Below are 72,089 nucleotides of genomic sequence, written 5' to 3' on the forward strand. Positions count from 1 at the left end.
TTGGAGGTACGGTGTAGAATTAGGCTTGAATTAGCGAAGTTAGTATTTTGGCAAATTCCAGTTGATAGGTGAGATTTTGATCCAAGGGTCGGAATGGAATTCCGAGAGTTTCTGTAGTTTCGTTATGACATTTTGGACTTGTCTGCGAAATTTGAGGTCATTCGGATGTGGTTTGGTTGGGTTTTTGATCAAAAATAGAATTTGGAAGTTCTTGAGATTCATAGGCTTGAATTCGATGTGATTTGATGATTTTTGGTGTTAGTCGAGGTGTTTTGATGATTGGAACGAGATTGAATAATGTTTAGGGTGCGTTAGTACTTTTGGTTGAGGTCCCGGGGACCTCTGGTATGTTTCGGGTGAGTTTTGAGCGAGTACGGACACCCCGGAACTTAGAAAAATGGAGGGAGCAGCAGTTGTGGCGCGGACCGCGCTCCTTTTCGCGCTGGGCGCGCTGACCAGCGTTGACCGCGTCAAAATGGCCGCGCCCGCGGTCACTGAAGACTGTAGGTTGCTGGTTCTACTTCAGAAGCTCATATCTTTTAATCCACAAGGAATTTTGAGGTAATTCAAAAACGAAAGTTGTATCCCTTCATGTCTAGTTTCCAGAAAGGTGAAGATATCGCAATTTGGATACATGTAGCAAAAGTTATGGCCAACATACTGAAGCCTGTCACTGCAATCAAAAAACTGCGCGGACCCCGCTGATTTTCTGCGGACCGCGGTCATTTGTATGCGGTCAGCGGTGTCGGAATCCGAAGGGTACTATATAAATACGAGGTTTTGAGTTTTATTTAATGTTTTGACCTAGAGAGCTCGGATTTTGGTGATTTTTCGAAGGTTTTTCAAGGAACTCATCGGGGTAAGTGATTTTAACTCAGATTTGGCTAGAATACATGAATCTATCACTGAATTCATCATTTAATTCGTGATTTGAGATGGAATTTGGGAAGAAAATTGTGAAACCTTTCAAAAATGTAAAATGATGATTTGAACGACCTAATGGTATCGGAATTGAATAATTTTGGTATGGTTAGACTCGTGAGGGCATGAGGATTCTAAAAATGTAAATTTTACCCGATTCCAAGACGTGGGCCCGGGGCTCGGGTTTTGCTAATTTCGAGATTCTTGATATTTTCAATTGTTTTCGATTGGGTATTGTCCCCTTAGCATATTGTGATGTATTCGCTCTGATTTTGGTTAGATTCGACACGCGTGGAGGCCGATTGGAGGGGCAAAGGCGTCGCGAGCTAGAGATTTCACCGGTTCGAGGTGAGTAATGATTGTAAATGATGTCCTGAGGGTTTGAAACCCCGGATTGCACATCGTAGTGCTATATTGAGGCAAGATACGCGCTGGATGATGAGCGTGGTGTCTTTTACTACTGGGGTTGTGACTTGGTCCATCCCGATTGATGATTTTACCGAATATTTGACTGAAATTTATTTATTATCATCATGATTTGGGCTGATTGCCATATTTGGGCTTCGTGCCAGCTAATTGAACCCTTCGGGGATTTTTTTTATCATTGTTTCCTCACTGTTTGACTTATTACTTGAACTCAGTCCTGTTTATATCTACCGTTTTACAAACTCGGCCACTTTTACTCAGACTTGAAACTTAAATGATATTTCTAAATGATGTTTTGGCTGAGAACTACTGTTTTACTAATGCCCGAGGGGCTTGTGATGAGTTTCGGACTGAGTGAGGCCGAAGGCCATATGTGAGGATATATTGAGAGACATGAGGCCGAGGGCCTGAGATACTTTATATGCTGATGTGAGGATATGCTGAGTGATGATGCCACGAGGTGGCTTGATATAGCGCTTGGGCCGTAAGGGGCCCCTCCGGAGTCTGCACACCCACAGTGAGCGCGGGTACCCATGTGATGTGAAACAGTGGTAACAATGACACTGTATGATGCAATTGGGTCAGGTAACAATGGCTGACCATTATGCTGAGTGATTGTGAGGTAGTCTGATGGGGCTGATATTGTACTGAGAGTGAGCCCGAGGGGCTGATACTATGTCGAGCGATTGATACTGTGCCCGAGGGGCGGATTTTTTTTTTACTTGTTATTTACCTGTTAAATCACCTGTTTTACTTGTTTTCAAAAGGAATACCATTTGATTTCTTCACTGACTTGCTGCTTTAAGTGATTTTTACTACTCGATATGGAATTGCTTTGTGCCTTTTTGTGTTTTCATACTTTCAGCCATTATTTGTAATTATTACTCACTGAGTCGGAGTACTCACATTACTCCCTGCACCATGTGTGCAGATTCAGGCATCGCAAAGTCCATTCCTGAGCGCTGATTCCTTCCAAGCTAGGCAGTGATTTGGAGTTACGAGGTAGCTGTTGACGTCCGCAGGCCCTTGTCTCTCTTATCCTCTATCATTTATGTTTCCTTCAGACTGTTGTATCGGATTTCGTACTTTGTAGACCTATAGCAGATTCTGTAGTAGCTCATGACTTGTGACACCCCGGTTTGGGCTGTGTCGGGATGGTTTCTACCGCTATTTTCATTAAATTCCGCAATTTATGAAGATTATAATATATGTTATTACTGTTTATGAAACTTAACTGTTTACAAAGGTGTTTTGTTTGGTCTGGCTGGCCTTGTCTTCGCGAGAGGCGCCATCACGACCGGGTTTGGAAATTGGGTCGTGACAAATGCTTAATGACATATTTTCTATGTTCAATGACATATTCCATGACATATTTTCTTCACTTTTCATGCCTATATAAAGGCTTTGTAATAGATAGGAAAATACACACAATTGAAGAAGAAAATCTCTTCCTTCTCTCTATCTCTATTTCTTGTTCATGTTTTACTAAATTGCTTTTATTTCTTGTTCATGTTTTACTAAATTGCTTTTATTTCATAACACGTTATCAGCACGAGTCTCTAACCAATTGTATATATATCTACAAAAAATTTCCTACATCCGAAAAAATTACAATTAAAAGCTATACATATCATCACATGGTTAAATGTAAAGAGAAACTACATATGGTAAGTAATGAAATGTAAGAAGGTATGATTATCTTATACTTGTCATTCCTTTAAAATCTCATATGCACACAACTTCGTACTACACTTGTATTGCATAAGCACATATTAATATTACATCTTTTATATCACATGAATGGAATAAAATTTTCGAAGTTCTATATGTGAAAATCATAGTAGCAGTTAATTGTTGATATGATGCATGTCATGGTAACCAAGGATATTTTATATAAATTGTCTTATGCATATTTGTGCGTTAACTATCTTCAATCTGTCCTGCCGCTTTTAATATTTTCTTTTACTTGGATGAATATTTTTTTTCCTTTTGGATTTTTACACTTGCATATAGTACCAAAAAAAAGGAATAAAAAATAATAATAAAATTGGTCACACTGATTAAAAGCATAAATCATCTTGAAGAAAACAAAAAATACTTCACATCTTTATCTAGGTTGATTAATTACTTCTTTGAAATTTGGAAAACAAACCAGCTATTGAGAAAGTATACTTCATAATTTATGGTCGTATCATTTGAAAGCAAACAATGATTAGTATGACTACTAGAAGAGGTATTTTTGAGTATCCATGACCTACTTGATGCTTGCTACTGACGTACCATTTTAAGTATTTTATATGAATGATGCACAAGCTACAACTGGAAAGTTGTGACTTATAATGTCACTTTTCAGGTAATATAAATGCTGAATTTATGTATTAGTACTATATATATGTGTTGTTACCTATATGGTGTACTTTTGATAAATTTATTCATTAATTGTTTGGTTAAATTGAGTGAAGGAAAGTCATGGCGTTTAATCAAATCCAATAGGTAGGGTATACCCCGAAAACAATAATATTTTTAAGAGAGACTCAATAAATATTATGACAATGATTTTATGATCCTTTTAAACTCTAATAGAATTTAGAAGAAATATTCTGACTACAAACGGTTGTATTTCATATAGATGCTACAAATGATTAATAAAGTTTTACGCTGATTTGAGATTTGTACACTTATTTAAGAAAGCAAATTTGATTTGCTAAGATGCAAATTAGTTGTGTATAACTTTCTTGGCATGTGATTGAAATTAAGGCTTGAGAATGAATCTCAATATTGTTTAGCCTATTATGCCATTGATTGAGGGTAAGACATTGAGATCAAGTCCTGATGCTCCAAATGATAGGAGTTGGGTTTGAGTCCCAATTTATTATGGACTAACATGCCTTTATATTGGTAAGATATTGGGTTTGAGTCCCAATGTACCATATTTATGATATAATGATGACTAAAGAAAAATAATATATTTTTCATGAAAAGGCATGAAAATTGTCCTACTTGATTTGCTCCATTCTTGAAGTAAATGTGCTAGCAGTGCATAATAAGTCTAAATGAAGACAAGTGGTTGAACAATGAACGTGAGCATTCCAAATAATAATAATCATCACAATGATTATAAAAGGAGAACAACAAGGGTTCTCAAAATAGTCCTTCAAACTGTGAAGGCAATGTTTACCATCAAATTGGTATGTAGCACATCGCTGATTATGATCCATTCCTTGAAGAAAATATGACTTGTGATAAGCATTGAGAATGCAGACCCATTCCTAAAAGTGAATGTGGTAATATTTGATAAAAGTAATGAATAAAGACATGCAAGGCATGATTGGATGAGTACCACACAACTCACCTTTGAGGGAGGTTTGAGTGAAATAAAGAGAACAAATATTATTGTGTGGTTACATGAATATGTCATTGGTCTCGTACATGTGATACGCCAAAATATTTTGGCATACCTTATAAAAATTATTAAAGGCAAAACTTAAGCAAGAAATAATTTTACTTATGATAATTTTGACCATGACAATTTATTATGATATAAGTTTCTCCGTGAATGAGACATTTACCATATAAATAATATGATAAAAGATCTTGTAGTACAAAAGTTGTTAAGAGCTCCGGAAAAACTAATTTGTTACTACCCAGATGAATAAAATTATTCATGACATTGATATTGTAAAGTCTCAAAAGAAACTTTTTGAGTTTCAAATGTATAAGTCAAAGTGGTTGTCAAATTGAGACTATAAATGAAAGGAAGATTGAATATCTTCATATTTCTATAATCATACCGGGTAAATATAAAAGGTTACCCGATTTTCTTCCTATTTGTACTACACAAATATAAGCATGATAATGAAATCATATGCCACAAGTAAACCAGAGGTTTACTAAAACAAATATTAGTTGGCATAACTGGTTGACCATCCTGGTTCAATTATGATGCGAAAAATTAATTAAGAATTATATTGACATATATTGAAGAATAGAAGATTCTTCAAGAATTCTCTTGTACTGCTTATTCTCATGATATACCAGTTAAGGTTGGGATTGAATCCCTTAATTTCTGGAACGAATAAAAGATGATAAATATATGGGCCTAGTCACCTGCCATGTGGACCGTTTACTAATATATGATTTTTAATAGATGCATCTATTCTATGGTCACATGTGCATTTGTTATTAACTTGCAGTTTGGCTTTTGCAAGATTGCTTGCTCAAATTATTAGAGCACAGTTCCAGAATATAAATTATGATGATTTATCTTGATAATACTGGTTTAAATCTAAGTTGGTTTAGCAGAAATTGTATGCCTCCAATTATAGCTACATCATTGGTTATGAGAACAAAACTCCAAAAAAAACGAATTTTGGTATGAGATGTATTATTTAATATACAACAACACTTGTACTCATCTAGCCAAGTTATGAAAATTTCTCCCTATCACAATCGGTTCAGGGTCAGGAACCAAATAATTTCTATATAGAAATATGGATGTGTTATATGATTTAATTATGCTACCATAATGCAAAGAGATATGTTCCCAAAGAAGGTTGGGAAATGTGTTGGTGATCCCAACATTAGGGGGAGAAAATGGACAGCTGAGAAAGTGATACGTGAAATGAATTATTATAAATACATATAAATCCTCGTACAAGAAAATATGAACTTGAAGTTCAAGTGATAATTCATTTACAAATTATTGCCAGACGCATTTGCTGACCCAAAGCTAAATGTCATATTTCAACTGCTAATGCTCCAAATAGAATAAAGTTCATGAAGGACAGAGTCTATGGCACGCATGAAGCATAACAAACCAATCGGTTCCAAAGATAAAACTCTTTGAAGAAGGAGAGGGGCAAATGTTCAAGATGGTCATAATAAGGAGGCAAGTGCTCTAGAAGAGCACCACGACATAACACTTCGTAAGACCTCATGTGAGAGGCTCAGGTACCTGAAAATAATGAGATAAAGAGATCTCACTAAGTTATGTCTTTATTAGGTAATAATGGAACCAGAGTAGAGTGATCATCGATGATATTGTTAACATAATGTAGCACTCAATATTATTAATATTGACGAGGATATTAAGCTCAAATCTGCCATGAAATTTGGACCGATAAATGATTGGCCAAATGAAAAATACGCAATGAAAATTGACTTCACTTGAAAATATGTGAAGTTGGGCGGATAGTCCCAACACCTGAAAGTATAAAGCCAATAGAGGTATAAATGTGTTCTTGTGCAAAAAGTTCAAAGTCGATAGACATAAAGACGACTTGTGATACAAGAAAATTAGTAAATATCCTCACATTGATTATATGGAGACATGTGTCTCTTATGGTGGATATAATCATTTCAGGTTTTAATCTGGCAATACATGAAAACTTATGCATATAATGGAAATCATTGAAGGATTAAAATTGTTCTGAAGTATATTAATGTTTCCAAGAAATTTATTAAATAAAGCTTCAAAAATCCTTATACGGATTGAAACAATCAGGGCGCATGTGGTATAAATGCCTGTGTGAGTACCTATTGAAAGAAGGGTACAAAGATGATTCAATTTGTCCTTGTATCTTTATAAAAAGATCTGGATTTGAATTTATTATAATCTCTGTGTATGTTGATGATTCAAATATCATTACAACTCCCAGACAGCTTCCTAAAGCAGTAAACTGTTTAAAGAAAGAATTTGAAATAAAAGATCTTGGAAAGACTTTTTGTCTTGATCTACAAATTGAGTATATGAAAGATAAAATTTTTATTAATCAATCAACATACACTAAAAAGATTTTAAAGAGCTTCTATATGGATAAAGCACATCCATTAAGTACCTCGATGGTTGTAAGATTACTCGATATAAATAAAGATCCACTCCGACCTCATAAAAATAATGAAGAGCTTCTTGGTCCTAAAGTATCATATCTTAATGCAATTGGTGCGCTAATATATCTTGCTAACACTACAAGGTCTGACATAACTTTTTCAGTTAATGTCTTAGCAAGATATAGCTCCGCTCAAGGAAACATTGGAATAAAATCAAGCACATATTGCGTTATCTAAGGGGGATTACCGATGTGGGTTTATTTTATGGCAATGATTGCAATACCGATCTTGTTGGTTATGCCGATGTAGAGTATTTATCTGACACACACAAGGCTTGATCTCAAACATGCTATGTGTTTACATGTGGAGGCACTATCATATCTTGGCGATCGACTAAGCAATCAATCATGGCTACTTCTTCTAATCATGCTGAGATAATTTCTATTGATGAAGCAAGTCGAGAATATATTTGGTTGAGGTCTATAATATATCTTATTCGAGACAAATGTGGTTTGAAGTGTGACAAACTACCCATAATTTTGTATGAAGACAATGCAGCATGCATAACCCTATTGAAGGGATGATTCATAAAAGGAGATAAGACAAAGCACATTTTACTAAAATTATTTTTCACACATGATCTTCAAAAGAATGGTGATATCAATGTGCAACAGATTCGTTCAAGTGATAATATGGTTGATTTGTTCACCAAATCTCTACTGACGTCAACCTTCAAGAAACTGGTGTACAAGATTGGGATGCGAAGGCTAAAGGATGTGAACTAATGCTCTCATCAGGAGGAGTTAATACGCGGTGTACTCTTTTTCCCTTACAAGGTTTTGTCCCACCGGATTTTCCTTGCAAGGTTTTTAACGAGGCAACCAAAAGGCGTATATGTGTACTCTTTTTCCTTCATTATGATTTTTTTTCCCATAGGGTTTTTTCCTAATAAGGTTTTAACAAGGCACATATTTATGGACATCCAAGGGGGAGTGTTATGATAAATATCATATTATGGTGGATGTCTACTCTTCCTCCATGATCTTCATGTCAAATGCTTAATGACATATTCAATGACATATTTTCTATGTTCAATGACATATTCCATGATATATTTTCTTCACTTTTCATGCCTATATAAAGGCTTTGTAATAGATAGGAAAATACACACAATTAAAAAAGAAAATCTCTTCCTTCTCTCTATCTCTATTTCTTGTTCATGTTTTACTAAATTGCTTTTATTTCTTGTTCATGTTTTACTAAATTGCTTTTATTTCATAACAATAAACAACTTAAAAAAAGGGGGCTATTTGAGAAAATCATCTAAACTTTAAAACATTCAAAAATACGGTCTTACAAAGTAGGAGGGCCTAATTTTCATAAAAGAAAAATAAATAACGGTTTTTGTAATTTTGAGAACCCAAAGATTACATTAGAGAAATTTAGAAATAGGTCAAGAAATTTAGAAACTGTACATCAAGAATTTGCCTCATTCACTGGTAACAAAAATAGCAGAAACTTTATTTTTCCAAATATGAGTTTTATTAAATCTAACAATAATAAAAATTAAATATTTTTTCAAAATAAAAAATACTCACTTTTGACAAATTTAAAATATCAAAATTATTATAAAACAATAAAAGAAGAAGAAGAGTATTGCAAAGAAATTAGAGAGAGAGGATTCTTATTAATTTTGGATGAATTATAATGGAATAGGATCTCTCTATTCATGGGAAAAGAGTGACTTAGCCACCAAGTAAAATCCCTAAAATCTCTCTAAAATATAGACATTCGCCATAAATAAAATTCTATTTATAACACTCCCCCTTATATGTCTATTCAACAGATAATGTACCTCGTTAAAACATTAACTAAAATAAAATCCAGTGGTAAAAAAATTCTAGAGAAGGAAAAAGAGTACACATATTTAGAAATACGTCTTTTGGTTGCCTCATTAAAAACCTTGCAAGGAAAACCAGTGGGACAAAACCTAGTAAAGGAAAAAGAGTACAACACGTATTAACTCCCTCTGATGAGAGCATCAATTCACATCTTTGAGCCTTCACATCCCAATTTTGTGCACTAGCTTCTTGATGGTTGACCTCGGCAAAGATATGGTGAATAAATCACCCATATTAACTCCAATGAATATGTTGCACAGTTAAAATTCTCGCTATCACATTATCATGCTTATAAATATTATAAGATACAAATGTGCACAAATTGTAATTAGGATGTAGTACTTTATGACCAAGAATTTTATATGCTTTAAGGAATTTAAATTCTTCATGGATTGTTATATAAGTTAAATTATTGTCACGACACCAAAATCGACTGGGTCGTGATGGCGCCTATCATGAAACTAGGTCAGCCAACTGGTTTCCAAAATAATCCATATTTCATTTAAAACTTAAGTAAAACCATTTTTCAACTGAAATCCGATAAAATATATAAAGTCAAAATCAAAACAAAGCGGAAAATACAAGCCTGGCCTCGGGTGTCACTAAGTCATGAAACGCTACAATAGTTCCGAAACAAGACAAGACCAAAATAGTCTGGAAATAACAACAATGTACTAATAGGAAGATAGAGAAGGAGAAAAGCGGAACTGGGAATCGCCAAGCAGCTACCTCGTTATCTCCTTGAAGTCCGCGACCGAAATAGTCAACAGTCGCTACCGTGCCCTGAGATACCTAGATCTGCACACAAGGTGTAGGGGTAATTTGAGTACACCAACTCGGTAAGTAACAAGTCCAAACTATGGACTGACAGGTAGTGACGAACCAAACCTCAACAGGTAATACAATTAATCTGTACAGAAAAGTAGGCATGCTTGCAGTTCAAGTATAAAACTCAACAGTTAATAAAGACAATCTGAATAGTACGGAATATAAAGCTCAGCAAATCTCTATGTACCAATGCACATAAAGCATGGAAAATGTACTGTGAACCTCCACTCACAAGTGCTCAACCACTCGGTATTGTATATGGCCATCCAGCCTAGGGAAGATCCATCCCGGAATATATACACATCACTGACCGCAGTCATCCAGTACCGAGGAAGGCCATTCCAGCCCTATGGAGAAGATCCATCTCCAGGTATAAATACTTCGGACAAGATCCATGTCTAGGGAAGATCTATCCCTCAATAACATCAACTGCGCTCACTGGGGGTGTAAAGATTGCGGAGGGGCTCCTTTCAGCCCAAGCGCTATAACAAGCCAATGAAGGCATAATCAATATCCCGCTGCGGCGTGCAACCCGATCCCATAGTGTCCCTCAATATCAAGCTCTCGGCCTCACTCAGTCATCACTCTCCAGTCTCACACATACGGGCTCAAAATGCCATGATACTAGCCCGAACAATGATATGATATGCCAAATAACAATAATCGAGACTGAGACATGATATAATATGCATGAACAGGACTAAGTACATAATATCAATGAAGTTAATGATATGATAGCAAGAAACGACCTCTTGGGTCTATACAGTATCAATGTGAAGCCTTAACATGATAATTAGCATGATTTATAGCTCATTAACTTAATCACATAATCACAACATAGATATCAGCAAGAAAGAGTTGCTAAGCGATGCCATGGAATGATCCAGGCCGCAATTCTCACGGTGCACGCCCAGACGCCCATCACTTGGCATTTGCGTCACCTCAATATTAATCATAGGACACATAGTTCAGGGTTTCGAACCCTCAGATCCAAGTTTGGAAGCGTTACTTACCTCAAACCAAGCCAAGACTTTAGCCCGCGATGCCTTTGCCTCTCGATTTGGCCTCCAAATGCTTCTAATCTAACCAAAATCAATATATTATCATCAATATACGCTAAAGGAATGAAAGTCATACGAAAATTATCAAATTAACTCAAACATCCCGAAATTGGCCAAACCCGACCCCTGGGCCCGTGTCTCGGAATCCAGAAAAGTCGCTAAACTAGAACCTCTTCTCACTTCCGAGTCCATACATACCAAATTCATCAAAATCGGACCCCAAATAGTCCCTCAAATTCCCAATTTAAACTCTCCAATTTCAAGCCCTGATCTCCCAACTTTCTTCCCTAATTTCCACTAATATTATGATTAAGCAATGGAAAAATGGTCATAAACACAAGTAATAAAGCTTAAGTAGCTTACCCAACTGATAACCCTTGATCCCTCTTGAGAAATCACTCCCCAAGCTCAACTCCCGTCTTAAAAAATGGAGAAACTTAGCAAAATTCACGAAAAAGACCTTTTTATACCTACTACCCAGTGTTTTCCGCATCTGCGATCTCAGAGTCACTTCTGCGACGCCGCACCTGCGACACCACACCTGCGGAAAAACCAACGCAGGTGCGATTTTCACTTAACCCTAGAATTCCCGATTCTGCGGTCAGCTTCCCGCTCTTGCGGTCTCGCAGGTGCGGTCCTTGTGCGCACCTACAGTTTTCTTCAGCTCCTCAATTCTCCGCATATGCGGTCCAATCTCTCTTCTGCGAGGCTCGCACCTGCGGTCCCCAATTCGCATGTGCGGAAATGGTAGAAGCAGCAAAGTTCAGCTGCTCAAACCAAATTCCAAATCCTTCCGTTAGCCATCCGAATTCATCCCGAGGCCCTCGGGGCCTCTACTAAAATACCAAAAAGTCATATAACACTATACAAACTTATCCCAACCTTCAAAACAACATCAAAACACCAAATCGACCTCGGATTCAAATCTAAGAACTTAGAAACTTCCAAATTCTGCATACGATGCAAAAACCTATCAAACCTCATCCGAATGACATGAAATTTTGCACACACGTCACAAATGACACAACAGACCTACTTCAATTTTTGGAATTCCATTCCGACCCCGATATCAAAATCTCCGCTGCTGACCGGAAAATGCCAAATTTCTAATTTCGCCAATTCAAGCCTAAATCTACCAGGGGCCTCCAAAATACATTTCGATCACGCTCCTAAGTCTCAAATCCTCTAACAAAGCTATCCGAACCATCAGAATTTACATCCGAGACCTTCTACACATAAGTCAACATCTGGTTGACTTTCTCAACTTAAGCTTACTCAAAAGAGACTAAGTATCTCATTCCTCTCCAAAACCACTCTGAACCCCAACATACCAACATGATACGATGAAATGCGGCTGAACAATACATAAAGAAATAGAAATGGGGGAAACAAGGCTGAAATTCATAAAACGTCCGGTTAGATCGTTACAATCATATAAGCCATATGATGGACTTTAGATGCATATCAAGTTTTTATGTCATGCTAGACATATAAGATAGATAAAGGTGATTGCACACACTATTAACTTTATACTTTCAAGTGTTTGAACTATATGTCCAAAACTACATGTCTTTCATATGAAACTAATTCTATTCGAATTTTGTCTCTTCCATTTGGCCAATATTTTTGTATCTGTATTTGACAAACTTAAGATCCTCATCTATATTAGTGCTATCATAGATGTCATCGACGAACATTTTATATCGATTCCTATATTTTTTCATAAAGTCATAACATAGAGATCTCTTCCTTCATATTTTCAGGTACCTAAACCTCTCCTGGGATTTTATGAAGTATTCTGTCATGTGATCTTCTTGATCACTTGCCTCCTTTATTATGATCATTTGTTCATCTTCTTTATCAAGAAGTTTATTTGAAACCAATTTATCTATATGCTTTAAGCATACATGACTTTATCCTTCTAGGACTTAATATAAGCATTTGCAATGAGAATATAGTTACTTTCTTTGGGTTAGCAAATGCGTCTAGCATGTTTTGCAATATATTGCAATTGAATTATCCTTTTATGAACTTCAAGTTCATATTATTTTATTCGATGATCTAGATGTACACATGATAATTCATTCCATGTAATATTTTCTCAACTGTTTATCATGTCTCCCCTTCATATTAGAAAAACTAGTTTCCTCAACTTTGAGAACCCATCTTTGTGCGTTATGGTATTAATCAAAATACACCACATATCAATAATAATAAGATGGAATTATTTGGTTTCTGACCCTGAACCACTTGTGAGGGGAGAAAATAATATACTTTCGTATATAACGTATATCAAACTGATATATATATATATATATATAACTTTATTCTCATAAAAAAATAGTTTAGCTATTAAGTGGGGGCACTCAATAAATTATTTTGCTAAATCAACTGTGATATAAACCAACTTATCAAAATTAACTGTCTTGAATAGAAATCTGGAAATTATGCTCTAAATTAAATTATTGAGCAAGTTACCTCGCAAACATCAGGTTGCGGGTTAATAAAAATCGCACATGTAACCATCTCATAAATGCATCTTATGTGGTGTACATGGCAGGTGAATGAGCCCATATTCACTTTTGATATTTCCAGCATTCATGGGATTCAATCCCAATTTTAATTGGTCTATTATTAATAAGAACAAGCAATGTAAGAGAATTCATAAAGAACATTTAGCCATGTGAATTCTCTTTTATTTTTGCATATCATACTTAAATTAACATGGCTAAATCAATTATGCCAATTGGATAAATTATCAATATTGATAAACTTCAGGTTTACACCATGACGTGTGCAATTATCAATAAGCTTCAAGTTTATTATGATATGGGTTTTTATATCAATAAACTTCTACTTTATTGTGGCACTTTTTTTTATGTAGTACAAATTAGAGAATAAAGCGGGTAAATTTTCACATATATATTACCCCGCTACAAGTTGTAATAATAGAAGATATTAAATCTTTCCTTTATTTATAGTCTCAATATAATCAACCGCTTTCGCGTATACTTTGGAAGCTGAATAAGTTTCTTTGAGACTTACTACAACACAATACCTTATTGGTAATCAATTTTGTTTCTCCAAAATAGTATAATTGGCTCTTGCAGAGTTCTCAGTTAATTTTATAGCACCACATATTCATCAATATCCATATGGTGACTATCTCTTTTAAAGAAAAAGTTCTACCATTATGGTTATGGTCAAAATTATATGCAAGAACTGTTTCTTGCATTACTGTTGTCTTTTAATAATCACAATGCCAAAATATTTTGGCGTAAAATATTTACGTGAACAATGACCATTCATGTCATAATAATGATATTATTTTCTTATATCATCTCTAACCTCCTTTTAGAGGTGAGTATGGTATATTCACTATCACTAGCACGTTTTATTCTTCAAGAATGAATATGTATTCAAAAATCACATGTTGTCACATTCACATCATGAATGGACCATAATCATCTATATGTGCTTTACAAAATCTCATGTCAAATCGTTGACAAACATTACTTTCACAGAGTGAAAGATTATTTTGAGAATCCTTATTATTCTCATTACCACAATGATGACGATTATAATTTTGTCTATTGCCACGTCCACATCCATTGATAACTTCACGGTAATAATTTTGTCTTCTTTCAGATTTATTACATATTACTACCACATTCTCTTAAGGGAACGAGAATGAAGCAAATTCAATAGGGCGGGTTTCCACTTCTTGTGCTCACGATCATACATGACTTTGATCATGGCAAGACGTAGAAATTTTACCAATTCGAGTGGTTATAATCAAAATTTATTTTCTTTGCTTGTATTTAAAATCAAATTATAGAATAAAAGAGAAAAATACGGTAAAATACATACCTTAAATCCAGAATTTAATCATGAAGCAAGTTCATGGAACAATTGACAATCATTATGTTCAATCCCAAAGCTTCTACTCAATTGGTTAGAGTCTCATACTGATAACGTGTTATAAAACAATAAAAGAAGAAGAGTATTGCAGAGAAAATTAGAGAGAGAGGATTCTTATTGATATTGGATGAATTATAATGGAATATGATCTCTCTATTTTTAGGGAAAGAGTAACTCAGCCACCAAGTAAAATCCCTAAAATATAGACATTCAACGTAATTAAAATTTTATTTATAACAAAAATTGAATAGTTTAGACCATCTCAAACATAAGACACTGTTTTTGTCATTTTTTTGCTAAAACAAAAGATTAAGCTGGTTTGCCAGCTACCTCGTCTTCCCAGAAAAGAAAAGATATTTACAACCCGTTTAAGTCCCAATATTTAGGAGTTGTTCTTCCTCGCCAACATTCTCTTTTTCCCAAAGTCTCTTCATAGTTCATTCTCTTTTTTCCCCTTAACCAGATACAGTTATTTTTTCCAGATTAGAAACTGAACTTGTGAGTTAAACCTATTAAATCATATGCCTTTATTGTTTCTTATTGAATTTGTTATTTTTAACTGGACCCTTTGCACTTAATTTGAATCTTTCTGGGAAAAATTCTCACGACCCTTAAAATAGTTTGGTGATTTTTTTTTTTAAATATTTTTATCAATATATGAATTTCTGCACATGCCTCTGTTATCAAAGAAAGTCACGAGGGTTTTGTAAAACTATTATTTTGTTAGTTTATTTTTTTTATTTGGAAACTGTGGTACTTTTAATTTCTTAATTGCTTCAGCTTGATGTGTGTGTGTGTGTGGGGGGGGGGGGGGGGTTTCTTGGGGGTGGGGGGTGGGGGGAGGGGGGAGTTTAGGTATTGATTTTGTTTGATGAGGTGGCCAAGAGAGGCTAGAAATATGCAATTTTTCTAAGCTAATGTCTAAGAAATACAATTTGCAGTTTGTTAAATTTATTGCTTCTTGTTTGCAAAGGAATTTCTGTAGCTCAGAAATTCACGTGTTGATCTTTACATTATCATTACTGTAGGGTGAATTTTATCAAAGTTGGACCTGAAAATGGTTTCTGAATTGATAAATGCCAACCCTATTGTGTATGAGAAGAAGGAGCGTCGAGATAGGAGTGCTCCAAGTGTTGAGGATGAATATACAGCTGAACCTATCGACCAGCTAGAGATTTTTGATATCCTTGTGCTAATGATGGCCGAAATCGGATTTTGTTCTTAATTTGTTATGCTAGACTTGAAATTAATCTTTCCAAGTTAAGGGAATTTCGATGAGGCTAAAATTCATCCACTTCAGAATTTATGAGAACCTTTAGAATGGAGCAGTACATGTGATCCATTGGAGCAGTACATGTGATCCATAGCGAACCTGCATGCTGAGTCTCTGAATAGCACTAACATACTATACTGGAAAATACCTAGAGAAATAGCAAACTAGAGTTAATTTTCATTATAGTTGTTTTTGATGTTTGTTGTTGTGCCATGTAGTTTTATAGGAAAGACAAAGTAAAAAAACCTTCAGCACCTTGGCGTACGAGGTATGTATATAAGCTTTCCCTTTTCATTTTAACATCATCCTTTTCTATTTTGGCTAACCCTAGAAGGAATTTGGAGTGAAGTAGGCATATTAAGTATATAGTTACTTTACAAAAAGAGGGGATATGTTGGATGATAGAAGTATGTGTCAGTTACTATGCGCCATTTTCTGTACAAGCATGGCCTTTCTATCTTTAGTTTGAATTTTCAGGAAACCAAAGAAATTGACTTATGTTTTTCTTGTTTTCTTTTCTTGAGCCGAGGGTCTATTGGAAACAGCCTCTCTATCCACAAGGTAGGGGTAAGGTCTGCGTACACACTACCCTCCCCAGACCCCACGGTGTGGGATAATACTGGGTATATTGTTGTTGTTTTTCTTGTCTTCTTTGCTTTTTCTCGGGTTTGTTTTGTCGCTTTTTTTGTGGGCATGCATTATTTGCACCTTCAACGTTGTTTTACATTTTTTGGGATTTCAGTGAAGGCAATACAAAGTTCACATTGTTTTACTTTTCCTAGCAAATGATGGAATATATTAGGATCATGTGTTACGGAAACTTGTAGGATCGTGCTACCTCCGGTTCTGATTTGAGGTACTGTTCTCCCTGTTTGGTCTTCATTGTGTCATTTTGAAGGGAACTAAGCAAGTGTGAAGTTTGATTAGTTGGGGAAACTTCTTAGCTATGAAAAGTCAATTATTCCATAACATTCTTACACCATATTAGAGATATAAAAGATCCAGAGCATCCCTATTCTCTGGAAGAGCTGAAAGTTATAACAGAAGATGCTGTTGAGGTAAATGACGAGCGAAGCTATGTAAGGTGAGATAAATAAATCTGTTTCATATGTTCCTGTTTTGATTCTGTGTGGCATTTTTCATGTTGTCTAAGAAGCGGAAGTTCTTGGATTCAGGGTCAGATTCACGCCTACTGTTGAACATTGCAGCATGGCGACCGTTATTGGATTATGCTTGCGCGTGAAACTTATGCGATGTTTGCCTTCCCGTTATAAGGTGTGCTTCATGGCCCTTCTATTACGATTCAATAGGCTTATGTGTGTTACACATCTTTTCCTGTAAAAAGCATATTACAGTGGATAGAATTTTATGTTATAATTGATGTGCTATTATGATATTATAGAAGTCAACAATTCTCAAAATTACAGCTTACTGGAGATGAGGTCACATGTGGCTGTATGTGTATTTTCTTAGAACTGTTAATGACTTCGACCTGAAAGTAGCTTCCTTGGCACTAGTTGGCGTAAATCTTCAGGCATATATCCTAAAGTCTCGTGGGTTTTTTCGAAAATTTTCAGCCATTTGTAAATATGGTTCCTATTTGTTAAACGTGTTATTACTGGGCGTGGGTAGATTCTGACCAACACGGCAAGTATCGTAATCTGGCCAATTTTAGGCCATAATTTAATTCAACCAAGCCATTACTTCAATTGTGGTATGTTGAGTATTAAATGGCAAGTTTTCCTTTTGTGTCTAAAACGATGCGCAGTAAAGAAAATAAAGTGACAAGAATTAGGAAAAGGAAAAAGGACACGCACACAAAGATACAAAGAGAGAGGGAGAGAGAGAGAATTTATTAGTAGCTCGAGCATAGAGCGTATGCACATATCCATCTGCCTATGGTTCTTGTTACTCTAGCTTGAACATCCCCCAGCTTGCTTCACCGTAGCTGCCTGGTGACCATAGTCAATTTCATTTTCTACAGAAATACTGGATAATACTGGGTATGTTGTTGTTGTTGTACAGAAATAGTTGGGAAGCTTGGAACTCTATTGTGCTTGGTTTTTGAAATTACAGCCGATCTTTGTAATTCTGAATTCTTCTATTCTAGCCCCTTCCAAATTCTAATGAATAACAATGACAACACTACTGGTTTTTCTTCATTGGTGTTATGTCATATATGTTTCCCCTTTAGATGCTATAATGATATTCGATCTAGTCGCTTGTGGCTCTAGCTTTGCTTCATTTGAGAGGGAGGTGGGACGAGTAAAGGCTGTGGGAAAAAATGTTGGAATGGAAGGTTCGAATGTAGAGTCTAATCTGTGGTCTAAATCATGGTTTTGGGTGTAATTTTGTTATATAGAAGTAACTTGGGAAAATGATAATAGTAAAATAAATCAATGAATTTGTATCATGTCAATTTGCTTTATTTTGTATATCATATTTTCCAGGAAGAGTGGTAATAGAGGAAGACTTATTCCTCCGTGTACTGTAGTAATCAAGTAGATCGACATCACTTAAAACTTAGAAGTGTTTATTAAAATGATTCCAATTACGCTTTCTCACCGGAAATGTGGTTTTCAAAGTAGTTTACCATTTTCTGGCCTTGACTAAAGCAGTCCAACTACTTGTAAGAAGTTTTCTCTAATTAGTGTCTCAAAACTTTATTTGCAAGCCGTTAAGTGGTCACAACTTTTTAAGGTAAGTTGATTCAACTTTTTAAGGTTGTTGTGTGGGTTTTTAACTCTTAATATTTTTTTTCTAGTCTTTTTAACTTTCATATACTAAAAAATGCTTTAGCCATTCTAATGGGAATTGTCGGATTTCTCTTTATCTTCTATCAGTAACAAGTTGGGCATGATCAATATATATGCTCCAACTTGAGGGGGAGTGTTGACATACAAGTTGTCTAGCACATGTATACACATGTACTACATCATAGCTAGCACATGTATATGAGTTGTATAGTAGGTGTAATACAAGTTGTGTAGCACATGTATACACATGTACTACATCATAGCTAGCACATGTATATGAGTTGTATAGTAGGTGTAATTAGGTGTATGACAACTAATAGATTAGGTGAATTAGTATTATAAATAGGCCTTGTAATCTTCTCTTCTAGATATGAAATATAGAACTTCTTTGGTTTCTAACATGGTATCAGAGCATTGAAGTTTTTTCATCAGTTTGTTGTTGGGAATTTTTTTTTCCCCGTTCGAATTATTTTTGTTCAGAACAGTTTTTCGCTGCTTTGATTCTATTTCACTATTTCCGGCCATTTTTTCCTGACAACTTTCATTTTCCAAGATCACTGTTCACTGTTCAGATATTACTATTCACTGTTCACTGCACTGTTCTTGACTATTTGATTCTGCTATTATTCGGGTGCAAGATGACTGAAACGAAACCTACCGTTGATGTCATTCCGGTTATGTCCAAAATTACGGAGAATAAGTTCATGGGTTCCAATTACATGGATTGGAGTAAGACGATCCGTCTCTATTTGCGGAGCATCGACAAAGAGAACCACTTGGTTGATGATCCACCCAAGGATGAGACTAAATCAGTCTGGTTAAAGGAGGATGCAAAATTGTTTCTCCAAATCAAGAATTCGATGCACAGTGAGGTAAATGATCTAGTTTCTCATTGTGATTATGTGAAGGATCTAATGGATTATTTAGATTTTTTGTACTCTGGCAAAGGAAACTTGTCTCGCATGTATGATGTGTGCCAGGCATTTTACCATCCATCCATGCAAGATCGCTCTCTCACCACTTACTTCTCAGAGTTTAAGAAGGTGTATGATGAGCTTAATGTTATATTGCCGTTTAGTCCAGATGTGAAGGTACAACAGGCTCAGCGTGAACAACTGGCGGTCATGAGTTTCCTTTCTGGTCTTTCTCCCGAATTTGAAGGGGCCAAATCGTAGATTTTATCTGGGACTACTATCTCTTCCTTGAAAGAGGCATTTACAAGAGTGTTGCGTACTGAAAAGTCTCATCCAGGTCCGACAGCCACGATCGATAGTGGTGCTCTGCTTAGCCGCGTCCAAAAGAATAGGAGTCATAGTAATCGCAATCGGAGTAGCGATAGTCGAGACCTAAAGCAAGGGGAAGTTGAATGTTTTTATTGTCATGAGCTCGGTCATACCATACGTTATTGTGTGAAGCTTCAGAATAAGAACAAAAGATCTCAGTATGCCAACATCGCCACTTCCGAGACTATTTCACCATCTCAGTCATCATCTCCTCCTATCAATACTATCCCCGAGTCAGGTAAAACCACTAAGTGTCTCCTCTCTTCGTCATCCAAATGGGTCATTGATTCTGGTGCCACAGATCATATGACAGGTAACTCTAAACTCTTTTCCACTTTTCAGTCACATACCCAATGTTCCACAGTTACTTTAGCCGATGGGTCTACCTCATATGTTTTAGGGTCTGGCACTGTTAACCCAACATCTTCTCTTTCCCTTAGTTCCGTCTTAAATTTGCCTGATTTTTCTTTCAATCTAATATCTGTCAGTAAACTTACTCGTACTCTAAATTGTTGTGTCTCATTTTTTCCCAATTATTGTCTTTTTCAGGATCTTACGACGAAGCAGATTATTGGTAAAGGTTCTGAGTCTGGGGTCTCTATGTTCTTGAATCACAGGTGCCGAAATCCATTTCTTGTTCAACTGTGTTGTCTCCCTTTGATGTACACTGTCGATTGGGTCATCCATCCTTGTCTAGTTTGAAGAAGTTATATCCTCAGTTTCAGAGTATTTCCTCTTTAGATTGTGAGTCATGTCAGTTTGCTAAACACCATCGCCTTCCTAAAGTTTCTAGAGTCAATAAACGGGTCGACTTACCTTTTGAGTTAGTTCACACCGATGTTTGGGGTCCATGTCCTATTATCTCTAAAACTGGTTTTAGATATTTTGTTACCTTTGTGGATGATCATTCTCGTGTTACTTGGTTATATTTAATGAAAAATCGTTCGGAGTTGTTTTCAATTTTTTGTGCTTTTTGTGCTGAAATAAAAACTCATTTTAATGTTTCCGTTCGTAATTTAAGGAGTGACAATGCAAAAGAATATTTTTCGGATTTGTTTAAAGATTATATGGCTACAAATGGTATTCTACATCAATCTTCTTGTGTTGACACCCTTTCTCAAAATGAGGTTGCGGAACGAAAAAATAGACATCTTCTTGAAGTAGGCCGAGCACTCCTCTTTCAAATGAAAGTGCCAAAATGTTTTTGGGCTGATGCCGTCTCTACAGCTTGTTTTTTAATAAATCGTATGTCATCTTCTGTACTTCATGGTAATATTCCTTACAACATTCTTTTTTCCTCTAAGCCATTATTTCCTATTGAACCCAAAATATTTGGTTGTACTTGTTTTGTTCGTGATGTTCGTCCACAGGTAACTAAATTAGATCCAAAGGCCCTTAAGTGTGTGTTCTTAGGGTACTCACGTCTTCAGAAAGGTTATCGGTGTTATTCTCCAGATCTCAAAAGGTACTTAGTGTCTGCCGATGTCACATTCCATGAAAATTATCCGTTCTTTTCTTCATATGTTTATAACAGTCCTGAGGAAGAAGATGATACTTTGGTCTACACTGTCACACATCCAGTTAGTTCTCCAACACCTCTTCCTCAGTCACCCGTTTCCCTCGATCGACCATCCGAGCAGCCACCTGTTCTTCGTGTGTATACCAGGCGACAACAAACCTCAGAACCCGATCCTTTACCTACTTCTGCTTCGTCGGTAGATCCAACCTCCTGTGTTTCAGATCCTAGTTTGGATCTTCCTATTGCCATTCGCAAAGGTACACGACAATGTACTTATCCTATTTCTTCTTTTGTGTCTTATGACCATTTGTCTACTTCTTCTAGCTCGTTTATTGCATCATTAGATTCTGCTAGGATACCTAAAACTGTTCGTGAAGCATTGTCCCACCCAGGTTGGCATGATGCAATGATAGAAGAGATGATGGCTTTAGATGAGAATGGTACTTGGGAGTTGGCCGATCTGCCCACTAACAAAAAGGCTATTGGGTGCAAGTGGGTATTTGCTGTTAAGTTTAACTCCGATGGGACAGTAGCTCGCCTTAAGGCACGCCTTGTTGCAAAAGGGTATGCACAGACCTATGGAGTCGACTATTTGGATACTTTTTCCCCGGTCGCCAAGTTAGCTTCTGTTCGATTATTCATTTCCATGGCAGCTACTTATGATTGGCCTCTGCATCAGCTTGATATAAAGAATGCTTTTCTACATGGAGATCTTCAGGAAGAAGTATATATGGAGCAACCACCTGGGTTTGTTGCTCAGGGGGAGTGTGGAAAGGTATGTCGTCTTCGAAAATCTCTTTATGGGCTGAAACAGAGTCCCCGTGCTTGGTTTGGCAGATTTAGTGAGGCTGTTCTAGAATATGGGATGAAGAAAAGCAATTGCGATCATACGGTGTTTTATAAAAAGTCTGATGATGGTATTCTTTTATTGGTAGTATATGTTGATGACATCGTTATTACTGGAAGTGATATTACAGGAATTTCAACTCTAAAGTCTTTCCTTCACACTCAATTTCAGACGAAAGATTTAGGGCAACTAAAGTATTTTTTGGGAGTTGAAGTTACACGGAGCAAGAAAGGCATCTTCTTGTCCCAAAGGAAATATACTCTTGACTTGTTAGCTGAAACTGGAAAGTTGGGATCTAAACCATGCAGCATGCCAATGGTTCCTAACACACAACTCGTGAAAGAAGACGGTGAGTTATTCGAAGATCCAGAGAAATATAGGAGATTGGTTGGGAAACTGAACTATCTTACAGTAACTCGTCCCGATATCGCATACTCTGTCAGCATTGTGAGTCAGTTTATGTCTTCCCCAACAGTCAGGCATTGGGCGGCTCTGGAGCAGATTCTTTGTTATCTAAAGGGATCTCCAGGACGGGGTCTAGTATATAAGAATAATGAACACACTAACATTGAGTGTTTCACAGATGCAGATTGGGCAGGGTCAAAAGCCGATAGGAGATCCACGACAGGATATTGCGTTTTTGTTGGTGGAAACTTGATTTCGTGGAAGAGTAAGAAACAAAATGTCGTATCTCGATCTAGTGCGGAAGCAGAATACAGAGCTATGGCACAATCTGTGTGTGAGGTTGTATGGGTACATCAACTATTAAGTGAAGTTGGCTTCCAAACTACATTGCCAGCAAAGTTGTGGTGTGATAATCAAGCTGCTCTTCATATCTCCTCTAATCCTGTATTTCACGAAAGGACTAAGCACATTGAAATAGATTGTCACTTTGTTCGTGAAAAGATTCAACAAAAGCTCATCTCTACAGGTCATGTTAGAACTGGAGATCAATTGGGAGACATTTTCACAAAAGCTTTGAATGGAGCTCGAGTTGAATATATCTGTAACAAGTTGGGCATGATCAATATATATGCTCCAACTTGAGGGGGAGTGTTGACATACAAGTTGTCTAGCACATGTATACACATGTACTACATCATAGCTAGCACATGTATATGAGTTGTATAGTAGGTGTAATACAAGTTGTGTAGCACATGTATACACATGTACTACATCATAGCTAGCACATGTATATGAGTTGTATAGTAGGTGTAATTAGGTGTATGACAACTAATAGATTAGGTGAATTAGTATTATAAATAGGCCTTGTAATCTTCTCTTCTGGATATGAAATATAGAACTTCTTTGGTTTCTAACAGTTTTTTCAACAGTTCTCCTGATAAAAAAATTGGCATTCTGCTTCCTATAACTTTCGGTTAATATGACAGCCTAACCTGTAACCCTTCAGCCAATCAAGAACTTGTTAACTAGTATTTAACTCTGAAGTTCTAAGTTTGATACGGAAGTTGCCATAATTTCCTGCTTCATTTGTTAAAAGCTGTTCTGAGTTTGATCAGCATATTATGAATATTCTTCTCCATTCCATCATTCCATGTATAAAATCTGTGCTTTAATTTTTGGCTGCTTTACACTAATACCAGTTTCTAAACTAAGCATTTCACCAAAATATTTTGAAATATTAAGACAGTAAGACCTTGAATTTGAGCCCCCTCTTTCAGAATTTATAAGCTAAAATCTTCTAATAAGATATGTACTTTCTACTTCAATAGAGTCAACATCAGACTAGACATTCATCTTAAGGCTAAGTGATCAGCCAATTACATGTTTGTTTTCTGATTAAAGTTCTTTAGGCCTCATTTGTTTGCACTTAATGGAGATCTGAATCTTCATCATTCAGATCTCGGACATTAAATGCGTTTGTTTTTAAAGACTGAATCTTAATTATTCAGATCTTAATCATTAAGTGTGTTTGTTTTTTTTACTTCATAACCACTTAATGGGTCTGAATAGATATGTATGATTAAGATCCATAACAGAGACTTAATTTCATTAAGATGCTATCATCTATATTCATTATTAATTGTCACCACCGCCTACCATTATCAACTACCACCATGCCACCACCAACTCCACCATAATCAACCACCACCACCATCATCCTCAATCATAGCCGCCGCCATAATCGACTACCACCACCCGCCATCCGCACCATTCCCACCACCATCATTCTCAACCACAAACAACACTCATCCACCTCAACTACCACAACTAACCACCTCATTACCATCAACAACCATAACCGGCACTACCCATCATTATAAACTACCACCACTGTCCTCAATCACAACTACCACCACTGTCCTCAATCACAACTACCACCAACACTTGTCATTATTAACTATCACCACCACCATTCTCAATCATAATCGCCACCACTAGCTACTACCCTGAACCACCACCATCTACCAAACTTACCACCAACCACCGCCTCTAATCAGCATTCACAAGCACCACTGTTGGCCATCACCACCACCAACTACTATATTTTTAAAAAATTATATATTTTATTGATAGAATATTAGACTAATTAGTATTTCATTTGAATTTTATGTTTATTAATTTTTAAATAAAGATAAATTTTATACATTCAGATGTTAAAAATCAAACATTATTAATCATTTAGTATTCAGATCTTACTACATCTTCAATATGTGTATTCAGATGTGTATTCAATATTCAGATGTGTATTCAGATTCAGACGTCTTAATCTAAAAAAAAAGCAAATGAGGCCTTAGTCTGGTTTGAGAATCTTTTTAATCAGGTAAAGTAAGATTTCATTCAATAAACATCCAGGGGATGCAACTTATTACAAAAAGAGTTAGCTCCTGTACATTTACTTGTCTCCTCTCTCAAAATTCAAGTAGCTGACAAAATCCATAAACAGAAGGGGATTAGTTACAACACAAAAATTTCACCAAGCAAAAATGATAGACTAAACGTCCAGCCTTTAGAACATGTCTGGAGTTGCAATTCCATCAAAACACCTCTGATTTCTTTTCCCTCCATATGCACCAAATAATACTCTGTGGATCATATACCATGTATTTCTGATGGGTTTTCCAGCAAACAAAAGCCTCCTTTGGGCTACTAGACATCACCCAACTAATACCAAAAAGATTCCACAACATATACACTGGACAATGTTAGAACAGATGGTCTAGGCTTTCACTTTCTCCGATGCATAAAATAGCATCTATTACATAGTATTATACCTCTCCTATTTAGATTATCTTGTGTTAAACATGCTCCCAGGATTGCCAACCAGTAAGGCATGCCACTCGAGTTTTGGTTAAAGACTTGTACATAAAGGTAGGGATAAACGTGTAAAAGTGTGTTTTAGAGCACCCTTTAGTTGTGGAGAGCTCTCAATTTTTCCTTACAAGACAAATTCTTTATTATTGGAATAAATGGACCTGAAGGGAGCCTTGACGTAACTGATAAAGTTGTTACCATGTGACCAGGAGGTCACTGGTTCAAGCCGTGGAAATAACCTCTTGCAGAAATGCAGGGTAAAGTTGCGTACAATAGACCCTTGTGGCCCGGCCCTTCCTCGGACCCCGCGCATAGCGGGAGCTTAGTGCACCGGGCTGCCCTTTTTTGGAATAAATGGACCTGATGGAGTTAAAGGGATATAGGTGATTCATATAAATCTCGACTAGTTTGAGATTGTAGCTTAGTTGGTTGACAAAAGTGAATGGTAGTCGAGCTTTCAATATCACAATAGTTGTGGATGGGGAAAAAGTTCTAGCCCGTTCGCTCAGTCTTAGGTTAAGTGGCAAATCGCATTCTCATTCTCAATCTTCCTATGCAGCAAAAGTTGCCACCTTGAAATTTCCTTGTGCTTTAACTACTTTTGGGGTACATAATATGGATAATCTGTATTGGACGTGTAACCCAGTCTCTCTGTGCCTTATTATATCAATTTTTAAGTTGCATTCTAAACTACAACAATGAAGTAATGATGAAAAGACTTCTGTTGGAATTCATTTATTTTGTTTGAATATTTTGCAAATATCTCATCCTTGAAGTTTTTTGTTGATAACTAGCTGTGTCGTTAAATTGTTTATCGATTTACAAGTTTCCGGTCTGTTTGTTTTTTGTTAACATATCCTTGTTATATTGCCAGGTGGATATTAGAGTAGCACCTGGGAGTCATGCCACGGAAGCTGCTGGTACCGTCTGTCTGTCAATATCTGTCACAGAACATCCAATCTTTAGCTACCATTTTCCTCTAACCACCACTACCCACAACAATCTTAAGCTCCGATTCTCTAGTTGTCACTATGCTGGACTTCTTCCATTTGAACCTGCCAGGCCTGCATTTGTCACACCCTATTTGCTTTGACAAAAGGATATCTTCCTTTTCCGATGATGCTCACAAACATGCTTATTATATTTGCCCTCTTTAACATACCGCAGGGGCATAGAGCTGATTTTGGCTTTTCTTTTATTTCGTATATGGTGTTCGGCCTTTTTGTTAACATAAAGTTACAACATATCCTTGAGTAACTATCAAAAAGTTCATAACATATCCCAGAAGAAAAGAGACGGAAAAGAGAAAACCATACAAGTTTCTTTTTTCTTTTTAAATCATAAAGCATTAGCACTAGAGAGCTTTTTTAGGAGTAGTGTGCAATTGCTATATATCCAGCAACTGATCATTTATTTTCTCTCTGCAGTAAATAAGCAGTTGAACGACAAAGAACGGGTAGCTGCAGCATTGGAGAACCCTAACCTTGTCGACATGGTTGACGAATGCCTTGCTCCATCTTATGCATGAGAAAGTCTTTGTTCAGTATATGGAGATACAACCTGAAAGTCTTTCCTCGTGGCATATTAGGTGTTGTTGTTTTTAAACCTCTTTTCATTGGTTTTATTTAATTCATTAGATTAATAAGGTTGTTCTTTAGTTAAACTGTGAAATCACAATGTAGTGGCTGGTATGACTTATGAGATAGGCTGTATCTTTATGAAGAGATGTATTGCAATATTTATGTCATCTTACTTGGTATTTTCAGCCTGTAAATATATATACAGGTCTTGGATTTTCATGAAAATGTTACTTGCAAAGCCTGAATAAAAAAGTAATAACCGTATCCACTGTTGGCGGTTTCGTTATGACATACTTAGAAGATTGCAAGTTTTGACATTACAATATTTCGATTCGTGCAAATTCTACTTTCAAAATTAGTGTGATACTGCACTGAATGCCAAATATTTAAGAAATTCAAAATCTCATTTTTCCTCAAGACAAGTGAAAAAGGAGTTTTCAAATGATGTGGAGTCCCAATTCCCAGTCGGTCTAACACCGAGTGTGAATGAGTATTTGCTATAGTATTTGTATCATCAACGTGATGCAATACACTGATGACTGATGGAAATTCAAAAAATACGGAGAATTCAGTTTCAGAAGTTGGAAAAGAAGTCATTTCATCATATTTGGCTCCATCAAGTAATTCATGACATAAATACTCAGTACAATTCTCGCTCATTGTACAGTAAAGGAGTCTATCAAGGTGGTTTACAGAGAAAATTTGACACCTTCATCATCAGCTGAAGTTCCCTTAAATATCGCAAGCTTCCCCTTATGTTCAAGCAGCTTCAAAGTGCGCGTAAGAACTGTACGGTCCATTCCATGAAGCTCTGAGCAATAAAATGCCAGATAGATGACATGATAAGGAAGCAAATAAAATAGAAGAGATAAGAACATAAGATCTCCATCAATCCAAGAGTTGATGAGTAAAGTTTGTCATAACATAAAATGTGCGGGAATTCACTACTAAACATAATAGTGAGATGTTAAACTGAAAAAAGTTTGATTATGTATCACCATAATTTCCGTTACATGGTTTATGACCTAGTAGTTCAAGATGGAAACAAGCAGATGGTCATATAGTGAGAGAAGGGAAAATTGAAACCATCAACTATTCTCAGTCTATCTAAACATGTTTTATGCATAGAAGGCAAGTGAAATGCAAAAGATTTAAAGAAGAAGAAGAAGAAGAACCAATGTGTAGATTTTAAAACCCAAATCTTACCTGTTCCATGGGACTCCGTCCCAGAACGTATTTCTTCAACTGTCATAACACTGTCCTCCAGCCCATACTCCTTTACCTAATCAGATAAAAATATTTCCATAAGGAAACCGGTAAGGCTGGGGAATGGTAGTACATTGCAAACACAACTACAGTGTGAACAAGGTTAAATAATAATTCATCAAACATCTCCAAAACCAGACTGCATCCATCCCCAAATATGGTATATAGCAGTCCCCAACAAGAACCTAATTGTTAAACGTTAAAATCATATCTTTTCTAGGATAATACTCTGAGAGAAATTCAATTCAAACGAGCAAACCGCAAAAGCAACTTCAGATAAATTTAAGAAGAACAAGAAAGCAGGAAAATGGAAGCTAGGAAGAAGTCTCCCGGGGATTGTTGAAGATTGATGATAAACAGGACCATGCAGCGCCACTCTTTATATAATGAATAACACATAGAGAAGCAAAATGATTCTATTCTCAGATAGTTAGATGGGGTGGTAAGGGTGGAGTGAGGGAGAGCATGAGGAACATGGATTGACAGGGAGTATAAGACTATTACAGAATTGAAAATCAGGAAAGGAAATTAGGGGTTTTCCCATTTGCCCAAATTTTCTCCAATTCATCATTTCAGTTCCAGTCAGATGTTTACCATATGCTATCTTCACCCTGATTATGGGGATCTGTAACTGTCGTACAATTTCAAAAACATTTGTCAAACAACTTAAAACATGGTCTAAAGTAAAAGAGGCTCTTTTGGACAATCTCTACTTTTTTGTTAGTATAATAACAGCATATGATATTTGAGTATGATACCCTAGAATGAGTCCTATATGTGTCCTATATCCAACAACTAATCATTGTGTAGTCCCCTCAAACACAGATACATTCCTAACCTACCGGGTTCTACAATCAACTAGCTTGTTGAGTTAGGACCATGCTAAACTAAAAACAGACAGCAATTATTTTAAGGTTGCATACTCACAAAGTTTACAATCAAGTCTGCCCAGTCCTGGATGCGATGCCATAAGATTAGACATTTTCTATGACCTTTATCCATCCATTCTGCACGACCTGGCAAATAGATCGGATTTAGACATCTGGCCTTCTGCAGTATAGTGAACTCTCATACCAATAATAGGTTCAACATGATCATTAAAACTGGCAAGATCGCTTACCATCAGAAACCAAAGCTGAGAGAAATGCCTCCCTAGCTTCATGACTCAGAGATCCTGCACTACCAGAGGTCATCTGTATTCAGTTGTGGAATACTAAAATTGCCAACATTACAGGTTAAAAAGATTTTCATCCAGTCAGAGGCAAGCTAAACCACATAAAGAGATCAGCACATTTTCAATTAGCAAAAAAATGCAAGGATTTTGCAAATTAAAACAATTTACAGTTTCTTTTTGTTAATATGGTCCGTGAACTGACATGCATACTTCACGGCATAGAATTAGAATGATCGAAGAAATCTCTTCAGAAACCTTGTGCTCCAGATGAATAAGTACTACAGATTCGCTCCATTAAACCTCATAACATCAATTTTTACAGTTTGATCATTTATGAGAATTTCTTACTTCCCTTGAAAACATTTTGCAGAGGAAAAGAAATTCATTGGAGGCAATGCACGTGTGGTTTAAAGACAATTTCATGTTGCTAGATAAGCTAAATGTTGATTATTCCATGGCGTGTGACTGTTAGATAATCCCGTGATATTTTGATACTATAGCAGAAATTTTCTAAAAGGATATGTAACTTTACGCCAATTCAACTTTAGTGGCATTTACTTTCTTTTTTCTGTTTCACCTCTGCTTTTATTATTTTCCTAAACCATCCAGTCCACCAATTCCTTGGAATTAGGATGGTAACCTACTGATGCACATGTAATTAATCCATTTCCTTCCCTGATTGTAGTATCATCTCTGTTTCCAACAACTGAGAAAATCAGCAAAAGTAGAGAAAATGAAAAAGATATTTGCATATGTTTAGCTGAAAAGACATGATATATTTTATGTAATGCTGGGATCATCTTAGTCCAAATGTGTGTGCATGCATGAGAATATCCATTCCATCTCTGCTTCCTCATTAATATCAAGTCAAGCTTTGCTTTGACAATCTTGTAAGAACCAATGTTTTCCACTTCTACAAGGATGCACACGCCACCAAACAAAAGGAGACAACTCTAGACGGTGATAGTTATTCCCTTCTTTCAAAATTGAATGAAACTCTTCTCATTTTGGGATGTTCCAGAATGTTGACACCATGTCATTTCTATACAACTTTCACGACGTTTATGAATTCAAATTCATTAAAATATGCATTTTTACACTTTGATGTAAAGCTTTCTGTATAAAATATCACGACTTACTTTTCAAACTATCACTTTAATATTCTTCTTCCATTTATCACTACTATAATATAAGTCAAATTAACATCTTAACTTCACATAAATTGGAATGGAGGAGGTATTTTACGTTCCACTGATGTTCTAGATCACTAGCTTTATGAATTTCTAGGCACCTTGAGTTCATTTTACCCAAATCAATAGTTAGGGTAATATATATAACGCAGCTCCTTAGCTGAACATCAGATATATAAAAAACTAATAAGAAGAAGCACTCACTTTCAATAGCAGGATTACTGAACAATGGAAAGTCTTCCTCCAGCCCAATTACAAAGACCTTTTGGGTTCGACAGAAATCAATTATGAGCTCCTTCCATAGCTGTATCTGCTTCTCCCTAGTTTCCCTTACAGGCTGCAAACTAAGGAAAGAAGAAAAATTATCCTATGTGCAAACTAAGAATCTTCTAATATTGCTCGAGGAAAAGTTTAATTTAATGCGCAACAAATAAAGATAATAGTTTTTTTTGGTGAGAAACCATCTTAAATCCCCTTGAAAGATATGTTACCACCATGCTTAAAGCTACAAGTCAACATTTCACATATAGGCGAAAGAATGTCATTTTCTTTTGCTTGTACACCATCAGATGTTAACCAAAAATTCTCCACTTTCGAGAAAAGAATCCTACGGTGTTAGCTTCATTAAATCCTAATTATCGGATCCAAGATCGAAGATAAAAAGATCCAGCAGAATTCTTAGACCAGATACCAGATATAACTAGATATAACTGTAGTATTTATCATTTATCTTGACTTAAACGCGCTCAAAAGTTTGAACTTTCACATTTCAATAAACACAATTTGTTTGATAAACAATTACTATATAACAGCATTAGTTTTTTTCCACAAGGTTGAAGACTATATTACAAAATCCAAGAAAAGAAAAATGATTTTTTTTGGCTCAAACTATCTGAAGTTTGAATCACGGGCAAAGGCCTAATTGCTGTTTTCAACTACCATATAAAACATTGATTAATTAAAGATTTGATGATTGCATAATGGCTAAAGTAAGTGGAAATTACTTCTATATGATTTTTAGTTGTCTTTTCTCTTTCTTTTGATAAGTAAGAAGAGATACTTTGTTTTGACTTTTGACAATAAATATATGACAAACAAAGAGCAGACGATAGACTATCAGAAAATTGTCAAACGATTATCACTCGGGTTAGTGTTGAAGTGGCATGATAAAGTTAAACTCACTCGGGTTAGTGTTGAAGTGGCATGATAAAGTTAAACTAGATAGAATTGCAAGTTGTTTGGCAACTCTATTCATAAAACTAAAAACAAGCTTGCCTAACATGATAAAAGGTTGGACTTACACATGGAGGTGAAACAATAAAAAAAGCTGTGTATATACTATGAAAATCTTATATGTTACAGATTAAATGGAAAAACATGTTTTCATCTACCCAAAAAAAGAGTGGATAGCAGATGAATGGAAGCATTAGCTTATCAGAAATCCATAAAAACAATTCACGCTTGGTCGTTTCCAGTTTTCAAGATACAGCAACAAAAAAGCAATCCAAACTAAATTTCTGCAGGTAGATCTAAATGATTTGTCATCCAAATACTGAGACTATGACTGCATCTCCCGATTAGAACTTTTCTCAACCAATTTTACTTTCTCCTAATAAGCAAATGTATACATCCATCATGCACCATACCAAAAAATTCAGTGACTCGTATAGCCAACCTCCACTGACTTGGGAAATTGGGATTGAGGCGTCGTTGATTGATATCTACTGCTGCCAAATTGCAGGTTCATCACCCCGTCCAAGGATAGGGTTTCCATCATATATATTGACCGAACATGTTCAAATATAGGCAAGGATACATATGGAGACATGAAATAAAGGAAGGAGAAAATTACGTGAAGTAAGGTGGATAGTTGAAGAAGTTAGGCAGCTTGAATTCGCCCAGCTTCTGCATCTTTCTTGAACTACTTCCTTCTCTGCCTCACCTGCTTGTTCAAAAAATAGCCCCTTGTAATAATAAAGACATAAAGGAAGAAAGAAAAGAGAATAATATCACCAAAATTAACCTGACACTAGTGGTGGCAAATGGCAGGTTGATTGGATTTGGACGGGTTCAAAACAAACAACAATGACAACTACGGCTCAAGGACGAACTAAATATGAGTTAAAATAAAGGGGTTTTTTCATTCCTATCCACTATTAGAAACTTTATTACCCTAAATGTCCATGTTTAGTTAATTGCCCGGCATAAACAAGTTTGGTTTACAAAATATATACAATCCACCTTAAAAGGCTCCCAAATCCATTATTTGTGTCTTCAATCAAGGGATTTAGTTACACCCTTTACTTTTTTTCTCTCCTCTCTCCCCTCTTCTATCCAGATTCTCTCCTGATATCCCTGCTTCCTCTCTGACCGACCTTAAACTAAAATAGTATGCTGACCGACCCAACATGTATTCCAGTATTCGACATATGAACAATGACGCAATCCAATTGGCTTTTCATCCCTCTGTTCCTGCACTTCCCACTACAATTTAATCAATTGATTGTAATTTATGAAAGCCAAATCACTACTGGGGAACAGCTAGCGCACAATCTGAAGAATGATAGATCACATATAACACATGTTACCACCAAACCAGCCTAGACATGTATTCCACTTATTCTCTTCGGAGCAAAATGAGAGTAAGCTGGCTTTTTACTGGACAACCACTCCATAGTTTCATAAAGTATGTTGACACAATCTCATTATATGCTTAGTGTGTTTTGTTTGGACAATACACCAGATTAATCCATCTAATGTTAACTTATACCCAGTTACCTAACTAAAATATCCATCTAATGTTAACTTATATTAACAAAAATAAAAAAGAATATTAATTTAGTAATTTTTACCACGACAGTTTCGTGGATAAGTTATACAAGCATTCTGGTATTAAATCTGTAAAGGAAAAATATAGGGGGCATCTAGAAAAGTAAATGCATCACGTGCACGGCTAAAATATTATTTCTACCCAATTATATACAACTTATCTATATTATTTCTACCCATTTATATACAACTACAATATCATACCACTTAAATACAAATTTTATATCTTTTGTATATTTTGTATCTGATTTATACATAATAAAAATAAATTTCATACAACTAAGCATATATTATACAATATGTCTTTTGTATATTTTGTATCTGATTTATACATAGTAAAAACAAATTTCAAACAACTAATTATATATTATACAACTTATCTACAACTTATCTGCAACTTATCTACAATTTTCATACATTATTTCACTCAGTTATATACAACTACAATATCATACAACTTAAATATAATTTTTATACAATATTATTCAACTTTCATACAATAGTTAAATAAAAAAATATATACAATAGTTAAATAAAAAAATATATATAAACAGCAAAATACAATTTTTCTATAATTTTTCTACAATTTTACTACAATTTCGTAAATATAATGTATTCATGTTTTCTTCTTCTTCTTCGAGTTTCAATCTAAAATTCAGCCAAAATCAAGTCTAATCTTCACCAAAACACCCTCAAAATTGAGATATAAACTCCAAACCATATTCCTAATTGTTTGCAACAACAACCAATCCAAACAAATAATGGTTTTTGAAAACCCAAATTCGAATTCAAAGCTTCAAAGCTTTTTAATGACTGTCAATGGTGGAATTGTTGCTCTCTTTTCCTTTGCTTTACATTACTGAAATTAGGGATTGAGAGATAGAGAGAGACATAGAGAGAATTCCCAATTCTTTGCAACAACACCCAATTCAAACAAATAATGTTTTTTGAAAACCCAAATTCGAATTCAAAGCTTCAAAACTTTTTAATGATTGTTAATGGTGGAATTGCTACTCTTTGTGCAAGATACGTGGGGGAGGGGTGGGATGTGGAGAGAATTAATTCCCTTAGAATGTACATAAATGGTAATTGGGTATATAAAATGTAATTATAGTAAAACTTGAGTAGGGAGGGTAATATAGTTGCATATAGTGTATAGAAATGTAAAAATTCCTAAAATAAAAAGGGGTCATAACCCAACCTGTCCATATTTATACAGGCCCAATATGGGCTGGTTTGCAAATAATTCTGGTCCAACCAACATTTTAAAGATTAAATTTAGAGGGAAGTGCACAGTTAGCCACTAATAAGACATGTATTTACTTTTAAGCCACTGTTTAAAATGTCTTTAGTCTTTAGCCACTGCTTTAATAAACCTTTACCCGCCCGGACGAAAATACCCTTCTGCTAATAAAGTTCAGGACCAAGTGTCCTTAACTTATGAGCTTGTTACTGTAAGTTCAGGACTAACTGTCCTTAACTTATGAGCTTGTAAGTCTAAGTTTAGGACTACCTGTCCTTAACTTTTGAACTTGTAACTCTAAGTTGAGGACTACATGTCCTTAACTTTTGAACTTGGAACTCGAAATTCAGGACTACATGTCCTTAATTTCTGTGCTTGTAACTCTAAGTTAAGGACTACCTGCCCTTAATTTCTGAACTTCCAACTATAAGTTCAGGACCAAGTGTCCTTAAATTATGAGATTGTTACTGTAATTTCAGGACTAGCTGTCCTTAATTTATGAGCTTGTAAGTCTAAGTTAAGGACTATCTGTCCTTAGTTTTTGAGCTTGTAAGTCTAAGTTTAGGACTACCTGTCTTTAACTTTTGAACTTGTAACTCTAAGTTCAGGACTACATGTCCTTATTTTTTGAACTTGGAACTCTATGTTCAGGACTACAGTAGCGCAGCCCGTCTTCAAATGGTTTAGACATGTCTCCATTAATCTCCAACTCTTTAAGAGCAGTAAGGAATTCGAAACCATTAATCCCATTTTCTTTGTTTTCTCTATCAAATGGTTAGCTCCTTCTCGTTCTCTCTCTGACTTTTGAGAGAGATTTTTTTCTCTGGATCTCACTCTTTTCCAATGTCTTAAATGCTGTGTTTGAGATTTGGGACACAATTGATGTCCGAGAGAATGATCAGTAGCTAATGTTGTCAGGGGATCTTTCTCAAGTTCGATGTAGAGAGAGAAGCGAGGGTTTGGGAAAAGCAATGGAAGAAAGGGTAAAAATATGTTTTCATATTAATTTTAATAGAATAGTGACTATTTTTGCTCAACATTAGAATTGCTAGATAAAAAATAAATACCAGCTTAAAAGTGGCTACCCCACGCCATTTTTACGTAAATTTACCCAAAAAACAAAAGCCAAGTCTGAATTCTTAGAATCTGGCCCAAAACAAAAGAAATTTTTGAATTCTTAAAAGGGATTTTTACATTCCTATACATTATTTGAAACCTTATTACCCTCCATGCTCAAGTTTCAATTTAATTACATGGTCATATACAATTTACCAATTATATACAAATAAGTTTTAAATGAGTATCCCTTTATGTTAGGAATTGAATAAGGAATATCAGTTATTTCCTTATCCCTTTATACTTGTCCACTCTCTCTCTGCTTTTTCCAGTATACCCATCGTCAAGCTTTCTTTCCAGTAGTGTGATCTTAATAAAAGAATATGATTTCTGGCAGTGGAACTTTCACACTTAATTGGTTATTATAAAATTTAGAGTTCACTGAACAAAGATTGCAACTCAAAAGTGCGGATTACAAACATTGAAAAGAATTACTAAATTCAAGACAAAGATATTGTAGTAATTCATCAATGGATTTCTTGCTGTATAGAGTTTCCACCATTGACATCCATTAAAAAACTTTGAAATTGAATTTGGGTTTTCAAAAACCATTATTTGTTTGGATTGAGTGTTGTTGCAAACAATTGAGAATATTGTTTGGAGTTTATGTCTCAATTTTGAGGGTATTTTGGTGAAGATTAGACTTGATTTGGGCTGAATTTCATATTGAAACTCGAAAGAAGAAGACATGACATATAATATACTTACGAAATTGTAGTAAAATTGTAGGTAAATTGTATTTTGTTGTAGTTATATATATATATATTTTTTATTTGAATATTGTGTAAAAGTTGAAAAATAGTTGTATTATATATGAATCGTTGTATAAAATTTGTATTTAAGTTATTAATTACATAAAGTTGTTGATATGTATCAAAATTTATTAAAAGAGTAAGTTTTGATTGGAATTTTAGAGAGGAAGAAGCACACACTACACACAAAATATATACAAATCAGATACAAAATATACAAAAAACATATTGTATAAAATTTGTATAATAATTGTATTTAAGTTGTGTGATATTGTAGTTGTATTTAACTGGGTAGAAATAATGTATGAAAGTTGTAGATAAATTGTAGATTAGTTGTAAATAAGTGTATACTGTATAGTTAGTTGTAATTCAATATTACAAAATCAAATGCAATGTGACTAATTCAATATTACATTCCAAGTCGCAATTGACTATAATTACATTGAGGGTAAAATTTGATTATGTAATTTGACCAAATAACTTGTAACTATAATTGTCAAAAATGTCGATAAGTTCAAAATGTCTCTGTGCCAATTCTCAGTACTTGTACTGAGTATTACCATTTATCTAAGTAGTAAGGAGCCCTATTTTCAAGTTGGTTGCGTGATAGACTTGTAGGCTTTCAGTGCTTATGATGTAGTTTTGATTTCCTCCGCGTTACGAAAAGTAATGCATGTTTAAAGAAATCAATTGTGTTAAGCTGATAGCATAATCAAATAAATATTATTCGTTGAAAGACATTTGCTAAAGAAGAATTTCGTGATGCTTAATTGTGTGAATATTAGAGTTAAATGCCAAGAGGTGTTGTTATGTCAACTATCACCAGTTTCTCAAATTATACATGGGGAGGCAACTAGATTTTATCATTATACAACTATTTTTCAACTTTCATATAACATTCAAATACAAAAATATACTCCCTCCGTTTCAATTTATGTGAATCTGTTTGACTGGGCACGGAGTTTAAGAAAAAATAAAGACTTTTGAAATTTGTGGTCCTAAACATATCAAAAAGGGATCAAGAGTATTTGTGTGGTTATAAGTGCTTCTTATTAAAGGTAGAATTGGAAGTTTTAAGCTAAATTGTTTCCAAATTTATAAAGGATTCATTCTTTTTGGAACGGACCAAAAAGGAAATAGGTTCACATAAATTGGAACGGAGGGAGTATATAACAACAACAGAATACAATTTACCTACAATTTTACTACAACTTTACTATAGTTTCATAAGTATATTGTATGCCATGTCTTCTTCTTCTTTTTCTTCGAGTTTCAATCTGTAATTCAGCCAGAACCAAGTCTAATCTTCACCAAGAACCCTCAAATTGAGATATAAACTCTAAAAAATATTCCCAATTGTTTGCAACAATACCCAATCCAAACAAATAATGATTTTTGAAAATCCAAATTCGAATTCAAAGCTTTATGATGATTAGTTTTCGAATTTCAATTCCTACGACCTGGAAGTTACTTCAATAGGTTGATTGGCAGAAGACAATTTTTAGGCTTACCTAATTGAGAGAGAAAAACGGTGAGAGAGAAAAACGGTGAGAGAGGAAGTAAATTGATGAGAGATGCGGCAGTGAGGAAAGAGGAGAGGAGAGAAAAAAGGAAAAGAATGTAACTAAATCCCCTAATTCAAAGCACTAATAATGGATTGTATATAATTTGTAAGTAATCTTTTAGGGTGGGTAATATATAAAACTAGGACAATTTTGATAAACAAGTTTCAAATATTGTATAGGAAGGAAAAAATCTCTTCTTAGAATACAAGCATATATGCGTTCTGCTTGACATAGCATTACAAACAACTATATAGAAGGTTTAGTTACATCGAAGGTTCTTTCTTCCTACATATCAGATGTATCAATTTGTAGTCAGGAACTTGGCTTATTTGCATGAAGAATTGGAAACAAAGTTCAGGTGATATATCGTGGTTTTGGTCCAAGATCGAAGTGATATATCGATATTTAGAATACGCTAATACTCTAACCTTGTGATTTAGTCCAGGAACAGCCATAGAATTCCATATATTATATAGGTCCAACAAAACTTTTGATTTTGTTCAGTCATAGAGTATTCTAAATGTATGTTTTCACGAAGATTTAGAATACTCTACGACTCTAATAAAAATCAAAAGCGAGGTTAGACTAAATGGAATCCAATGGCTGTTCCTGAAGTCTGGGAATAAAGATTGGAATTTTATAAGCTCTGTCAACATTTGTAAAGGGAGCAAAATGCAGCGTTTCTATTTTACTTCAGGGATAGAACCAGGAATAGGTAAAGCCGATCAGCATCAGAGGGCACTTCATGATCAGAGCAACTAATAATTTGAATAATGATTTCCCAAGAGAAAGTAGTTTTCACTTCCTCCATTCACATCCAGAAAAGTAAAATAAAAAAATAAATCTTTTTTAGAAAATTTGTATCTGGGGGTGTCTTTAATACTAATATAAACGAAAAACAAATATGAATAGTACATACTTCAGCGAGCCAACAACCCCGTCGTATATGGAGAAATTCAGAAAGTCAAATCCAAGACTCACCACAAAGTCGGAAAAAAATTGTCGGATGGAAAATGAACCTGAAACTAAAAATATCAAAAAAAAAAAAATATTAAAAGAATAATCAAATTCCTAATTGTAGTTCGAGATTAAAATATCGTAGGAGTAAACCTATGACTTTCAAAATTATAAGCTTGTTATTGTAGAGAGAATAGAATAACCTGAGAATGATAGATGAAGACTCGGTGATGAAGAGAAGCTTAGAGAGAGACCAGTCTAACTGTAACTTTGGATCAAATGGGGGACAAATGTTTATTTTGGGTTGTTCGTAATAATGACAAGAAGTTGGGACCTCATAAGAACAAACTAAGAAAATTGTAAAAATGCAAACAAGTCCAAGAAGTTATAACAGATGGAGTAACTGGCCCCTAGTGCTTTTTGTTCGGTTCTAATGGAAAAGGAATTAAATTTGTCACAGCAAATGAGATTTAACCCCAAAAGTCATAATTTGATTTGACTAACTTATAATCTTACCAATTACTCTGATTAAAATAAGGAAATTTTACGAGCAAAGGTATACACCCTATTTATTATAAATCAAAATTATTTTAAAATATTATTTTTTATAGCTACCTTTTATATTTTATAACAAAATAAGTATTTATGGTAGCGTGAAATATGCTATTTATTTTTCCTCTCTCTTTCTTTCAACTAATACACGATTCTCTCTCGTAATTTTTCTTCTTTCTCTCTCTTCCTTCTCTCTCTTCAAGCAAAATACCTGCCTCTGATTGTGAATTCTCTGGCCGAGTCCTCCAGGGTTACTGCAATTAAAAATACTTCCAAATTGTTGGGAGAAAGAGGAGAAAGACGGACCTTTTCTTCGAAATCAGATTCCTACATAGCGAGGAGGGGCTCGTTGCTCTGAGGCTAGGGCCACTGCGCGGGGAGCAAAAACGATGTCGGATTAATCCGAGTAGAGCATGAATACTATAACATGAACGACGGATACTGCAATATTTTCTACGCCGGAGAAGATTTGAGAGCCGGGATTTTTTGTTCGCCTCCATTTTTAATTTTAATAAAATGAATACAATATTTTGTTTGGCCGAAAAACGCCATCTCCGACAAACTCTTCTTTGCTATTTAATCACATACAATGATACAATACATTGTATTCTGTACAAATTCACTCAAACACGTTTGTATTTTTGTATAAATACATTTTTTTGCCTGTATTCATGTGTTTTCGAATGTCTGTATTTTTTAAATACAGCTGAATACATGCATGAATGTAGGATATAAACATTTTAATACACTGAATACAACCATTGAAATAGAAAAAATTATAAACAATGAATACATTTAATTTTAAAATATAGTGAAATACAGTAAAATGCACTAAATACAAATAAAAATACAGTGAGTACAACCAATAAAATATACTGAATACAGCAGTAATAACGTGTGTTAGGAATAACTAAAATAATATTAGTATGAATACATTTGAATACAAAATAGTGAGTACAGTAAATACAAATATTGAATCTAATGAATGCAACAGTAAAAAATAAATATTAACACACACTAAATACAACAGTTATAACAATTGAAAAATCATTCTAATTAATTGCGTTGATAATGAGTCGTGTTAGAAGTGATTTTATTGAGTTATATTAGGAGTGTATCACGCTAATTGATCCTATTTTCGTTATTAGATAGTTGGACAGATCTATTTTTAAGGTGATTGTCGTTACTGTGTTCATGAATACATGGCGCGAATACATGTGAATACAGTCGCGCACAACTGTAACTCCCTGTTTTTAAACGGCTTTTGCTACTGTATTCATGAATACAGTAACACGAATACAACGAATATACTATCATAACAACTGAATAATAGTTATAGGAAGTAATTATGTATATAATTTCTATAAGAAGTTAATAGCGACTAAACAATAGTGATTTCTGACAACATAGGGCATTTTACTGACGGGATAAGAATAGTTATCTCAACATAAAATACCTTGGTATTTTTGTTTCGATATAAGTAATTTTGAGATTATTTTTTATAAGTAATATTATTTTTATTTTTATATTCAATTTGGTTAGCAATACTAATCTTGAAATAAATCAATAAAATGATATATTTTCTCTTCTCCCAAAATTTTAAGTGAATCAAGATTAAAATTAAACAACAACTTCCAATAATAATTTTAGTATTATTTAATTTCTTATTCTAATCTCAACATCATATTACTTGTTCTCAAACCAAAAGATCCCTCAAAGAAATATACAATAGTGAGTTTTGTGAAGCAATTTTAAATACTCTTTCTATAAATTTCAGTGAAAAGAGAGGTGAAAATGAAGTGGTGCAACTAAAGAAAGGCGAGTGAATGTCAAAACTGGACTGCTGCTTGTGCACTTATTGTACCATCGTCTTCAATTCAATTCAAGTCTGCAATCACAGTAGCTGCACTAACCCAACAAAGCAAGTATCTTTCCTCACTCTTTTGTTTATCTCTGTGACAAAATCTGAATGATCACTCGTCAACCTTGAAAAATTTCCAACTTTCTTGAAATTGTCATGTGGACTTAGAGCTGTGCAAAAGATTTTCCCTTTTTCGTTTTCCCACAATTTTTCTATTTCCTAGTGGGTTGTTCTGCCATTCGTTGAGTTAGGCCTAGATGATTACCGTGGGTTGGATGATTCTGAGTTTAACATTTTGTTATGTTTTCTTTGAGGAACCCATGTTGAATTATTTCAGCATAGATGCTTTTTAGTGAAATCAAAGATCTCAATTTTCTTTGATTACTTTTTAGGATTATGGTTTGGCCATGTTGGTGTACTTACATTTGGTCATGTGCTTGTTAGGAGTCTCTGTAGTTTTGTTATAAATTGGTCCAATTCATATAGCTGATCCCAGCTAGTTCGGGATTAAGGCATATTTCTTGTTGTTGTTGACTTGTTTTTAGATTGAATTGGAGGGCTTGTGTTCTTTAGTATGCTTCATTTGGGCCTCTTTGTATTTTTTTTAAGAAAAACAAGTAAATTATCGACTACTTTTGAGTTTGCAGATTTATCAGTCTTGGATTGCACATTTCAAGCTTTTCAAAGTGAGAACTGTTAAATAATGGCAGTGTAAGTTTGGGATGTTTATCTTTTGAATTTTTTCCATTTTATGTTTACTTTAATAATCCATAGCTTTTATATGCATGAATGTTTGATTTTCGGCTTATTGATCGTTAAACAGAGTTGCCTCTGCTCCTGGAAAGGTTTTAATGACAGGAGGTTATCTTGTTTTGGAGAGGCCTAATGCTGGTATTGTACTCAGCACAAATGCTCGTTTTTATGCAATTGTGAAGCCACTTTATGAGGAAATTAAACCTGAAAGTTGGGCATGGATGAGTGATATTTGCTGCACTTAACTGAATAGTGATTGATCTGAAGTATGTATAAGCATGTCTTTTTTCTTCTCCTTTCTTGAGAAGTGCTTTTTTATTTAGTCCCCTCCGCTTTTTTTTCCCGCTGTAAGGCAATTTTCTTATTCGTTTTCAGGTATGGACAGATGTTAAATTGACTTCACCTCAGATGGCAAGAGAAACCATGTATAAACTGTATCTTAAACACTCGAAGCTTCAATCTGTTTCTTCAAGGCAAGTGCTTTCAGTTAAAGGAAATAATATTTCTCTTTATATGTTTGTGAATTTTCTAAAATTTGCTTTTTGAAGTATTCAGATATAACCTGGCTACTTATTATTGATTTTATTTGATCTTTTTTATTATAATAAGAATATGTAAGTCATCTAAATGGCAAGCAGTATGGTATTTCATATTTTTTTGGTTGAACCTTAGTGAATCAAGAAACCCCTTCGTAGAACACGCGGTGCAGTATGCCATTGCTGCAGCCCATGCAACATTTGACAAAGATAAGAAGGATGCATTACACAAACTACTTCTGCAGGATAATGTCTGACACTCTCACCTTTCATATCTGAGGATGATGACATTTCCTGAATATTAGACTTTACCACCTAATTATTGTTAAAGAAATTAGAAAACTAATGTATCCAACTGCTCCATGAAGGTCTTGACATAACTATCTTGGGTTGCAATGAGTTCTATTCGTATCGGAATCAGGTGTGTTCACAGCTTACTTATATTTCCAATATGGGATGTGGTTCAATGATATATAAATTACCTGTGAGTTCAGTTTGTTGCACATGAAGTGAAATTTGATATTCCCCAATAACTGTACCCAAAGTTGTTTAACTTTATATGTTATAATTTGTGGCAGCTGTTCCAGGAATTACAGTTACGGCAGGGAAAAGTATCAAATGAGACTACTTATTATTATTCTTTTTTTAAAAGGTTCATACGAGACTACTTATTACCCTGCCAGTTGTTTAATTTAGGTTTTGCCCAATTAGTGAATGGCTTAACAAAAAAAATAACCTCAGCCCTAGAAAGTGACCTAAGTTGGCTTAATAATCAAATTGACCAATTGCTGGACTAATGTTTGACTAGATTTTTTCCAAGTTCAGAAAATAACACTGGGAAAATATAAAATTCTAATTGGAAATACTATGAATACATTTTCAGTTACATTTGCAAATTACATAAGTTTGTGACGAAGTAAAAGTAGAGTAGCCAATTTGAATAGAACAAACCTGCAGAAATTGTAAAAAGAATGACTGTCATCCACCAAGGCAACATTTGTAAGATTTTAATGGCCATGGATTTTCAGTGGGGGATTGAATTTATTGGAATTTTCAACCGATACAGATGGAAAGAAACTGATAAAACATTCCTACAGAAGTCTGCTTCACTAATTTATTAAGTTATAGGATTTTTGTTCAAAATATAAAAACAATAACGATACAAGGATTTTGTATAATATCAAAAGAAAAATAATACAAACTTTCAAATTATCCTGATTAGCTATTGCTGTGACTTATATACTTGATCACATTAAGTTAGTGAAAGGACTATAGGGATGAAAAATTACAATGACATTTGATACAGGGATTTTGCGAGGCTAGAACTGGTCAACTCAGATTAGTCCTTTATTATTTTCATTGACTGAAATATTCAACTTTCTATTAAATTACATTGAGGAATTCTGAGCTGCACAAGCTAACATACTGTCTAAGATGTTATCCTACTAGGTATTTTACCTGTATTCCTTGTTTGATAATAATTTAGACCACTCTGTTAATTATGTATGTAGATTGAAGCACGTGGGCTCCCTCTTACACCTGAGTCATTGGCTTCGCTGCCACCTTTCGCTTCAATCACCTTTAACGCAGAAGAATCAACTGGAGAAAATCATAAGCCTGAAGTGGCAAAGACTGGATTAGGGTCATCAGCAGCTATGACAACTGCAGTTGTTGCTGCCTTGCTTCATTATCTTTGCGTTGTTAACCTCTCCTGTTTGACTGAGGATGATGTCGCTGATCTTGATGTAGTTCATGTGATAGCTCAAACTGCCCATTGCATTGCACAGGGTAAAGTTGGCAGTGGGTTTGATGTTAGTTCAGCCGTTTATGGCAGTCAGCGGTATATCCGATTTTCACCTGAAGTTCTCTCTTCTTCTCAGGTCTGCTTTGCTGTCCATCTCTTTGATTATTTTGTAGGCAGAGTTTGCTCGTAGATATTAGATAAAGTAACATTTTCCCAGTTTTGTCCGAGTCTCAGTTGGTGACTGGAAAAATTGCTTGGATGGCTTCAATATCTTTTTATTTTTTATATTTTAATCTGCCAAAGACTTATTTGTTGAAACTCATTATGAACCGATATTTGAATTTACGTATCTTTTGTCCTAAGAGGTGACAATTAAAGTTAATATACGCTTTCCAAATTGATAACTTAATATGAAGAAGAGGCATGTATTGCATCATTCAGATGCTGTTTCCATCAGTATGTCTTTAAGTAATTTTAACCTCTATACAATATGGTATTTTGAGTCTCTCTGGCAGTAAAAAGGTCAGCTAGGTGGAAAATTGTTGCCGTTTAGCTGCACAGCAAGGCATAGAGAGTGTCACGGAGTTAAGAAAAGACTGTAGCCTTTTCATGGTGAAGTAAATTATTGGAAACCATATTAGAGATCCTTTGTCATAGAACATGTAGGACTGCATCATTTCGCTTGGCATGGGTGCACGGCTTTGGTCCAACCGTCCAAGTAATTTGTGAAGAATCAGTGGGTTCTGAAGGATGTAAACCTTCAATTCAGAGGCTCGATAATATATGCTTCAGTGGGGCTAAAATCTAGCTTGGTTGCAGTGTATACCAGGGATTGTAGTTATCTATAGACATTTTTCTGAAGAATAACGAGCGGAAAAGGTAATTGGAGGAGCTGCAATTGAGGTTTGTTCTTCAGTCTTTAGAATGTTGGTCATTTCCTGTGCTAAGCAATTGTATCAGAACCTATTCGCAAATGATTTATCAGAGAAATGGTTATGCTATAACCACCTCTAACCTAAACTGCCACCCAAATCACAGATTTGGTCACTAGAAAGTATCTAGAGGGTTAATCAGTTTGCTCTCCAGTCTAAAGCTCATGTTGCCGGAACGAGAAGTGCATGGCACGTCAGTATCAAGTTAGCTGTTGGGTTTTGCTATTTCTCAGATGCAAATGATAATAACTTTCTTATAGGTCATTACTAATCCAACCTAGCATGCTTTTATTGTGGCCCTCTTTGATGGATCTCCTGATTGGCTGTATAACCTTTATAATTGAAGATGTTGCCTGACAGGAAACATTTGCCTTAGGCTTCCTCACTTTAATGGAATCATTCTTGGTCTTCCAAGGAATCCTACTCCAGCAGAAGCTGTTTCAAGATCAAAGTGGTTAATTGTATGTGGTACACATTGTTTCTTTCTTTTTAAGTTGCTGGAGCTAACAGCTGAGCACTTGCAGTTACTCGGAGAACCGGGTAGTGGAGGATCTTCAACACCATCGATGGTTGGGGCTGTTAAGAAATGGCAGAGGTCCGACCCTCAGGATTCTCTAGAAACATGGAGAAGGCTATCAGAAGGAACTCTGCGCTTGAACTGCACCTTAATACCTTAAGTAAATTGACTGAGAGACATTATAATGCTTACGAATGCATCATCAATGCCTGCAGCCTGCTTCCTGCTGAAAAGGTGAAACTCTTTTAGAACTAGAGCAGCAAAGTCTATTGCTATCTGGTTAGAAAGTTTTGCCTCATTTTGTCACGCACTTAGATGCTAATATTTTCTGGGAAGGTTTAATATATTAATATAAATCCCTCGGTGTTGCAGATGTTATCTTATGTAACCTGGCCGAGTTGACTAGAGGACGTAGTCATAGTGATTGTTATATTTGCCCTCTTCATAAGTCAATTTTAATTACAAAGCATAAAAAAGATTATCTACTTCCTTGAGATGAAGGATCCAAATCCCATAACATGTGTAGCCCAAACTTTCTATGGTAAAGTCAACTGGATTCTCATTACTTTTTTGTTGAATTCTGTATTTGCTATCCATAGAATATTATTCTAAACTTTAGATATTCCTTTTCATTTGGAACTTTGGTTTCTACTGCTTCTCACCATGAACGGTGGTTGGAGCGAGCTAATGAACCAACTCAAGCAGAAATTGTTAAAGAATTATTAGGAGCTCGAGATGCTATGCTTTGGATTAGGTATCAAATGCGCAAGATGGGAGAGGTTGCAGGAATTCCAGTAAGTTTTCCAGTAGCATGTAACTAGAAGCTTGTTTCTTTTCTTTCTCCCCACCCATGTGTGAATTACTTCATCAAGACATCACTATATCTCAAGGATGCAAAAGAAGGCTATGTTTCTGAAGAATTTAATCTCTAGACAACTTCAATGTGTAATTATAGTATCCATTTCCTTTGGGTTTCTATAAATATCCAACGAGTAACAAGAAAAAGTGTTAAAATGAAGTAATTTAAAATAAATAATTTCCTTCCATGTGTTTGCAAAATAATTTCCAAATGAGAAAGAAAAGTAGGTTCCATGCAAAATCTTACATGTGTTGCAAAAGTGAATGAATTTTGTAGGAAGATGGCTTCTGCAGTTCTCTCAATTGACATATTTTAACAATCTTGATATTCAAACAAAGCTCGTAAGGTCAAAAGCTCTTAAGGAGTCCAGTTCGCTGCTGCCTTGTTTCCATGTTTATGAGCATTTCTTTCACCATTTGCACTGTTCACAGATAGAACCAGAATCACAGTCTCAGCTTCTAGATGCTACGATGAATATGGAGGGAGTTTTGTTAGCTGGCATTCCTGGTGCTGGTGGATTCGATGCAGTTTTTGCAGTCTCTTTGGCAGATTCAAAAAAAATGTGACTAAAGCTTGGAGTTCGGTCAATGTTCTTGCTATGCTAGTAAGAGAAGATCCTCGCGGTGTGTCCTTGGAAAACAATGATCCTCGAGCAAAGGAAATTACTACAGCTGTTTCTTCAATTCAGCTGGAATAATTATCTGGAAGTAGGAGATCACTTGCAGTAGTATTATTATGCTATATAACTATAACATGAGATCTTAATCCGACTATATTAGGATGAATAAGATTACCTTTCTAGTTCAAGTAGTCTTTATCCGGTAGGTTATGAGAGTCTTAAGGATCACTGAATAAAAAAAAATAGATCTTGCTGGAAATGTACTTCCCTTGTACTTCATAGTTCAAGTTGATTGATTTCAGATTATGTGAGTTAAATTTATTTATTTTTTTTAAAATTTAAGCAGTTAGAGCTCGTCTACACAGTATTTTATCGAGATTTCTTATCAATTTCCCCGCTCATATCACCCCCGTAGTGACTCACTAAAGAAATAAAATTTAGTTCTTTTTGTGAGGCAGAACCAAAGTGCTCCTTGTGAAAACCCCGTATTTGGGTGGAGGTGAGGGGATGGTTCTCCAGAATTGGCATGACTCTAAAGATGGTTGCTAATATTGTTTAAATCTTTGAACTGTAGAAAATATGATCATAATAAAGAATGTGGAGTTTTAATGGTTAAAGAAGATGTATTCACCAGTAGTCTTTACAAGAGCAGGTTCCATCTTTGAATTGGTGGAACCGATTTCTGTCCCTAACAACAATTTCTCTTTCGTAAATCATGGAAATTAGTTTAGTGTATGTGTGACAATCACTACACATCCTGACATTTCTTACTATCCTTATTGGAGAACTCTGAGATGTTTTTATAAGTGCAAATGCAATTGCCAACTTTTGACAATGAGTGCTCAATCTTTGCCTCTTTTCTTCTTCATCTACATCATACAAAACCAGTGATGTATCTGGCGAATACCCTTCAAATTTCAGCTGCCATTCCATTTGGTGAAGCATCTCATAGACCTCTTCACTGCATGGATGTGACCTATCTTGTGACACAAACTTGTACATCTTTCTGTTTACTTCAACCAAGCAAGAGCCAGGGACTTGACTTATCCCTTCATTAGCCATTTTGGTCCGAGTCACAGCCTTCTTTTCCCACATTTTAGCTTTTGCATACATATTGCAGAGCATAACATAGTCACTTGCATTTCGCGAGTTCAACTGAAAGAGATTCTCGGCTGCTAATTCTCCCAACTCAACATTCTGATGAACTCTGCAACCACTTAGCAGACTTCTCCACAAGACGCTGTTTGGCTCCATAGGCATGCCCTTGATGAGCTCCAAAGCCTCGTCGAGCCTACCAGCTCGCCCCAAGAGATCAATCATGCACCCATAATGCTGAATCGTTGGCTCTATCCGATGCTCCAGCCTCATCCTATTGAAGCATTTTAGCCCTTCTTCAACCAGTCCAGCATGACTACAAGCACTCAAAACCCCTACATAAACAACATCATCTGCTTCTATTCTTTCTTTGAGCATTTCATGGTAGATCCTTAGAGCTTCCTCTCCACGCCCGTGCAATGCCAGCCCTGAGATTATGGCACTATAGGACATCTGATTCTTGTTTGCCATTATTTGGAAGAGAAACAACCCTTTGTCCAGACTTCCACATTTAACATACATGTCTATTAAGGAAGTCTCTACTATAACATTGAGACCACTCATGTTCCTTACAAGATATCCATGCGTGGCTTTGCCAAAATCAAGGGCATCCAAATGAGTACAAGCAGAAATCACACTCACTAATGTACTTTCCTCTGCCCTCCAACATCTCTCAGAGTTCAAATCACCAAAAAGTTTGAGGCACTCAGACCATAGTCCCAAATTTGCATGAGCTGCAATAAGTGCACTCCAAGAAGCTATAGTCCTTTGATCCATTTGCTCAAACACAATGCAAGATTCCTTAATTTCTCCACACTTTCCATACATATTGATCAAACTGTTCTGCACAAACACATCATCGTCTTGTCCAAACTTGAAGATTTGCCCATGAATCTGTTTTCCTTCTTTGAGGGCCCGAAATCGAGCACACACCTTAAGAAGTGCAGGATATGAGAAATTATCTGGTTCAACCTCTTCTTCAATCATATGAATATACCAAAGTAGAGCTTCTTCTAAGTTCATATCTTTAACATGTCCCCTTATTACAGTATTGTATTCAAATGAACCTGGATCACTGATTTTCCCGAAAATCGAACAAGCATAGTCCATGCTGCCCCATTCTGAAAGTGCACAAGTAGCTAAAAGACTGCCTGCACAAAAAGAGCTACAAATTAATCCAAGTTTCAAGATTTGGCCATGGACTTGCTTCAATTCCTTCATATTGTTGCTTTTCTTGATCATATAAATCCATTCTTGTTCCTTCAAGTTGAAGTTGAATTCTGGGGTTTTTGCATGATCTTCATGGGGTATCAGCAAGGGAGTCTGATGAAAGACTGAAGTCCTCACCATTCTGTTTTACACCATCATTTACTAAAAAATGGACTAAAATGACTCTCAGAAATTTTCAACAATTTTTAGATTGATGAATGATAAACTCACTAGTGTAGTATCAAAGATTAAAAATTTGTGCTATGAAAATTTTGGAACTGGAATGGAAATTGAGAGTAGCTGGAAATCTTGAATATTTTCTTGATTGGGACATGTGGAAGGTCAGCTCTCATCCATGAGATTTGGAAGTGAATTTGAGCCAGAAAAAATTTGCCAGGTCACGAGACACGTAAAAGTTGATAGGATAATGTATTTTCTGAAGATGGGTCCACAAAGTATGGAATTAAGATGGAAGACACTTCAAAAATATTTGTAGCCATTCATATTGTTCTTTTGGTAAATGTTCTACCAATTTCGTTGGCTAGTCCAAAATTTTTAGTTAAACGATGGGGTACGATATCTATACCCGTGCCGAGAAAGGGAATTAAAAAAAAAAATTATTATTTATATCCCTACGTACCCACTCATGAGTGTCCTACACGTGGAACCCATCTTCACATTCCATGTCACGAAGGGATGAAAAAGAAAAATAATTTGAGAGATATTTATTTAATGAATACGTATAAGTTACCTGTGCACTTATGTTTTAACAGCTATTTCACAATTATGTTATTCCAAAATGCAATTGCGGTTAACTTCCTTCAGTAAGCATTATATGATACCATGAAAAAAAGATAAGTAAATAATGTGTTATAATCAATTAAATTATTTTAATAGTGTAAATTACTTAAATTCTTATTTAACTTTGCTGGCCTAAACCCTTACTTTTTATTTCTTCGGGGCATTTGCATCTATACCCGCTTTTAAGGTCACGTTTTAACTTGTGTCCACTTAGTAAAAAAAATTGCAAGCGTACCCACTTTTTCGCGTAACTTCAGCATACGGGGCTGAAGTAGCAAAGACAATCACGCAAAACTTCAGCATTCTAGTAGACGGGACTGAAGTAGCAAGTTTTTATTTTTGTAACTGGCGAACTTCAGCTCTAAACCTGAAGTTTTTGTTTTTGTTTTGTAGCTGGCAAACTTCAGCTCTAGAGCTGAAGTTTTTGTTTTGTAACTGGCGAACTTCAGCTCTAGAGCTGAAGTTTTTGTTTGTAACTGGCGAACTTAAGCTCTAGAGCCTTCTTCTGGGTCATCACTTGTTTTAAAATGGAATTCTGCGTTCCGAGGCTTTAAAAACCTCTTTTAGCATCACCTCGCTTTGAGTGCGCAGTCCGGCGCGTAGTCGGAAAGCTTATATGTGAAAATTTATGAAAAATGATAAATTTTGACTATAAAATGAATTAATTTGACTTCGGTCAACGTTTTGGGTAAACGGACCTGGACCCGTGATTTGACGGTCCCGGAGGGTCCGTAGGAAAATATGGGACTTGGGCGTATGCCCGGAATCGAATTCCGAGGTCTCAAGCCTGAGAAATGAATTTTTAAATAAAATTATTTTCTAAAATTGTTTAAAGTATTTGGAAATGAATGTTGATTAGACCATGTTGGTATCGGGACCGTATTTTGGTTCCCGCGCTCGGTGTAGGTCTTATACGTGATTTAAGATAATTCTATGAAGTTTGGTAAGAAACGGAATCCGTTTAACATGATTCGGACCTTAAATACAAAATTTGATGTTTTAAGAAGTTTTAAAATAATTCATTGATTTTGAGGTTTAATTCGATGTTAATGATGTTATTTTGGCGATTTGATCACAAGATAAGTTCATATGATGTTTTTGAGTTAGTACGTATGTTTGGTTTGGAGCCCCGAGGGCTCAGGTGAGTTCGGATGTGTTTCAGAAGGTTTTTGGAACTCAAAAAGTTGCAGGTTTTTCAGTTCTGGTGTGAGGATATTTCTTCTTCGCGTTCGCGGGAGGACCCTCGCGAACGCGATGAGCTATTCATGCTGAAGGAATATTCCTTCTACGCGAACGCGAGAACCAGGTTGCGAACGCGAAGCATTGGGGGGTCTTCCTTTCGCGAACGCGGGCCTAATATCGCGAACGCGAATGCTTATAGCCTCGGCAGGGGGAGGGGTACTATACCCTACGCGAACGCGACCACCTGGACGCGAACGCGAAGGCTCTAGGAGCTGAAGCTCCGCGAACGCGAAGGTCACTTGAGCTGGCTTCATCGCGAACGCGACAGGCCTATCGCGAATGCGATGAAGACCTGTCCAGTGATTTTAAAACAGAACCAAAAACAAGATTTAGCCAAAATTTCATAACTTCTTCTCTTCAACTCCAAATTGGGAGATTTTTGAAAGGAGATTTCACCACCAATTCATAGGTATGTAATCTTAGACTCATTTTCTTCAATTTTCATTAACACCCATTAGATTTCTAGGCCTAAATCATGTGATTAAGGGAAGAAAATTAGGGATTTGGGTATAGTTAGGGCTTTTCGATTATTTGGGGATTTGACCTCGTTTTGGGGTCGGATTTCAAAATAAATTATATATTCGGGCTCGCGGGTGAATGGGTGATCGGGTTTTGGTCCTGAACCTCGTGTTTTGACCAAGCGGGCCTGGGGTCAATTTTGACTTTTGGGAAGAATGATTAGAAAGCTATAATTAAGCATTGAAATTGGATTGTTTAGTGTTTATTGATGTTATTAAGTCGATTATGTCTAGATACAATCGATTTGGAGCCGAATTCGAAAGGAAAGGCGGTGTTTGAGGCTTGAGTTGGCCATGAAAGTTCGAGGTAAGTGTTCGGTCTAATCTTAGCTTGAGGGATTAGGAGTTGTGTCCTATCTGCTATTTGCTTCTTATTGAGTACAACGTATAGGCATGGTGACAAGTATCTATACGTTGGTGTCGAACATGACCGTGAGTCTTAATTGCAATTTATTGTGTTCTTAAATGATACTACAGATGCTTTAATTGATGATTCTCGGTATTGAGTAAGGATTAAGATTGTTTTCGTGGAAATTACTTACGATAGAGTATTGGTGTTAGCTGAGATGGTCAGGTGTTGGGTTAAAATTGGTTATAGTTGTTTCTCCCTTGCCGGGACGTATTTACTTTTACTGTCGAATCCTTTGCCGGGTAGTGTAGTTATTTGTTGATCCCTTGCCGTGACTCTTTGTATGGTTGTTGCTAAAGGTATATAAATGTATGGATCGGGTTGCACACCGCAATAATGTTGTGTTGGATCGGGTTGCACGCCGCAACAATGTTATATTGGATCGGGTTGCACGCCGCAATAGAGATATAAATGGATCGGCTTGAACATTGCAACAGTGTCAAATGACAGGGATTGGGTTGCACGCCGCAACAGTGTTAAATGATAGGGATCGGGTTGCGCGCCGCAACAGTGTCATTATTGTTTTGTTGTAGATTTTGGATTGTTCTCTCATATTTCTCTTAAATTTCTGCTGGATTTGATATTTCCCCCATAGCATGTACCCCCTCCCATGTTAATTGTTTATTCCTGTTTATTTTCTGTTGTATATTATATAACTGCACAGGTTTATCTGGAGTCTGGTCCTAGCCTCGTCACTACCTCGCCGGGGTTAGGCCAGACACTTACCAGCACATGGGGTCGGTTGTGCTGATGCAACACTCTGCACTATGTGCAGATTCCGTAGCAGCTTTTGGACAGTAGCACTTGGGAAGTCTGCCTTCAGTCCAGCCAGAGATCCCGAGGTAGTATTGCAGGCGTCCGCGGGACCGGCGTTCTCTTCTACTTTATTATGTACTCTGTTTTTATTAGATTTTGAGATAGATTGTATTTCTTTCAGAGAATTGTATGTAGTACTCATAGACTGTCCATGAATATTGTGACACCAGATTTCGGGTAGTGGAGTATATTGGCATTGTAGTACTAGCTTGGTTATCTTTAGCTGTTTAAGTCTTCCGCTTGTTCCATTTATCGTTAATATTTAAATGTTGATTACCTATTAATTCAAAATTGTAAAAAGGATTAAAATGAAAGAGTTAGAATTTCTATATGTCGCGGCTTGCCTAACTTCTATGAGTAGGCACCATCACGACTCCCGAAGGTGGGAAATCCGGGTCGTGACAAGTTGGTAATAGAGGTCTAGGTTACATAGGTCTCACAATTCACGGAAAAGCTTAGTAGAGTATGAGGGATCGGTACAGAGACGTCTGTATTTATCCCCAGAGGCTACAGAGTTAGGAAACATTCCACATTTATTCTTTCCTGTCGTGTGGATTGGTTTCTCAATGCTAATTGAAATTCTACTCTGTTCTTCCGCAGATGGCGAGAACACGCGCTTCCTCATCCACCGATCAGCAGCTCGAGACCCCAGTAGCAGCTCCCACGAGGGGTAGAGGGCGAGGCCGAGGCCGTGCTAGAGGCCTAGGCAGGGGCAGAGCTCAGCCTCGAGTAGCAGCACCAGCGGCGGAGCCTCAGGTTGACTTTGATGATAAGGTTCTGGCCCCAGCAGTTCCGATGGGCCCAGATCAGGTCCCAGAGGGGTTTATTGCTACCTCAGTACTTCAGGATACTCTGGTCCGTCTAGTGGGCCTTATGGAGAGTGTCACCCGGGCAGGCTTGCTTTCTGTAGCACCAGCCGTCTCTCAGGCTGGAGGAGGAGCCCAGACTCCTGCTACTCGCACCCCGGAGCAGGTAGCTCCCCAGTTTCAAACTCCAGCAGTTCATCCAGTTAGAGCAGTTCAGCCGGGTGTGGTAGCTCAGACCGGTGATGGAGAAGCTATGTCTGCCGATGCCTTGTGGAGGTTGGATAGGTTCACCAAGCTCTTTACTAGTACTTTTAGCGGTGCATCTACTAAGGATCCCCAGGATTATCTAGACAGCTGTTATGAGGTTCTCAGGAACATGGGGATAGTTGAGACCAATGGGGTCGATTTTGCCATTTTTCGCTTGTTTGGGTCCGCCAAGATTTGGTGGAGGGATTTCTGTTTGGCTAGACCAGCCGGATCGCCAGCTTTGACTTAGGAGCAGTTTACTCAGCTATTTCTGGAGAAGTTTCTCCCCATCACTCATAGAGAGGCCTATCGGAGGCAGTTTGAGCGTCTCTAGCAGGGTTCCATGACTGTTACTCAGTATGAGACCAAATTCATCAACTTGGCCCGTCATGCTCTTGTCATACTTCCCACCGAGAGAGAGATGGTGAGGAGGTTCATTGATGGACTTATTCAGTCGATTCGTCTTCAGATGGCTAGGGAGACTGGGAGTGAGATTACTTTCCAGGAGGCGGCCAATGTGGCCAGGAGAGTGGAAATGGTTTTGTCGCAGAGAGGTAGTCATGGGTCGGACAAGAGGCCCCGTCATTCGAGCAAATTCAGTGGTGCCTTGTCTTGAGGCAGGGATTCGTATGGTAGAGGCCATCCTCCTAGGCCCTTTCAGTCAGCGCTTCAGGTTTCTCACAGTGCTTCAGGTGGCCGTGGTTCTCACATGCAGTATCCGAATCAGCAGCCCTACAATGCACCACCTGCTCCTATCAGTGCACCGCCGCTCCAGAGTTTTCGAGGCGGTCATTCAGGTCGCCAGGGTCAGTCTCAGTTTCCTCAGCCGCAACACTCAGGTGAATGTTTTGAGTGTGGTGAGTATGGTCATATCAGGAGGGCTTGTCCGAGATTGGTGGGTACTCAGTCGCAGCAGCAAGGTTCCCGTATCTATCATTTCGGACCGAGGTACGTAGTTTACCTCACGCTTCTGAAGGGCAGTTCAGTGAGAGTTGGGCACATAGGTTGAGTTGAGCACAGCGTTTCATCCTCAGACGGACGGGCAGTCCGAGCGGACCATTCAGATTTTGGAGGATATGCTCCGAGCTTGTGTCATCAACTTTGGAGGCTCGTGGGATCATTTTTTGCCTTTAGCAGAGTTTGCCTACAACAACAGCTACCAATCGAGTTTTCAGATGGCTCCTTATGAGGCTTTATATGGTAGGCGGTGGCGGTCTCCGGTTGGATGGTTTGAGACGGGAGAGGCTCGGTTGTTGGGTACGGATCTGGTTCAGGAGGCCTTGGACAAGGTCAAGATTATTTAGGATAGGCTTCGTACAGCTCAGTCCAGGAAAAAGAGTTATGCCGACCGCAAGGTTCGTGATTTGGCATTCATAGTCAGTGAGCGGGTATTGCTTCGAGTGGCGCCTATGAAGGGCGTGATGAGATTTGGGAAGAAGCGCAAGCTTAGCCCTAGGTTCATTGGCCCGTTTGAGATTCTTGATCGAGTGGGAGAGGTGGCTTATAGACTTGCATTGCCGTCGAGCTTATCGGCCGTGCATCCAGTGTTTCAAGTGTCCATGCTTCGGAAATATCACGGCGATCCATTCCATGTGTTACATTTTAGCACTGTCCAGTTGGACAAGGACTTGTCCTATGAGGAGGAGCCGGTAGCTATTCTAGATCGGCAGGTTCGTCAGTTGAGATCGAAGAGTTTCCCTTCTGTTAGTGTTCAATGGAGAGGTCAGCCTACTGAGGCATCGACCTGGGAGTCCGAGTCCAATATGCGGAGCCATTATCCCCATCTTTTCCCTGACTCTGGTACTTCCTTCTTCTGTCCGTTCGAGGACGAACAATTGTTTTAGAGGTGGAGAATATGATGACCCAAAAGGTCATCACTTGTTTTAAAATAGAATTGCATTTTGAGGCTTTAAAAACCTCTTTTAACATCACCTCGATTTGCGTGCGCAGTCCGGGCATGTAGCCGGAAAGCTTATATGTGAAAATATGTGAAAAATGATAAATTTTAACTATAAAATGAATTAATTTGACTTCGGTTAATGTTTTGGGTAAACGAAGCCGGACCCATGATTTGACGATCCCGGAGGGTCTGTAGGAAAATATGGGACTTGGGCGTATTCCCGGAATCGAATTCCGAGGTCCCAAGCCCGAGAAATGAATTTTTAAAGAAAATTATTTTCTAAAATTGTTTAAAGGATTTGAAAATGAATGTTGATTAGAACATTTTGGTATCGGGTCCGTATTTTGGTTCTGGCTCCCGGTACAGGTCTTATACGTGATTTAAGATAATTCTGTGAAGTTTGGTAAGAAACATAATACGTTTGACGTGATTCGGACCTTAAATGCAAAATTTGATGTTTTAAGAAGTTTTGAAATAATCCATTGATTTTGAGGTTTAATTCGATGTTAATGATGTTATTATGGCGATTTGATCGCACAGATAAGTTCATATGATTTTTTTGAGTTAGTATGTATGTTTGGTTTGGAGCCCCGAGGGCTCGGGTGAGTTCGGATGAGTTTCAGAAAGTTTTTGGAACACAAAAAGTTGCAGGTTTTTCATTTCTGGTGTGCTGATATTTTCTTCTTCGCGTTCGTGGGAGGACCCTCGCGAACGCGATGAGCTATTCATGCTGAAGCAAAATTCCTTCTACGCGAACGCGAGAACTAGGTCGCGAACGCGAAGCATTGGGGGGTCTTCCCTTCGCGAACGCGGGCCTGATATCGCGAACGCGAAGGCTTATAGCCTGGGCAGAGGGAGGGGTACTATACCCTACGTGAACGCGATCACCTGGACGCGAACGCGAAGGCTCTGGGAGCTGAAGCTCCGCGAATGCGAGCCATTTATCGCGAACGTGAAAGTCGCTTAAGTTGGCTTCATCACGAGCGCGACAGGCCTATCGCGAACGCGATGAAGGCCTGTCCAGTGATTTTAAAATAGAACCAAAAACAGGATTTAGCCAAAATTTCATAACTTCTTCTCTTCAACTCCAAATTGGGCAATTTTTGAAAGGGGATTTCACCACCAATTCATTTGTATGTAATCTTAGACTCATTTTCTTCAATTTTTATTAACACCCATTAGATTTCTAGGCCTAAATCATGTGATTAAGGGTAGAAAATTAGGGATTTGGGTAGAGTTAGGAATTTTTGATTATTTGGGGATTTGACCTCATTTTGGGGTCGGATTTCAAAATAAATTATATATTTGAGCTCGTGGGTGAATGGGTGATCAGATTTTGGTCCGAACCTCTTGTTTTGACCAAGCGGGTCCGAGGTCAATTTTTAACTTTTGGGAAGAATGATTAGAAAGCTATAATTAAGCATTGAAATTGGATTGTTTAGCTTTTATTGATGTTATTAAATCGATTATGTCTAGATACATTCGATTTGGAGCCGAATTCGAAAGGAAAGGCGGTGTTTGAGGCTTGAGTTGGCTGTGGAAGTTCGAGGTAAGTGTTCGGTCTAACCTTAGCTTGAGGGATTAGGAGTTGTGTCCTATCTGCTATTTGCTTCTTGTTGAGTACAACGTATAGGCATGGTGATGAGTATCTATACGTTGGTGTCGAGCATGACCGTGAGTCTTAAATTGTAATTTATTGTGTTCTTAAATTATACTACAGATGCTTTAATTGATAATTCTCGATATTGAGCAAGGATTAAGATTGTTTTCGTGGAAATTACTTACGATAGAGTATTGGTGTTAGCTGAGATGATCAGATGTTGGGTTAAGATTGGTTATAGCTGTTTCTCCCTTGGCGGGATGTATTTACTTTTACTGTCGAATCCCTTGCCGGATAGTATAGTTATTTGTTGATCCCTTGCCGGGACTCTTGGTATGGTTGTTGCTAAAGGTATATAAATGTATGGATCGGCTTGCGCACCGCAACAATGTTGTGTTGGATCGGGTTGCACGCCGCAACAATATTATATTGGATCGGGTTGCACGTTGCAACAATGTTATATTGGATCGGGTTGCATGCCACAACAGAGATATAAATGGATCGGGTTGTACGCCTCAACAGTGTCAAATGACAGGGATCGGGTTGCACGCCGCAACAACGTTACATGATAGGGATCGGGTTGCGCGCCGCAACAGTCTCATTATTGTTTTGTTGTAGATCTTGGATTGTTCTCTCATATTTCTCTTAAGTTTCTGCTGGATTTGATATTTCCCCCGTAGCATGTACCCCCTCCCATGTTAATTGTTTATTCCTGTTTATTTTCCGCTGTATATTATATAACTACACAGGTTTATCTGGAGTCTGGTCCTAGCCTCGTCACTACCTCACCGGGGTTAGGCCAGACACTTACCAGCACATGGGGTCGGTTGTGCTGATGCTACACTCTGCACTATGTGCAGATTCCGGAGCAGCTTTTGGACAGTAGAACTTGGGGAGTGTGCCTTCAGTCCAGCCAGAGATCACGAGGTAGTCCTGCAGGCATCCGCAGGCCCGACGTTCTCTTCTACTTTATTATGTACTCTGTTTTCATTAGATTTCGAGACAGATTGTATTTCTTTCAGACAATTGTATGTGGTACTCATAGACCGTCCGTGAATATTTTGACACCAGATTCCGGGTAGAGGAGTATATTGGCATTGTAGTACTGACTTGGTTGTTTTTAGCTGTTTAAGTCTTCCGCTTGTTCTGTTTATCGTTAATATTTAAATGTTGATTACTTGTTAATTCAAAATCGTAAAAAAGATTAAAATGAAAGAGTTAGAATTTCTATATGTCGCGGCTTGCCTAGCTTCTACGAGTAGGCGCCATCACGACTCCCAAGGGTGGAAAATCCGGGTCGTGACATAATGATACTGTCAAGAAAATAATCTTCCTTATGTAACCAAATATCTGCTCTAATTAATCAACATTAGAAGTAATTTTTCTGTGTTAATGTAGAGCCTTCTAAAGTTTTTGTGTTAAAACGATTGATCATTTTAAATAACAACCCACCTTGAAATTAGATCGAAAAATATTTTTGTTAGCTCATATTTCCTTTTCTTTTTAGACATCTGAATTTATCCTAGTACTTGCAGATCTTCATCAAAGAATTAGAAATCAAAATCTCTTCGTAGTACTAATAATTGTGTATATTAATATTTTCAGCTGCAAACTTATTGTTCTTGGAATCCCCTGTTGGTGTTGGATTTTCATACACAAACACCTCTAGTTATATCACAGAGCTTGGAGACACTGTTACGGATTTGAGGAGGAGAAGGAGGAGGAGAAAGGGGGCTGAAGTTTTTTAAAAAGTGGGTACAAGTTAAAAGTTTAAAAAAAAATGGGTATAGATTAAATGAGAGCAACCAAATAAGGTGCCCCGTGCAATTTTACCATTTCTTCTTTTTCCCCAAATTTTGAATTTTTACAAATTATAATACAGTAATAACTGGTAAGTTTGATCACTAAAGAATTAGTAACCAAACTTTGAAAACTGAAATGGAGTGTGGTAAAGCGAAGTTTTTTTTGGTAATTAAGGTAAAGCGATGTTAATATAATTACAAATCACTTTTGTATAAGCTATATTTACAGCATATTCTGTTGGAGAAATATTTGATTATGGAGAATATGAGTTATCAAAGTTTGAGGCGTGTCAAAAACACAGTCCTTAAGGATATTTTCATATTTTTTATTATGGAGAATCAAATTTGATATTGTCCAAGTTATTGTTTTAATTCTGAAAATGGGACCTACACTTCAAGTTTGCACAATGGTCTTATGAAGAATACCACTCAAATTATTTTCATGAGCTACAAAATGTTAATCAAGTTGTTGTTTCAATTTTGTGCATTATCGTATTATGAAGGATAAATTGCACCACAAAATTAAGGTATGCTTTTTCTAGTATTTGAATGCGCCTAACCCTACTTAAATGTAGATTTTGTATAGTTATATAATTCAATTAGGGGTACAAAATTATATTTATTTAATAAATCATTTTATACTAAAAGCTCTCAAAAATATTTTTTCATCCTTTCTATTAGCATCCATACCTCACTTTAACTATGTGAATTTAATAGTAGGACTTTCCTGCGGTGAATTTTTTATTCTTGCTAGATTGATTCTTATTGTTAATTAAGAATTACATTGAAAAGTGTTAACCACCTAATAGAAAAAGTGGGTTAATGAATAAATCTCTTCAATAACAAAAAAATGACGAAATTTGCTATGCCAAGTTTGATAAATTTTCAATTGAAGTATTTTCCTTTTCTTTGAAATCACATGAAAAATATTTATTCAAACCTTTATCAAGTCATACGTGCTTCGAAAAAAAAAGAGTTCATAGATAAATTTTCTATCTCTTGGACGGGTTAATTCTATTCCGGTAATTGAAGATTTTGGTGAAGGGGAATTGGAAAAGCATATAAGATTAAATGGTTTGATTTTTCTTGTGATGATGTACCGGATTCAAATATTTATTTTTAATTAATTAATAAATTACATGCTTATTAATCCATATGATAATTTTCGAGATGAAGCTATATATTAGCTTATTATTTATAAAGTAGAACTTTTTATGAGTTGTGAAAAGATTATCTCTTTAACCTGAAATATTTAAAAATATAGAGGACCGTGGTTTCTAGAGTTATATAGCCTGATCGTGAGAAGGAAAAAATTAGGAAAAATTGTTTATTAAAATTATAATGAAGCCTTACAAAATTAAAAAAATTTGTGGCGAAAATTTATATTGCAAGATAAAAAATATATTGTGTTTTTGGCTCTAAAAAGTTATTTTGCTTTGGGTCTTTAGCCATTTGGGTGATGATGAAATAATTGAATTATGACCCCTTTCCTACTAACTTGAAATGGTTTTATGTGTTACTTGAGAAGTACTATGAGCTAGTTAACTATATGCGGATTTTCCATTGTATTTGAAGGATATAATAATGATATTGAATTTCTGATTAAGATGAGGAAAAACTCACTAGTGATTGTGTGAACACCTTTTAATGAGGTGTTATGATATTGAAATTGTTTGACAATGAGGCTGATTAAGCAACCTCTTGGTGTGCTTTTCACTAGGAATTAAACCGACTATATTTTTGTCGATGAATTGTGATTGCCAAGGCGCAATAACTATTTTAAGAAAATAAATCTTAGAGATAAAGCAATTTCTTAGAGATAAGGATTTTTTCATACATATAATATGTAATCAAAAGAGGATTTGGCTGATCCTTTGACTTATAAGTGAAACATCGAGGGGAATGAGATTTTGCCAATTTGAGATGTATCAACAATGATGGTAACTTAACCTATGTGATTGGAGATCCCATGAAGTAGGTTCATATGGGTAATAACAAGTCATTAGTTGATCAAATATGCACTATTAATTATGTCTCTTCCTATGGCACATGTATATAGTGCAAGTCTGCAAAGAATGTGAGGCTGAGTTATTAAACTCTTGATTCAATAATCCATAGCCTTTTATAGGTGGTGTATTGTGCTGCAGAATACACTTGATGGATGGACCTATATGAGTATGGAGTGGGGCCGCTCCTATGAAATTTGTGGCAAAATTTCTAGAGCACTCATGAAACCAAGCGCGCGCATGGCTTATTAGTGCAAAACCGTGATAACAGTAGAAATTGTGGGGTTGCAATATTGTCATGCTCCAAAACCCACAATAGGCCGTAATGACGTCCAACGAAGTCAACCAAAAAGTCAAACCCGGACCCACACCTCGAAACCCGACAAAACTTATAAAATCTGACAACCATTCAATTACGAGTCCAACCATACTAGTTTCACTTAAATCCGACTTCGAATCGATGTTCTAAACTCAAAAATTCACTTTATAAACTATTAGACAAAACCCCCAAAATTTCACTTTGAAATCATCAATCAAATGCCAAAAATGAAGATGAATTCATGAAATATAAAACCGAGTAGAGAACACTTACCCCAATTCATGTGGTGAAAATCGCATCTAAAATCGCCCAAATCCGAGCTCCCCAACTCAAAATATGATAAAATGAACAAACCCTTGATATTATATATTTCTGCCAGCCGTTCTGCCTCATTTTTCATGCCAAACGATCCCAAAACTCGCTTTTGATGTCTCCAATAGATTTCTTGTGAAATTTCATTCAAGTAAGCTTTGAATCACTCCATTTGACCTTATAATGAAGGAGATATGCTGGTTTCAATATTTGAAAATAGTGTAGATTTTTAAATACGAAATAAGTGGCAATTTCATAATTAATCTGAAAAAATCTGGCAACCCAATTCTTTGTAAAATGACCATTATCTCCTCATACGATGTCCAAATTCGACGATTCCTTTTTTGCTATGCCTCCGTAATTATGATACATATACAATGCTTCAATCAAAACAGAAATTGGAGCTCATTTGCTTAATGTGGTACCCTTTATGCTTGAAGAAACGACGTCGAAACATTAAAAAACAAGCGCAACGCAACCCAAACCTATTCGAAACTCACGTGAGACCCTCGGGACCCTGTCCGAACATACCAACAAGTCCCATAACATAACACAAACTTATTCGAGGCCTCAAATCATGAATACCAACATCAAAACCTCGAATCGCACCTCAAATCAAACTTAATGAACTTTGAATCTTTCAACTTCTAAAACTCGTGCCGAACCTTATCCAATTAACTCGAAATGAACTCAAATTTTGCATACAAGTCCCAAATAACATAACAAAGCTATTCCAGTTCCCGGAATCACAATTTGAACCCGATATCATCAAAGTGAACTCCCGGTCAAACTTATAAACATTCCAAATCTTTAAATTTCCAACATTTGCCAAATAGTGCTGAAACATTCTAGAAATATCCAAATAGGCATAGGCCCAAGTCCAAAATTACCATCCGGACCCAATGGAACCATTTAAAACTCCGATTCGAGGTCAAGTACTAAAGAGTCAAACTTGGTCAACTCTTCCAACTTAAAGCTTCCTAGTTGAGAATCATTCTTCCAAATCAATTCCGAATAACTTGAAAACCAAACCGACGATTCACACAAATCATAACACATCATACGATGCTACTCAAGACTTCAAATAGCTGAATAGAATGCAAATTCTCAAAACGACTTGCTGGATCGTTATAAGTAAGTATCTAGCCTACCCCCGAAGAAGTAATGAAGAGGGGTCAGTATTGACACTTACTAGCGGTCCAATAAATCACATATAGTAAAGTAGACAAGTATGAAACATGGTAAGTAAACGGTGAGAATAGATATAGGCAAATAATACGGTCTACGACTGAATAGTGAACACAAGGTCCTCAAATACCGGATACCTCCTCAAATAGAATACATAATTGTCATCACCAAATCTACGTTCACATCTCAAGTCAGGAAAACTCATGAGTATGCAGACTCCTTATCAAGTATTTCACACGATTCTGCTGAGGCGAGCAGCCCGATCCCATAAGAGTAAAGGCACGAATTCCTGTCATAGCGTACGACCCAATCCCATAATAGTACCGCTCAGGCACTCATCCCGATCCCATAATCATGTACACTGCTGAGGGTCGACTGACACGAACCATAGATGCATCTCATAATACTGTCGAGGTGAACGATCCCATAATGATACTGCTGAGGCGATCAACCCGATCCCATAGGAATAGTGAAGACTTGATGGATCACTGGCCCCACTTACGAATATATGTGTGAGTTGTGAAATTCAAGAAAACCTCTGGAAAAATACTTACAACACGGGAGAAATCCATAATAGGAAGTGAAATCTCTACTGCTAATCAATTAGCTCTCCATACATCACGAATCGTAAGTCCGATACTTTGCGCAAGTCTAGTCTCAGACAAAATGTATATTAAAGCAATTAAACAGGAAGGAATAACTCAAATATTATAATTAAAGCATGGCGTGAGTCTAAGACTACCCGAACCTAATCATGAATTCTAGAATACGCATGAACACTTGTCACCTTATACGTGCATAGCCCCCACAACATGTAGCACATAGCAAATATAACACCTACAGGGTAAATTCCCCCTCACAAGGTTAGACACGAGACTTACCTAGCTCCGAAGTTCCATAACCGGTTTCAACTCCTCTCTAACACCCCAAACTGATGCCCATCGATTCGAAACTAGTCAAACAACATGCAAACTAATAAATATATACTCCAATACTCATAATTTAACAATTCAGAACACTTTCCAACTCCGCTCGAAAAGTCAACAAAGTCAACCCCCGGGCCCACGCGTCTGGATTCCAATTTTTTTTGAAGATAAACATTACCCATAACACCACTACTCAAATATATAATTTATTCCTAATTCCATGTCCAATTTCGTGGCCAAAATTCGAAAATACCATTTTAAGTTTTCTTCTAAAAATTCCACAATATCTATCAAATTTCATATTAAAATCTATATATAATCCATGTATTTAACTCGAAAAAAGTAGGAATAACTTACCTTATGATATATGGTGAAAATGATCTTCAAGAATCACCCCAAATCGCCCCACAAGAGCTCCAAGAACTTAAAAGTGAAGAAATGAGCTCAAAATCCCGAAATTAGATATTTAATACACCTATCAGGCCTCCTTCTTCACGATCACGATCATTATCCATGTGACAGGGTTAACAAAAGTTCCAGCATCATTTCCTTCATCGTGATCGCGGCCAAAATCCAGCGATCGCGATGTACAAATTGTGTTTTGTTATTCACAGACACACTTCAGTATAAGAGTCATAACGTTTTGTACAAAATTCTAAATGACAAATGGTTTAATTTTCTGAAAACTAGATTCAAAAAGCTACATTTTTCATTTCTGAATCATCCTCAAATTCCTTATAGATTGCAAGATATAAGCCCCCAAAGTCAGACTCTTGACAACAGAAATTCCTTCTACGTGATCGTGAACATCCCTTCGCGATCGCGATTCACAAGGCCTGGAATGTACTTTGCTCTTCGCGATTACGATCCGGACTCAGCGATTGCAAAGAGCACCCCCCTTGTATCAGATAATAGCAGTTCAAAAAGGTCAAAAAGTGGTCCGAAACCATCCCAAAACTTACCCGAGGTCCGACGAACCCCGTCCAATCATTCTAACATGTTTATATATCCTATGTAAACTTATTCAAAGGTTCGTAACATAAATTACAACATCAAAACTAATAATTAAAGATCAAAACTCAATTTCTTAAACTCTCTTAACTTCAAACCTTCATCCTTCGCCGAATGCATCTGAATTACACTTAAACATTTCAGAATGACGCCAAATTTTGCGTACAAGTCACAAGTCACAACACGAACCTATTACAAGGATCGGAATCCCAAACGGACATCAACAACACCAAAGTCCACTTCAACTCGAACTTAGGAAATTCTATAAACTTCAAAATGCCAGCTTTCCACAATAAGCACCGAAATGCTTCCGGACCATCCGATAGTTAACCCAAACATACGCCCAAGTCCAAAATCATCATACGAACCTATTGGAACCTTCAAATCCTGATTCCTATGTCATTTACTCAAAAGTCAAACCTTGGTCAATTCTTTCAACTTAAAGCTTCCGAATTGAGAATTTTCCTTCCAAATCAACTCCGAACTTCCCGAAAATCGAAATCGACCACACGTACAAGTCATAATACATGAAGTGAAGCTACTCAAGGCCTCAAATCGCTAAACAATGCGCTAGGGCTCAAAATGACTGTTCGGGTCGTTACATTCTCCCCCACTTAAACATACGTTCATCCTCGAACGTGCCAAGAGTCATTCTGGAGTTGCCCAAAAGCATTGTTTAACACATAGTGCACCTACCCCTACCACCACAACCTATATGAGCACATTAGCTCAAGCCAGACTGAAGATCCTTCCTGCCACCTTAGCCCACAAGCCTTAGAACCAAATTCCAATATCCGAAATTCTATACCAGGTCTGATTCTAACATACGAGCACCGTATCAACCTCAACTCACTATACCAAAACATGTTTATGCACCCATGCTAAAATCAACAGTGCACCACACAATTCGTATGTTCATAATAACATCCTCCAACTACAATAGCTGCAAATTTACGAACCAGAAGCCCTTAGTATACCTCATAACACATATAAGCCCAGTCTCAACCCTCATAGCACTGCAATGCTGAAAGAGATGTGCGAGAACTCATAACCACCTGCCAAATCAATAGCTCATAGGTCTCTCCGCTTGACAAGAACCATTGCCTCACTCTGAGCTAATTAGTGACATTTTCTCTTTAATATACATTATAATAATTTGATTGCATTGATTTCATATCCAACAACCTCGTCTCACCCACTACAAGCTGCCCGAGCAATAAGCCACCTCAAACACTGTCTAAAATATCATATGATGCCATCAATGCGTCAATAAGCCATAACTCGAATATGACCAATAAAGAAAAACGAACTCAGGTAAAGAACTACCCAGCTAGCATAACATTTAAATCAACCAGACAGACGCTATAAACCTATCTCAAGGGTAAGAAATAAAATACACGAAATAAGTATAAGGAACCGTACTCAACATCTCACTGTTGCAGCGTGCAACCCAATCTACACATCAACCCGTGGCGGCATGCCACCCGATCCACACATAACAATCAATAAGGAAATACCCATCTAGCAAAAATGCTCATACCCATGAAATGCTCATACCCACGAAATGCTCGAATATCAACCACAAACACGCCAAGTGCATAAACACAACCCTAGGGAGACAGATAGCACTATGCGCTACAAAATGCCAAGCACGACTAAGGTGCAATAAACAACCTGTATCTTGAGAACCATCTCGCTCATATAACACCATAAGCTACACAAGACCACAACACACGTGTAAATAATCAAGCCGTCTCACAACCCACGTGGCATAAATGTGTAGCACCTAAAATAGATTAAGGAAGGAATATTATCCACCACGCCCGCAGACTCATCCATAAGCAATGCTATGCTGGATATGCATATCTGATCTGGTATAAAATATACATTCACATAAGGCTTACCCACATACCTCAAAGCTAATTCCGATCATCCCAAAATAGGTCAATAACCTTCCAAAGATCCACAGTGACCCTATCCATGACATATAAGATCAACCGTCAAACCATGAACAACTCCCATAGTTCGCAACCAAAAGAACATAGCATCTTCCAAACATAAATCTTCCAATGAGTCACAGTACCCGATTCTTCATACCTGATTTCAGTCTCTACCATTTAAATGACTAATACGTCACACTTACACAGTCGTCCTGTGGGAGATACTCCCACAATCTTCCGCATCAGGTAGAAAAATCTGCACATCAGTGGCTACCAACCATACTATTACTGTGATGCAAATCAAGAATCTGTATGTCAATACACAATGCCTCTTCCACATAACACCATTCTCAGGCAACATAGAAATAGCGCCAGCATACTCTGAACATCTGAAATCTCTTCCGAGCTCGTGACATTCTTGTCAAAACTGGATCGCAACCTTGGATCCTCAAATTCCAATCCATGCTGCTCACTGCAATTATCATGCTACTACACGAGAGTACAAAAATTTCATCATAACTCCGGAACCACCAGTAGAATAAACACTTCATCGACTAGAACCTTTCACTTAAATCATCTCAAAAGAAGAATTGCAACACACAACCAACTCCCCATAATCGCAAAAGATGCAGAACTCAAGGCGTGGTCTAAACCGCCATAACTCTTCCAGGACCCATTTACACATAACAAAACTATCATAATCAAATACCTCCAAATCAATCAAATCACGGAGGTTGTTAAGCCCGCACGTACAACCATGAATCACCTGTATAGCCTTACCACACTAAAGGAACCAATCATTTCCTTAACCATGCTGATTCAAACTACTACTAACTGACTCAACTTATTCCAATTTACTCTTGACTTGCCTTCGAAACAACATTTCTATTCAAACACACAACAGACCTCAAACAACACTCGTTTTGAGTGACCCAAATCACAAGACCTCATCATCTCAATACCCATAAACCATTTTAATTATACTCCCCTCATGCACACAATAACATCTTCAACTGATACACCCACTCTAAAAGATTTTCTGCGAATTCGAAACTATTTCCTTCATCTCTCTAACATCGCACCGCAAACCCAGTGACAATCATAGAAATACTCCAAGTCTCTTTCACACTTTAATGCAAAACTAATTCCTTAGCCACACGATGAACTCGAAAATCCTTAGGCACCGCACTTTACTTCTTGAACCCACTAGAACCATTGATGAGGGTCACCCACACTGACCTGGTCCCAAATATATAGCTAGCAACTAGTGCTCTAATAGCACACAAATACCCTAAAAGAAGCAATTGAATGACTCTCTTTCCTTGCATATTACCTTCATGAAGAAGTATCGAATCCGGGTCATTAAACCTCCTGCACCAAATAAGGTGAAATTGTAGCACACAACCATCAAATCCCTTGCTCAACCTGCCCCTGCAGCTTTCTTCCTTTAGTCATAGCTAATCCACCAACGTACCGATTAGTCGATACTGCTAAGGCACATAACCATGCGACTAAATTGTAGACGGTAGGCTCCCCCACTTAGATTTAAGCCACAATCATATAAATTCATAAATCACAATGTCTCCACCTCCTCGGTTACTAGGATTTCACACCGTCATCCCGCCAAATTCCTCACAATCTTTTGTTAAACTTTGCATAACATAACTCAAATTATCATCTCCAAATGCACACTCGACCTCTTAGCCGCTACACCATCTTCTTCAAGCGATCCCAACTCATATCATATACATACTTCATGTTGGATAGACAATAAAGTTCTTTATATGACCTTGACTAGAAACCACACAACTCCTAACACCTCACAGGAGATAGCCCACATGTGTAACCCTATATCGACATCTTCCAATGACATTGCCCTGATTACAGCCACCACAAAATCAATTAATCCTCCTAATCCCACACTCACCCACCAGTCGAAAGCACCCGCTCAATCGCATTAACATCAAATGAAGGTCCAGCGGTGCATCCAAAATTCAAAGTCATATTACATCCCAAGCAAACTCTGATGTCATATTCAAACTTCCGAAGCACAAAAGCCACCATCTCAAACTAAATACACAAACTTAGTCCCCTTTTCACCATGACCATAATCGCACCAAGCTTTGTGGAAGCATGTGGTTATCCTACCACAAAATCTATACGATATGGTAACATTCTCACTCTGAGTTAACCATCTTCCGAAGCGAACTATTCGACCTCTAGAAATTCAACCTCCACGAGGCACCTCCCACCATGTCCTTCCTCATCCTTCGTTGCCCAAATACTGCCTCGAATCATAATCCATCTCTGTAGCACCCGAACTAATAAATTGCTACCAACTCTAAGCCTCCTTGAAGATCATCTTTCTTGAGCCATCAATTTTAGAAACACCGTCTCGACTCTGAAACCGCTACACACTTCCATCTCTGACAACCGCTTCTTTGGCACTATTTCACAACACCCTGCCCCAAAGGAAAATCAAAGAAGACCATACAACAAGCCTTAATGCGTTCAAACAAGGACGAAGACACCACATCACAAATAAGAATTTCCACTAAGTTCGAAAATATCCGGTCTTGCTACTCCGTCGACCAAAGACTGAACGTCTAAAATTAAATTACCTCTCCTCCATTGGGATAAAATGCCGAATCTCTAAACCATGAACCGAATACTCCTCCTCTCAACATTCATTGTCGTGACACATAATTGAGAATTTTACCATTTACACCAGCACTGCGCGGTAACAACGTATGAACATCACACTACACCGTGCATAGCCTCAAAATCGTAGGCAACGCTAACATCGGGCTGAAATGAGGGAACACCCCTCCACAAGGCGACGATATTAGTTTTCCCAAATGCATAAGAGAAAACATCCTACACCACATCTGCAACACCACTACAACTCCTCGATGCCCAATTGATGACGCGCGCTCAACATCGTATAAGAATGGGTATGAAGGAAATAAAGACATAAGCTTCAATGGAATCAACCCGCACGAGGAGGAATCAAGAAGGGAAGTTCTCCTAACAACACTGTAGCCTCTCAAAGATAAGTACAAATGTCTCCGTACCAATCCGAAAGACTCTACTAGACTTGCTCATGACTCGTAAGGCCTAAGTGAATGATGTTGGGCATATTTCTATATGTTCTGATGTTACTTTACCCATGTTTTAACCTCTTTTGTTGCTATTTGGTGTTAAAAATGCCCAACATGGTTTAATTATTGGTTTTATGACTAATTGAGTTGTGTGCGATGATTTAGGGTATTTGGAGAGCAAAAATATATGAAGAAAAGGTGCTCTAGCTAGAGGAGGAGGGTTTGGATGTGTCGCATCCAACCTAAAGAAAAATCATGTTTCATGCACCCTTACCAGTAAAGTCGACCCATAACACGCGCACCTGGGCAAAGCTGAGATGGAGGAACAAAGGGTGGATGCCTCGCATGCGAAGCTGAGAAGCGGATGAGGAGGTGGATGTGAAACATCCACCCCAGAATCAATCCTTAAAGCTGAGTCGGACTAGGAATAGGAGAACTTTGGCCCACGACTTTTGTACGCAGCCAAAAACACCTCTTTTAGGTCATGGAATATATTGGGAAGCGAGAAAAAAGCCACGACAAAGCTTGGGAACCACAAAATTCGTCTTGAGTTCTTACTTTTTCCTTCTTTTATTGATTCTTATGTGTTCTTGGGAATTACATGAAGTTGTTACCATGAGCATGCATGGCTAAGAACCCTATTGTTCTAGGATCACGGGTGAAACATGAATGTTGATGTTTGAATTTTAATTTGACGAAGTTGATTTTATCATATTGGGTTGTTTAATTAATTATGTTTTTAATTATTTTGTTGAGTAACTAACAGTGAAATACTATCTACGAATCTAGAGTTGAACTTGAAAGTGGGAATTCCAAATTGCATATAAAATTAAATAAAGCAAGTTCTTGAATCCGGGCATCGGGGAACAGATTCGCAATTAGGATAGAAATATACCTAATTGTCTTACTCGGTTGAAATACAGGAAGCATAAATGCATTTTTGTTAATCTTCATTC

At 36.8% G+C, this 72,089-nt stretch overlaps 4 protein-coding genes and 1 long non-coding RNA gene across 12 annotated transcripts; 3 read left to right on the plus strand and 2 right to left on the minus strand.

The window, feature by feature from the left end:
- The first annotated feature begins 15,171 nt into the window (after nucleotides 1-15,171).
- LOC104243680 (protein AE7-like) lies at nucleotides 15,172-27,714 on the plus strand. Of its 5 annotated transcripts, XM_070152904.1 has the most exons (7): nucleotides 15,232-15,385; nucleotides 15,916-16,068; nucleotides 17,139-17,244; nucleotides 17,336-17,435; nucleotides 19,555-19,788; nucleotides 26,716-26,761; nucleotides 27,269-27,714. In XM_070152904.1, exons 2-7 carry the CDS (start codon nucleotides 15,945-15,947, stop codon nucleotides 27,367-27,369), a joined length of 711 nt encoding a protein of 236 aa, XP_070009005.1. In that variant the 5' UTR covers nucleotides 15,232-15,385; nucleotides 15,916-15,944; the 3' UTR covers nucleotides 27,370-27,714. The 5 variants fall into 5 exon arrangements, with proteins under 5 accessions (XP_009797218.1, XP_070009006.1, XP_070009005.1 ...); XM_009798916.2 differs by lacking the exon at nucleotides 19,555-19,788 and having other exon boundaries at nucleotides 15,172-15,385; XM_070152902.1 differs by lacking the exons at nucleotides 26,716-26,761; nucleotides 27,269-27,714 and adding an exon at nucleotides 20,749-21,159.
- Nucleotides 16,358-17,113, plus strand: LOC138874461 (uncharacterized). Its single transcript, XR_011401436.1, has 2 exons — nucleotides 16,358-16,428; nucleotides 16,988-17,113. It is a non-coding gene; the product is annotated as an uncharacterized lncRNA (long non-coding RNA).
- Nucleotides 27,715-27,993: 279 nt separating the features above from the next.
- On the minus strand, nucleotides 27,994-39,855 carry LOC104243679 (vacuolar protein sorting-associated protein 25). Of its 4 annotated transcripts, none has more exons than XM_009798911.2 (8): nucleotides 39,717-39,855; nucleotides 39,538-39,581; nucleotides 32,904-32,993; nucleotides 31,256-31,395; nucleotides 29,808-29,861; nucleotides 29,615-29,703; nucleotides 28,628-28,703; nucleotides 27,994-28,232 (listed from the first exon to the last, which is right to left on the minus strand). In XM_009798911.2, exons 3-8 carry the CDS (start codon nucleotides 32,960-32,962, stop codon nucleotides 28,111-28,113), a joined length of 540 nt encoding a protein of 179 aa, XP_009797213.1. In that variant the 5' UTR covers nucleotides 32,963-32,993; nucleotides 39,538-39,581; nucleotides 39,717-39,855; the 3' UTR covers nucleotides 27,994-28,110. The 4 variants fall into 4 exon arrangements, with proteins under 4 accessions (XP_009797213.1, XP_070009007.1, XP_009797215.1 ...); XM_070152906.1 differs by having other exon boundaries at nucleotides 39,476-39,581; XM_009798913.2 differs by having other exon boundaries at nucleotides 39,538-39,575; nucleotides 39,717-39,825.
- Nucleotides 39,856-41,800: 1,945 nt separating this feature from the next.
- Nucleotides 41,801-48,187, plus strand: LOC104243678 (phosphomevalonate kinase, peroxisomal). Its single transcript, XM_009798910.2, is given in 13 exon segments — nucleotides 41,801-41,986; nucleotides 42,574-42,637; nucleotides 42,750-42,904; nucleotides 43,032-43,152; nucleotides 43,352-43,458; nucleotides 43,581-43,636; nucleotides 44,727-45,192; nucleotides 45,998-46,002; nucleotides 46,416-46,539; nucleotides 46,542-46,641; nucleotides 47,079-47,202; nucleotides 47,699-47,819; nucleotides 47,822-48,187. Coding segments are annotated over 12 exon segments (1,530 nt in total). The 5' UTR covers nucleotides 41,801-41,986; nucleotides 42,574-42,629; the 3' UTR covers nucleotides 47,965-48,187.
- Nucleotides 48,188-48,466: 279 nt separating this feature from the next.
- Nucleotides 48,467-50,550, minus strand: LOC104243677 (pentatricopeptide repeat-containing protein At1g31920). Its single transcript, XM_009798909.2, has one exon. The coding sequence runs from the start codon at nucleotides 50,329-50,331 to the stop codon at nucleotides 48,514-48,516; it is 1,818 nt and encodes a 605-aa protein (XP_009797211.1). The 5' UTR covers nucleotides 50,332-50,550; the 3' UTR covers nucleotides 48,467-48,513.
- Between the last annotated feature and the right edge of the window lie 21,539 nt (nucleotides 50,551-72,089).

Source organism: Nicotiana sylvestris, chromosome 8 (assembly GCF_000393655.2).
Source record: "Nicotiana sylvestris chromosome 8, ASM39365v2, whole genome shotgun sequence".
NCBI lineage: Eukaryota > Viridiplantae > Streptophyta > Magnoliopsida > Solanales > Solanaceae > Nicotiana > Nicotiana sylvestris.

Bases quoted from the DNA above. Each gene is read 5' to 3' on its own strand.
- LOC104243680 (XM_070152901.1), top strand. From the start codon at position 15,945: ATGGTTTCTGAATTGATAAATGCCAACCCTATTGTGTATGAGAAGAAG. The intron at 16,069-17,138 runs ATATCCTTGTGC...TAACATTCTTAC, and splicing joins CGACCAGCTAGAGATTTTTG to ACCATATTAGAGATATAAAA. The intron at 17,436-19,554 runs GTGTGCTTCATG...TTCGGGTGCAAG, and splicing joins GTTTGCCTTCCCGTTATAAG to ATGACTGAAACGAAACCTAC.
- LOC104243679 (XM_009798911.2), bottom strand. From the start codon at position 32,962: ATGCAGAAGCTGGGCGAATTCAAGCTGCCTAACTTCTTCAACTATCCA. The intron at 31,396-32,903 runs GTAATTTTCTCC...TTCTTTCCTTAG, and splicing joins AACTATCCACCTTACTTCAC to TTTGCAGCCTGTAAGGGAAA. The intron at 28,233-28,627 runs GTAAGATTTGGG...TTTATTGCTCAG, and splicing joins GACGGAGTCCCATGGAACAG to AGCTTCATGGAATGGACCGT.
- LOC104243677 (XM_009798909.2), bottom strand. From the start codon at position 50,331: ATGGTGAGGACTTCAGTCTTTCATCAGACTCCCTTGCTGATACCCCAT.